The sequence below is a fragment of the Nicotiana tomentosiformis genome, chromosome 9 (genome assembly GCF_000390325.3).
Source record: "Nicotiana tomentosiformis chromosome 9, ASM39032v3, whole genome shotgun sequence".
In the NCBI taxonomy this organism is placed as follows: domain Eukaryota; kingdom Viridiplantae; phylum Streptophyta; class Magnoliopsida; order Solanales; family Solanaceae; genus Nicotiana; species Nicotiana tomentosiformis.
The window spans coordinates 109578772-109650860 of record NC_090820.1 but is presented as its reverse complement, the minus strand read 5'-3'; positions in this window follow the sequence as shown (position 1 = coordinate 109650860).

Here is a 72089-nt window from a genome sequence, read left to right as displayed (position 1 = left end):
CGACCTGTGCCACAATAACCGGCTGAACTAATCCGATTGGCTGAGTTGCTGGAGTCTGATACTGGGGAGATATCTGCTCTGGAGCGGGAGTGGTAGGAGTCTGGGCTCCTCCTCCAGCCTGAGAGACTGCTGGTGCCATGGGAAATGCGCCAGTCTGGGCCACACTCTCCATAAGGCCCAACAAACGGACCAAAACGTCCTGAAGTACTGGGGTAGCAATGAACCCCTCCAGAACCTGAGCTGGCCCGACAGGAACAGTCTGGGCTGGAACCTCCTCGTCAATCTCTATCTGAGGCTCCACTGCTGGGGCTGCTGCTCGGGCTCTAGGCTGAGCCATGCCCCTGCCTCAGCCTCTGGCACGGCCTCGGCCTTGACCTCTGCCCTGCGTAGGAGCTATCACTGGAGGCTCTGGCTGCTTCTCAGCTGAGGAAGCGGTACGTATTCTCGCCATCTGTGATAGAATAAGAGTAGAAGAGTTCAATCAGTATTGAGAAAGCAAAATCGCACGACAAGGAAGAATAGAAGTGAAACTTGTTCCTAAACTTCACAGCCTCTAAAAGATAAGAACAGACGTCTCCGTACCGATCCTCCACACTCTACTAAGCTTGCTCGTGAATCGTGAGACCTAGGCAACCTAGTGCTCTGATACCAACTGTCAGGACCAGAAATTTCCCACCGACGGGACCGTGAATCACTTACCAACAATTTTGGGAAGGAATGACTCTTGAAAAATCTCCCCTCACCGTTTGGTTTTTGAGAAAAAAATGAGTTTTTGGCAAAAATCCCGTTTTGGATTCTGTCAAGTGCTGGGCGACAGTGTTCATCGCGTTCCCGAGAGCACTGTCGCTTTCACGAAGTGTATGGGCTGCCAAGCCTTCGCGTTCGCGAGGCAGTGCTCGCATTCACGTAGGCTACCCTTCCCTGATCTTCGCGTTCACGAGACATTGCTCGCGTTCGCGATGAAGAAAAGGCTGACTCCCCCTCCCCAGTGCCTAACACTACGCGTTCGCGATGGGCTTGTCGCGTTCGCGAAGGGTAACGCACCCATCACTTCGCGTTCGCGACCAAGCCTTCGCGTTCGCGAAGAAGAAATCCTCAGCTGCCCAGTTTACTCTACGCATTCGTGAGAGTACCTTCGCGAACGCGAAGGACATGCCAGAACATAGACTCTGCAGAAAAACCAGATTTCCAAAGTCCAAAATATCCCGTGGCTTATCCGAAACTCACCCGAGCCCTCGGGGCTCCAAACCAAATATGCACACAAGTCTAAAAACATCATATGAACTTGCTCTCGTGATCAAATTGCCAAAATAACACCTAGAACTCTAAATTTAGCAACAAATCAAATGAAATTCTCAAGAACACTTTAAAACTTCTAATTTCTCAACTGGACGTCCGAATCACGTCAAACCACCTCTGTTTCTCACCAAATTTCACAGACAAGTCTTAAATATCATAATGAACCAGTACCGGGCTCCGAAACCAGAATACGGACCCGGCACTAATAATGCCAACCATCAATCAATTATTAAAAACAATTAATTTTCAGACTTTTAATTTTCATCAAAAATTCATAACTCAAGCTAGGGACCTCCAAATTCGATTCCGGGCATACGCCCAGGTCCCATAATTCGATACGGACCTACTGGGACCGTCAAAGCATGGATCTGGGCCCGTTTACCAAAAATATTGACCGAAGACAACTAAAATCAACTTTTAAGGTAAAAATTCTCATTTTCATTAGTTTTCAACATAAAAGCTTTCTGAAAACCAGCCCGGACTGTGCACGCAAATCGAGGAGGTTAAAAATGAGATTTTTAAGGCTTAAGAGCGCAGATTTGAGTTCTAAAACATAAGATGACCTTTTGGGTCATCACAGTGTTGAAGTACCCCGGGGTGTTACATTCTCCCTCACTTAGGATCATTCGCCCTCAAACACATAACATAATTTATCTCTTCTTTCGCACATATCAATCTCCCAATTTTCCTAACTCCCAAATTTTCAGAAATTTCGGCAGAGTCTCCCCTGTAATTGGGCCTAACCACCTGCTAGAGTAACACCAAAATAACTCCTAACAACACATCCACAACCCAACAAAATACCACAAGGTAAATATCAATAACACTAATCTCAGCATTACAAGCACTGCATTAACACAATGATATCAGAACATGAAGCACGTCATATGTATGCCCATCACCACATCTCTGGTCTTAAAAGCTGTTCATAATTAATTCTAGCATCAAATTAATCTCATATTAACCAACACCTCGTTTCGAATTTTCACAATACTAACGACAGAATGTGAGGCATGAAGACCTCATAACTATTTACCCGAGTTAACGAGTCACATTTAACGCCACTTGGGCACTCACCTCATAGGCTAAAACTTAATGTTTACAGCACGAAAATGGCTGAATATGAATAAAAAAATATACAAGAATTATCAAATAAGCTTAGCAGGCATGACTCCCTATTAATATTATTGTACAAATTATTTCACAAAGGGGTAATTTTAAACTCATAAATATTTCACCACAAGGGCCTCGTCCTTATATAACTTCCACCGCGACTTGTAGCCCGATTTAAATATTTCAAATCATATATAAAATGCGAGGATCTCGTCCTCAACTCCGAATTACAAGTATTTTGCACATTGTGCCAACTGAAATTTCTACTTTCCTTTCTTTCTTCTTTTCAATATATTTTATAAATAGTTTTCACAACACATAATGAATCCTCATACCGGTAGGGTGTATAATTCATAAAATTTAGAATCAATTATTCCGAAACACATTAAACCCACTGTAATAAATAATAAAAATTACCTTTGGACTTATAGCCTTCAATGGTGTACAAAAATAAAATGACAGACACGAGTTCACATCTTTAAATCTCCCAACAGGAAAAAATATATAAGTGGGTCACAAATTTACGAAGCTCACCTATAATTGGAGCATAATAAGAGGACTCGCCTCAATATTCAGAACCGAATCAAATTAAGAAAAATATCCTTTTATAATAAAAATCAGGACCGTACCTGTAACGACACCATCTGGTGTGTTGGCCTCAGCCAAAACATAATGATTAAATCAACGGGTCGGGTCTCCACCTCTTAGGCACCCACTACCCGCCTATCCTCCGCCTCTAGCTGACCATGCACATAGAGTATTAACTGGAATAAAGTGTGTAGCTTGAATCCCACCTCTTAATAATATACAAATTTCGGAGAACCTTTCAATACCACATAAATACATCTCAGGCCAAAACTGATATAACACATGACCCCATAATCTGATTGTTGATAGTGGACTCCCCTCACTTGGCGTGAAGCCATATGACACATTCCCATGATCCACAATACTAACCTTCATCGCTCGTAGGACACCGGTCATAAGACGCCTCAAGCCATTTATTTGGCGCATGTCATCCTCGTGACGGTTAAACTCGTTTCCTCTAGTGCCTTGGTTGCGTACGTACCCTTTGCTAAATAGAAATCCCATACGAACTACATAGTCTTTAATACCACTAGCTATTTTAGATCTACATCCACCTCGTGACCCTACCATAATTGTGATGATTAGGCAATTAATTAAACCTTCTTAATATCATAATTATCAATCAGATGTCGGAACCTGCTGCACCCCAATGTGCACAACTGAATGATCTCTCAATACTTCCGCATCCTCTATCTGGATGACACGTTGTAATAATGGTTGAGCAACCCTGGATCTCTTATAACCCCTCTATAGTATCACGAACCGTTGGCGCATAGTTGATACCGAGTGCGCAGTTTCATACACGAGTGGATGCAAAAGAACATAAGATATATGCTTCAAGCTGAATAAATGTCGCACGATGAGGAATGAAAGAAGTGACAATTCTTTTTTTCCTGCTAGCTCTGTAGCCTCTCGAAGATAAGTACAGACGTCTATGTACCGATCCGCAAGACTCTACTAAACTCGTTCGTGACTCGTAGAACCTATGAACCTAGGGCTCCGATACCAACTTGTCACGACCCAAAATCCCACCACAGGCGTCGTGATGGCACCTAGTCTCTAAGACTAGGTAAGCCGAATTAAAATACATTTTGAAGCCTTTTTTTTCTTGAATTAAATAAGTAATCAAAACTAACAGCGGAACAATTAAAAATATGCAACCTCCCAAGACTGGTAGTACTGAGTCACGAACTCTAGCTGAATACATGGAATGATCACGAGGACCAAATATACAATACTGTTTGATTAAAAATTAACAGTACAATGAATTGAACAGACTCTAAGGGACTACGACGACCAAGCAGCTCTACCTTGAATCCTTACGATCCCGCTTTAACTCTACTCAAATCCGTTATCTTCAATACCTGGCTCTGCACAAAAATGTGCAGAAGTGTAGTATGAGTGCGCCACGGTCGGTACCTAGTAAGTATCAAGACTAACCTCAATGGAGTAGAGATGAGGTACAGTCAAGACACTCTAGTCTAATAACCTGTGAAATATAATATACAAAATAATAGAAAACAAATAACAATAGGGTAACATGAAACAACCAGTGATATCCACAGCAAACAACAAGAATACCATTAATATCGCTCCACAATTAATAAGTACAATTACACCCAATTAAATCAAGTCCTTCAAATAAATGTCTTTCACATATAATTCTTCCAAATAATTCTCTTTCAAATATAATTTCCCAAATAATTATTTTTTTAAAATATAATTCTTTCAATAAATCTTTTCAAATATAATTTCCTCAAATAAATATCTTTCCAATACAATTCTTTCCTATAATACTTTCTAAGTAAAAATTCTTCCAAATAAATATTTTGAATATAATTCTTTCAAATAAAAAGTCACCATGTGACACCTCATTTCATACTCATAAAAATACGGGTCTCATCCCATTTTCATATTTTTCGTAAATACGGGTCTCAGCCCATTTTCATATTTCCACGGCACCTCGTGCCCATAATTAAATCATCGTATTTCCCCGGCACCTCGTGCTCTCATTTCATATCACAACTGTACGGACAATTCACGTGCCAAATATCATTATCAATGCATATAAGATCCACACGATCAATTTATTTCCAATAAAGTTTAAAATTTTAAATCAAGTAAGAAAATCAACAAAGAAATGAATTTATTTTAGAAATTATTTGGGTGAAGAAAATAACATTTCAATTAAAATAAAGCACCCGAGAGTTCCTGATTTGGATATAAAACTTATAAGAACTAAAGCACACACCAATTTCTTTTATTCAAAACAACTTAACCTTGAAAACTAATAAAAATTAGAACCACAAATCCTCAGAGTCTCGTACAAGAGCCAAAGCCAATACATTACAACAAGGGAAACAAACACATAATAGAATCAAATATTACATCACAGAAGAACACAACAATTTTCCTATCGCTGAAATACAAGAATAACCGAAGACAAGTGCAACCACATAGGATGTCAACAAAGGCACTCCCGAGATACCGTCTCGTAGTCCCAAAAGTAAATATGCAGCAACAACAATGCCGAAGCGAGGGAGCCATTGTAGAAACGAAGATGGAAGGGCATGGCAGTGGTCGCAGGTGCGAAGAAAATCCCGCACCTGCGGAACCGCAGAAGCGGGAAAGGAAGGCGCAAAAGCAGCTGTTTGCGCAGATGCGCATGTTGCATCCCACCTGCGAATGCGCAGAAGCAGAAAGGATTCCGCAGGTGCGATGTATTTGTTGGCAGTGGCCTTCACAGAAGTGATATTTCTCTCGCAAAAGCGAGCGTGCAAGTGCGAAAATTATTCCACAGATGCAAAACTGGGCAGAAACATAAGGATGGAACTTGGCCATTTTTGGCATTTCGTTTTTGGACTTTTGGTGCTCGGATTTGGGCGATTCTGGATAGATATTTCACAAGCTTGGTTGGGGTAAGTATTATATATCCTAAAATATTTATATTTCATTAATCTATGATTATATTCATCATTTAATTCGGATTTTAATGGAAAAAATCAAGATTTTTGTAAAATATTCCAAAAACGAAAAATTAAGATTTGGAAGTCGAGTTTTTATTGGAATTCGATAAAATTGGTATGGTTGAACTCGTATCGGAATGGCTGTACGGATTTCATGAAAATTATGTTGGGTTCCGAGGGGCGAACCCCGAGTTGACTTTTGTTGACTTTTTGGAATAAATTTTTAAGTCGACATATTATTATCCGAAATTATTTTCAATAAATTTTAATGAAGTTATACAATTTATTTAGATAGATTTGAGCGGTCCGGAGGTCAAATCAAACAAGAAGTCGATTTTGGAATATCGGCATAACTTCAAAAAGGTAAGTGTCTTGCCTAACCTCGAGTGAGGGAATTTTCCCTTAGGCATTGAGTCTTATGTGCAATTTGTGTAATTGAAAAGTCATGTACGCGAGGTGACGAGTACGTACTTGGTTTATATGTGCAAATTTCATTGATTAAAAATCCTTAGACGCCCGTATGTATTAAATTAAAATTTTTGGCACTTATTAGATCCGCTATTTGTCATGCCTAGATCCTTGTTTATTGAAATTATTTTTACATGATGATTTGATGTAATTTCCACCTTGATTTTTTAATGTAAAATATTATTTTGTTGAGTTGTTCACTTTCGGATATTTTGTTAAGATTTTGTACACATTATGGTCGAGCCATGGGCTCCTTATTGTGAAAAATAAGGTATTGTTGATTTTTGTGGCAAGTCGTAATATTTGAGCACTTGATGTGCAATATATGATAAGTTGTAATAATAGAGCATTTGATGTGCAATCTATTCTATGTTGTAATATTTGAGCACTTGAGGTGCAGTTTATGAGATGTGATATTGGCACATTATATTGTGGGAGTTATGTTCGGGTGTTTGCACGAGGTTTCTGCCGTGCTATTATTATTATTGATCTATGCACATGCGGCGTGACAAGGCGGGCTATATATATATATATATATATATATATATATATATATATATATATATGTGTGTGTGTGTGTGGGGGGGGAGGGGGGTGGTGCGCATGTGGCGGACAAGGTGGGAATATTATTGTGCGCGTGTGGCAAGACAAGGCGGGCATTCACTTTACTATTGCATACGTGGTGAGTCAAGGTGGGATATGTCGGGGATTGAATTGTTATTTGAAATGAGGCCTGGGGCATTGTTGTTGTTGCATATTTACTTTTGGGACTACGAGACGGTATCTCGGGAGTGCCTTTGTTGACATCCTCTGTGGTTGCACTTGTCTTCGGTTATTCTTGTATTTCAGCGATAGATAAATTGTTGTGTTCTTCTGTGATGTAATATTTGATTCTATTATGTGTTTGTATCCCTTGTTGTAATGCGTTGGCTTTGGCTTTTGTAAGAGACTCTGAGGATTTGTGGTTCTAGTTTTTATTAGTTTTCAAGGTTAAGTTGTTTTGAATAAAAGAAATTCGTGTGTGCTTTAGTTCTTATAAGTTTTACATCCAAATCAGCAACTATCGGGTGCTTCATTTTAATTGAAATGTTATTTTCTTCACCCAAATAATTTCTAAAATAAATTCATTTCTTTGTTGATTTTCTTACTTGATTTAAATTTTAAAATTTATCGGAAATAAATTGATCATGTGGATCTTATAGGCATTGATAATGGTATTTGACACGTGAATTGTCCGCGCAGTTGTGATAAGAAATGAGGGCACGAGGTGCCGGAAAAATACAATGATTTAATTATGGGCACGAGGTACCGTAGAAATATAAAAATAGGTTGAGACCCGTGTTTACGAAAAATATGAAAATGGGTTGAGACCCGTATTTTTATGATTATGAAATGAGGTGTCACATGGTGACTTTTTATTTGAAAGAATTATGTTCAAAATATTTATTTGGAAGGACTTTTACTTAGAAAGTATTATAGGAAAGAATTGTATTGGAAAGATATTTATTTGAGGAAATTATATTTGAAAAGATTTATTGAAAGAATTATATTTTAAAAAAATAATTATTTGAGAAATTATATTTGAAAGAGAATTATTTGGAAGAATTATAAGTGAAAGACATTTATTTGAAGGACTTGATTTAATTGGGTGTAATTGCACTTATTAATTGTTGAGCGATATTAATGGTATTCTTGTTGTTTGATGTGCATATCACTGGTTGTTTCATGTTGCCATATTGTTATTTTTTTCCTATTATTTTATATATTATATTGCACAGGTTATTAGACTAGAGTGTCTTGACTGTACCTCGTCTCAACTCCATTGAGGTTAGTCTTGATACTTACTGGGTACCGACCATGGCGTACTCATACTACACTTCTGCAAATTTTTGTGCAGAGCCAGGTATTGAAGATAACGGACTTGAGCAGAGTTACAGCGGGATCGCAAGGATTCAAGGTAGAGCTGCTTGGTCGTCGCAGTCCCTTGGAGTCTGTTCAATTCATTGTACTGTTAATTTGTAATTGTCACGACCCAAAATCCCACCACAGGCGTCGTGATGGCACCTAGTCTCTAAGACTAGGTAAGTCGATTTAGATTACCTTTTGATGCCATTTTTTTTAATTAAATAAATAATCAAAACTAACAGCGGAAATAATTACAATACACAACCTCTCAAGACTGGTACTACTGAGTCACAAACTCTAACTGAATACATAGAATGATCACGAGAATCGAATATACAATACTGTTTAATTACAAGTCAACAGTACAATGAAATGAAAGGACTCCAAGGGACTGCGACGACCAAGCAGCTCTACCTTGAATCCTTACGATCTCGCTTTAACTCTGCTCAAGTCCGTTATCATCAATACCTGGCTTTGCACAAAAATGTGCAGAAGTGTAGTATGAGTATGCCACGGTCGGTACCCAGTAAGTATCAAGACTTACCTCAATGGAGTAGAGACGAGGTACAATCAAGACACTCACTAATCTAATAACCTGTGCAATATAATATACAAGATAATAGGAAACAAATAACAACAGAGCAACATGAAACAACTAGTGATATGCATAGCAGACAACAAGAATACCATTAATATCGCTCAACAATTAATAAGTACAATTACACCCAATTAAATCAAGTACTTCAAATAAATATCTTCCACATATAATTCTTCCAAATAATTCTCTTTTCAAATATAATTTCCTCAAATAAATATCTTTCATATAATACTTTCTAAGTAAAAATCCTTCCAAATAAATATTTTGAACATAATCTTTTCAATTAAAAAATCACCATGTGACACCTCATTTCAAAATTATAAAAACACGGGTCTCAGCCCATTTTTATATTTTTCATAAATACGGGTCTCAGCCCATTTTTATATTTTTTATAAACACGTGTCTCAGCCCATTTTTCATGTTTCCGCGGTACCTCGTGCCCAGAATAAAATCATCATATTTTCCCGGCACCTCGTGCCCTCATTTTATATCACAACTGCACGGACAACTCACGTGCCAAATATCATTATCATCTCATCACAGCACCTTGTGCCCACATTTCATATAACAACTGCACGGACAATTCACGTGCCAAATATCCTCATTATTTACTCACGGTACCTCGCGCCCATATTTTATTTTCTAATTCGCCTGGCCATAGCCACAAGCTCTCAATTTCAACATAAATCAGATTGTTATCAATTTACCAACAACAAAACAAATTGCACAAGGTATAAAATAAACACGAGAAAAATCACAACATCACATAAAAAAAATCATCATCACCATAACCCCACATCATCACATATCGTCCCTGACAATAGCCACCCTTATCGCTCCTATTGCCACCCTTATCACTCCTATAGCCACCCTTATCGCTCCGCTCAGACAATATCAATTGCACAATTGCACATAAGACTCAATGTCTAAGGGAAAATTCCCCCACTCGAGGTTAAGCAAAACACTTACCTTTTTGGAGTTAGGCCGATATTCCAAAATAGCCTTCTTGCTTGAATTGATCTTCGGACAGCTCAAATCTAATCCAATTTAATTCTATAATTTCATTAAAATTCATCGAAAATAATTCCAGATAATAATACGTCGACTTAAAAATTTATTTCAAAAAGTCAACAAAAGTCAATGCGGGACCCGCCTCTCGAAACCCGACATAATTTTTATAAAATCCGAATACCCATTCCGATACGAGTTCAACCATACCAATTTTATCAAATTCCAATAACAACTCGACTTCCAAATCTTAAATTTTCGTTTTTGGAAGATTTTCCTCCAATCTTGATTTTCCTCCATTAAATCCGAATTAAATGATGGATTCAAAGACATAATCATGGAAATTAATTAAGACTGGATAAGAATTACTTAACCCAAACACCCACACAAGAATCTCTCCAAAAATCGCCTTCTACCGAGCTCCAAATTTGATTTTGAGTTATGAACTCAAACCCCCATTTTTTGGACTTTTAGTTCTGCCCAGATAGGCCTTCTTCGCGTTCGCGACCTCTGTCTCGCATTCGCGAAGGCCAAAAACTCACTGCCTCAAATTCTTCTTCGCGTTCGCGTTACCAGCGTCACGTTCGTGAAGGCCTGTCATGCATATCATCGCGTTCGCGTTTAAGCTCTCGCGTTCGCGATGCACTGAGGTCTTACTGCTTTGCGTTCGCGTTTGAAGCTTCGCGTTCGTGAAGGCTGATGACTCCAGGCCCAGTCCCCTCCTTCCTTCTACGCGTTCGCAACTGGCCCCTCGCATTCACGTAGGTTCTTCCGGAATACCTTCGCGTTCGTGAGACCTCCTTTGCATTCACGAAGGCCAAATCCCAGCAGCCTCAAAACTCCTCTTCGTGTTCGCGAATAAGGAAGTCAGATACCAGATACAGCACTTCCAAAACAACCTGAAATGATCTGAAACCACTCCGAAACACACCGGAGGCCCCCGGGACCTCAACCAAATACACCAACAAGTCCTAAAACATCATACGAACTTAGTCGAATTCTCAAATCACCTCAAACAACATCAAAACGACGAATAGCACCCCAAATCAAAATCTATGAACTTTGAACTTTCAAATTTTATAACTTGTGCTGAAACACATCAAATCAATCCGGAATAACTTCAAATTTTGCACACAAGTCATAATTAATATTATGGACCTACTCCAACTTCCGGAATTAGATTCCGACCCCGATATCAAAAATTCCACTTCCGGTCCAATTCTCCAAAAATTCGACCTTCGCCATTTCAAGCCTAAATTGGTTACAGACCTCAGATTCATAGTCTGGACACGCTCCTAAGTCCAAAATCACCCAACGGAGCTAACGAAACCGACAGAACTCCATTTCGGAGTCGTCTTCACACAGTTTTGACTACGGTTAAAATCCTAAAACTTAAGCTTTCGTCTTAGAGATTAAGTGTCCCAAATCACTCCGAATCATCCGTAAATCAAACTCGACCACACACACAGGTCATAGTACATATTGCGAGGCTGCTCGAAACCTTAAGTCACTGAACGGGGCGTAAATTCTTAAAACGACAAGTCGGGTCGTTACATTCTCCACCTCTTAAACAAACATTCATCCTCGAACTTGCTAAGAATCTTCCTGAGGACTTTAAATTACTGGGTATGTTCTTGCACACATACTTGTGAGTGATTTTACATTCCCGCAATTTAATACAGGTCCGACAACACCATCTCAATTGAGATTATATCTTTTCTCCATTCTTATAAGCTTTAAAGCAAAGTCCCTAACTCTCCAATCATTTCCAAAATGCCTGATTTCTCACAACAACACACATTATTAGTCTCAACTGGCTATAGCAACTCGCGCCTATGCACATATAAATTTTTCAATAGTGTTGAAGTAATTCAAAACTCTCTCTGGGGTGCTACATTATTCCTCGCTTAGGATCATTCGCCCTCAAACACATAACATAATTTATCTCTTGCTTTGCAAATCTCAATCCCCCAAATTTTACTAACTCCCAAATTTTTCAGAAATTTCGGCAGAATCTCCCCTGTAATTGGGCCTATCCACTTGCCAGAGTAACATTCAAACAACTCCTAACAATATATCCACAACCCAACCAAATACCACAGGGTATATATCAATAACATTAATCTCAGCACTGCCTTATTATAATGATATCAGGACATAAAGCACATCATATGTATGCTCATCACCACATCTCTGGTCTTAAAAGTTGTTCATAATTAATTCCAGCATCATCAATTAATCTCATATTAACCATCACCTCAATTCGAATTTTCACAATACTGATAACAGAATGTGAGGCATGAAGACCTCATGATTACTTACTCGGATTAATGAGTCATATTTAACGCCACCTGGGCACTCACCTCATAGGCTAAAACTCAATGTTTACAGCATGAAAATGGCAAAATATGAACAGAAAAATATACAAGAATTATCAAATAAGCCTAACAGGCATGACTCCCTATTAATATTATTGTACAAATTAATTTCACAAAGGAAAATTTTTTAAACTCATAAATATTTCACCACAAGGACCTCGTCCTTACATAACTTTCACCGCGGCTTGCAGCCCGGTTTAAATATTTCACATCATGTAAAAAAATGCGAGGATCTCGTCCTCAAATCCGAATCACAATTTTGTTGCACATTGTGCCAACTGAAATTTTCAATTTTCTTTCTTTCTTCTTTTCAATATATTTCATAAATAATTTTTACAACATATAATGAACCCTCATACCGGTAGGGCGTATAATTCATAAAAAAATGGAATCAATTATTCCGAAACACATTAAACCCACTGTATTGAATAATAAAATTTTGCTTTTGGACTTATAGCCCTCAATGGTGAACAAAAATAAAGTGACAGACACAGACTCACATCTTTAAATCTCCCAACAGGGATACACATATAAGTGGGTCACCAATTTACGAAACTCACCCATAAGTGGAGCATAATAGAAGGATTCACCTCAATATTCAGAACCGAATCAAATTAAGAAAAATATCCTTTTATAATAAAAATCAGGATCGTACCTGTAATGACACCATCTGGTGTATTGGCCTCAGCCAAATCATAGTGATTAAATCAACGGGTTGGGCCTCCACCTCTTAGGTGCCCACTACCCGCCTGTCCTCTACCTCTAGCTGAATGTGCATGTGGAGTATCAACTAGAATAAAGCTTGTAGCTGGAGTGTTCTGATGAAATCCACACCTCCCAAATCTGGGACAATCTCTCATGATATGCCTAGTATCACCACACTCATAACAACCCCTCTGAGGTCGCGGCTGCTCGTACTGAGTCTGTGCCGGATAATTAGAATAACCACTGTAAGAATCTCGTATCGGTGGTGCACTATAAACTGGAGCACCCCGAGTAATCTGATGTGCGGACTGAGCTGACCGACTGCTCGAGCCTCCGCTATAATGGGTTCTAGCTGAAGAGTAAAATTCACTGAACCCTCCAGATCTTCGAGACCTTTTGGCCTCCTTAGACTCCCTTTTCCTCGCCTAAAACACCCTCAATCTTCCTTGCAATCTCCACTACTTGCTGAAATAAAGCATCAATTTGCAATTCTCGAGCCATGCGTATTTTAATATCATAATCGAGCCCCTCAATGAATCTGCGGACCCATTCTCTGATTGTAGGAACTAAGATAGGTGCATGACGGGCTAACTCACTGAACCTGATAGCATATTCTGATACTGTCATAGTGTCCTGACGTAACCGTTCAAACTCTGTGCGCCATACATCTCGGAGAGTCTGGGGAACAAATTCTTTCAAGAACATTTTCGAAAATTGAGCCCAAGTTGGTGGTGTGGCATCGGATGGTCTACCTTCTTCATAGATTTTCCACCACCGATACGTTGCGCCTGACAGTTGAAATGTAGTAAAGGAAACTCCACTCACCTCCACAATACCCATGGTGCGGAGAACACGGTGACAATTTTTTAGAAATTCTTGGGCATTCTCTGTAGCCGTGCTACTAAAATTTGGTGGATCGTATTTCTTAAACCTTTCAAGTCTCTTTTGTTCTTCTTTTGATGCCTCGGGCCTGACCTAAGGCAGAACCGGAATAACAGGTTGTACCGGTACTACATCCGGAACCTGACCAATGTGAACCTGCTGCTCTGGTGTTGTGATAGGAGTATGAGCTACTCCCCCAATCTGCGGAATATTTGGTGCAACAGAGATCAATCCCGCCTGAGTTAATGTACCAAACATACTCAGGAACTGTGCCAAAGTCTCCTGAAGTCTAGGGGTAACAACAGGTGCTTCTGGTACCTGTCCCCCAACTGGAGCTACTAGTGGCTCCTCAAATGTTGTTCTGACAGGTGCTCTAGTCGCAGCACGTGCCCTTCCTCGACCTCTACCTCGGCCTCTATCTCGGCCCCGGCCCCTTGCAGCCCTAGCAGTATGAGTGGATGTCTGCTCAGCTAACCCGGTAGCACGTGTCCTCACCATCTGTGAGAGAATAGAGATACAAAGGCTCAAATTCCAAATTCAACAAATTCCGCACGACAGGAATGAAAGAAATGAAAATTTCCTAACAGTTTTGTAGCCTCGCAAAGATAAGTACAGACGTCTCCGTACCGATCCGCAAGACTCTACTAGACTCGTTCATGACTCGTAGAACCTATGAACCTAGAGCTCTGATACCAACTTGTCACGACCCAAAATCCCACCAAAGGCGTCGTGCTGGCACCTAGTCTCTAAGACTAGGTAAGCCGATTTAGATAACCTTTTGATGCCATTTTTTTTAATTAAATAAATAATCAAAAATAACAGCGGAAATAATTACAATACACAACCTCCGAAGACTGGTAGTACTAAGTCACTAACTCTAACTGAATACATAGAATGATCATGAGGACCGAATGTACAATACTGTTTGATTACAAGTTAACAGTACAATGAAATGAAAGGACTCCAAGGGACTGCGACGACCAAGCAGCTGTACCTTGAATCCTTACGATCTCACTTTAACTCTGCTCAAGTCCATTATCTTCAATACCTGGATCTGCACAAAAATGTGCAGAAGTGTAGTATGAGTACGCCATGTTTGGTACCCAGTAAGTATCAAGACTAACCTCAATGGAGTAGAGACGAGTTACAGTCAAGACACTCATTAGTCTAATAACTTGTGCAATATAATATACAAGATAATAGGAAACAAATAACAACAGAGCAACATGAAACAACCAGTGATATGCACAGCAGACAACAAGAATACCATTAATATCGCTCAATAATTAATTAGTACATTTACACCCAATTAAATCAAGTACTTCAAATAAATGTCTTTCACATATAATTCTTCCAAATAATTCTCTTTTCAAATATAATTTTCTCAAATAAATATCTTTCATATAATACTTTCTAAGTAAAAATTCTTCCAAATAAATATTTTTAATATAATCCTTTCAATTAAAAAGTCACCATGTGACACCTCATTTCAAAATCATAAAAATACGGGTCTCAGCCCATTTTCATATTTTTCATAAATACGGGTCTCGGCCCATTTTTCATGTTTCCACGGCACCTCGTGCCCAGAATTAAATCATCATATTTCTCTGGCACCTCGTGCCCTCATTTCATATCACAACTGCACGGACAACTCACGTGCCAAATATCATTATCATCTCATCACAGCACCTCGTGCCCACATTTCATATATCAACTGCACGGACAATTCACGTGCCAAATATCCTCATTATTTACTCACGGCACCTCGTGCCCACATTTCATTTTATAATTCGTCTGGCCATAGCCACAGGCTCTCAATTTCAATATAAATCAGATTGTTATCAATTTACCAACAACAAAATAAATTGCACAAGGTATAAAATAAACACGAGAAAAATCACAACATCACATAAAAAAATCATCATCATCATAACCCCACATCATCACATATCATCCCTAACAATAGCCACCCTTATCGCTCTTATTGCCACCCTTATCGCTCTTATAGCCACCCTTATCGCTCCGCCCAGACAATATTTCAACAAATACAACAACAGTAAAATGCCACCCTTATAACCACATAATATCAACGGTGAAATGCCACCCTTATCTCTCCAAAATAACAACTCACACAACACAATAATTTACGCGAAAAATTATCATAGCAACATAACAAAAATCAATTCATATCACAATTTGCCCAATGGCCACAACCAAAATCCAAAGCTACAACCAAGTCAATTAATTTCACAACAAATAGCCAAATGCTCTACACAATGCGTCCAACACCCAAAAACAATCAAATAGAGATAGAAATTACTCAATATAAAGCAAAGTCTTCATAAATATCAAATTTTCAATATTTATATAAACACTTCTTCTTAAGCTCATTTAATTAATTATTTGCAGAGGAAAAATCTAAATAAAATTAAGTTCCAATAATTATCAAACAGCAAATTCACGAATTTTCATAATAATCAAATAACAATCGCATTACATTGTCATATAACAACATAGTCAACAACAAGGATTTAGGCACGACAAGCAGATGATTAAATACATGCCAAACAGTTATCCGATTTACTACACAATATGATCTAGACTTTAACTCAATAAAATTCGCACATATAAACCAAGTACGTACTCGTCACCTCGCGTACATAATTTTCAATTACACAAATTGCACATAAGACTCAATGCCTAAGGAAAAATTCCCCCACTCGAGGTTAAGCAAGACACTTACCTTTTTGAAGTTAGGCCAATATTCCAAAATAGCCTTCTTGCTTGGATTGACCTCCTGACAGCTCAAATCTATCCAATTTAATTGTATAACTTCATTAAAATTTATCGAAAATAATTTCGGATAATAATACGTCGACTTAAATTTATTTTAAAAAGTCAACGCGGGGCTCGCCTATCGAAACCCGATATAATTTTCATAAAATCCGAACACTCATTCCGATACGAGTTCAACCATACCAATTTTATCGAATTTCAATAACAACTCGACTTCCAAATCTTAAATTTTCGTTTTTGGAAGATTTTCCTCCATTAAATCCGAATTAAATGATGGATTCAAAGACATAATCATGAAAATTAATCAAAACTGGATAAGAATCACTTACCCCAAATACCCACGCAAGAATCTCTCCAAAAATCGCTTTCTACCGAGCTCCAAATTTGATTTTGAGTTATGAACTCAAACCTCCATTTTTGGGACTTTTAATTCTGCCCAGATAGGCCTTCTTCGCATTCGCGGCCTCTGTCTCGCGTTCGCGAAGGCCAAAAACTCGCTGCCTCAAATTCTTCTTCTCGTTCGCATTACCAGCGTCACGTTCGCGAAAGCCTGCCATGCATATCATCGCGTTCGCGTTCAAGATCTCGCGTTCGCGATGCACTGAGGTCCTACTGCTTCGCGTTCGCGTTTGAAGCTTCGCGTTCGCGAAGGTTGATGACTCCAGGCCCAGTCCCCTCCTTCCTTCTACGCGTTCGCAACTGGCCCCTCGCGTTCGCGTAGAATGTTCCGGAATATCTTCGCATTCGCGAAGGCCAAATCCCAGCAGCCTCAAAACTCCTCTTCGCGTTCGCGAAGAAGGAAGTCAGATACTAGATACAGCACTTCCGAAACAACCCGAAATGATTCGAAACCACCCCGAAACACACCCGAGGCCCCCGGGACCTCAACCAAATACACCAACAAGTCCTAAAATATCATACGAACTTAGTCAAATTCTCAAATCACCTCAAACAACATCAAAACGACGAATCACATCCCAAATCAAAATCTATGAACTTTGAACTTTCAAATTTTATAACTTGTGCCGAAATACATCAAATCAATCCGGAATGACTTTAAATTTTGCACACAAGTCATAATTGACATTATAGACCTACTCCAACTTTCGAAATCGGATTCCGACCCGAATATCAAAATGTCCACTTCCGGTCCAATTCTCCAAAAATTCGACCTTTGCCATTTCAAGCCTAAATTCGCTACAGACCTCAGATTCACAGTCCGGACACGCTTCTAAGTCCAAAATTACCCAACGGAGCTAACGGAACCGACGAAACTCTATTCCGGAGTCGTCTTCACACAATTCCGACTACGGTCAAAATCCTAAGACTTAAGCTTTCGTCTTAGGGACTAAGTGTCCCAAATCACTCCGAATCATCCGTAAATCAAACTCGACCACACACGCGGGTCATAATATATATTGCGAGGCTGCTCGAAACCTTAACTCACTGAACGAGACGTAAATTCTTAAAACGACAAGTCGGGTCGTTACAGTAATCAAACAGTATTGTATATTTGGTTCTCGTGATCATTCCATGTATTCAGCTAGAGTTCGTGACTCAGTACTACCAGTCTTGGGAGGTTGTATATTTTTAATTGTTTCGCTGTAAGTTTTGATTACTTATTTTATTCAAGAAAAAAAAATAGTTTCAAAATGTATTTGAATTCGGCTTACCTACTCTTAGAGACTAGGTGCCATCACGACGTCTGTGGTGGAATTTTGGATCGTGACATATTCTAAATTAAGTTTTTTTCTGAATTAATTTTTCAAACATTCTCTGTATGTAGTTATATATGTGTCTACATATATCTTTTTAAGAGTGTAGAAAGACAACTAGAGTGGACTAGCTAGAGTGTATATGGATAAAGCCCGAACAGATATTCTATCTAATTAATGGATCCTGGCTTCAGTAAAGAGTAAACAACAACAACAACAATCCAGTAGAATTTTACTAATAGGGTTTGGGAAGGGTAGTGTGTACACATACCTTACCCCTACCCCAAACAGTAAAGAGTCGTAATTGGTAAATATTTTCTAAAAACAAAAAGCTATTTTCTAGCAACCAAACATCGATAAATAATTTTCTTAAAAAATATTTTACTTTTAAAAAGGAAAAACGACTGCCTTCGTTTTTTTTTCTTGTGATTGTCCATTTGAAGTAATTTTTAAATTTTAGAGAGTGTTGGATAGGAAACAAAGTTTCTTCTAAAAATATTTTCCAAAATATATTTTCTTTCGTATTAGACACCCATAAAAAGATCAATTTTTTTTTTTAAAAAAATTCTCTTTATATGATTTTTATGAAAAAATTAAAAAATATATCTTCACCTTACAGGCGACCTATTGTTAAAAATTTGGGTTGAAAGAAAATATTCCGCATTTCAAAAAGGAAAGGAACAAGCTCAATTTTTTAAAAGTAATTAGTCGCCGTTTCCATGGGCGACCTACTGTTATAATTATAATGTCAAATTTCAAGGTAGCTCAATGATTAAATGGATTAACATGACTTAAAATCTAATTTAAGATTTGAATACTAAAGAAAATCTTCAGAAAAAAATTATCATTCATATATTACAAAAGAATTAATTAATAAATCTAGTAAGGTCATTCACAGTTGCGCTTAAGTGTGGACAAATCACTAGTATTCTAACTATATATAGAGAGTTACTTCACGAGCCTACCAAAACCATCAATTTCAATAAGAACGACATAAATATGTTGACTCTTTTGTAATCCGATATAAGATAGATTGTGTTAATTTTTAATAGTAGTAAATATATACAACTGTCTGCTAATTAAACATTCACTAGCTGTATATTTGTATCTATAAAATTACTTTTTCCCCGTAAGCGTGATTAAAATGTGCATTATTCAAGAGAATAAAGTGGATATTATCATTTTCCCTTCACATTATTCAACATAATTTTAAATTTTGCTTATTCTAATTTTTTTTACTTGATTTCACGGAGTTGTTCATACTTGCCGACAAGAAAGCGATGACAACAAGATATATTTATCATAAAGTTTATCAATTTTTGCAGCCTGAAAGATCAAAATGTCTTCTTAATTTTTCAGGTGCGTTCGCGCGATAGTCATTATTTATTCATATATTCATGATGTACAAGTCTCTATTTACCTTTTAATATTTGTTTTTATTTCACTTGGATCTACTAAAATTAAGAACTTTTACGACATCCTATCAAAACTTTAACAATAGATTTGTGTTCTTTGTAAAACAATGATTTATTCAAGTCTCTTTTGTAATTTAATACGATTTCCAGATCCAATGAATTAATAGTTTTGCATAAAATTTGCAATTTTCTTTCTAATTAGATTTGGTTTATCTATTAATTCACGGGAACACGATGTCTTTACAATCAATCACCATAAATGAAATTTTTAACTTTTTAATTCCCATTAATGTAGAAATAAACGAATTTACAATTTAATTAGATAGCTTTATTTGAACTAGCTTATTAATTCACGGATGCACCTCTTTATAATATTATTGGTAATGTGATGCTTCAATTAAATCTGAATATTAATGTTACTCAACTTTTAAAAGGTGAGTACCAATATTAGGTTCTCTAGTAATGAAACTTTTTAGCATTTCGCGTGATATATGGTGGAGATATTAAACTAATTTGGTTTTATAAATTTAAGAGCTTTTTGGTATAAGTAATTTCTGTCCATTTTTGTTATATTTAACATTTTCCTTCTCAAGTTAAGATTCATTTTTCTATTGATGTTAATGCATTTCCAAAAAATATTTAATCATAAAATCTAAAAGTTTTTCTCTTTTAGTTATTGTAACGACCCAACCGGTCGTTTTGACTGTTAGAACCTCGTTCCCCTAAATAAAACTTTTCGTATATATTTTTAATAATTTATGACTTGCGAGGATGGTTGGTTCGGGATTCGGAAGTGTGTGAGTTGAAATCAGAACACTTGGTTCCTTAAGTTAGCTTTAAATGGACAAGTTTGATTTAGGTCAACATTTTGAGAAAACGACTCCGGAATCGGGATTTGACGGTTCCAATAGGTTCGTATGATAATTTTAAACTTGGGCATATGTCCGAATCAGGTTTTGGATAACCCGAGAGCGTTTTGACGCTTATTAGTAAAAATCAACTATTTGAAGGTTTAAAATTCTTTAAATTTGGTTTGGAGTAGGATTTTGAGTAATTGAAGTCCGTTTGGAATTCTGAGTTTAAGAATAGTTCCGTATAGTAATTTAAGACTTACACGCAAATTTTTGTGTCATTCCGAGTAGTTTAAGTATATTTCGGCGCATTGGAAGTAAATTGAAGAACTTGAAATTCTTAAGTTTGAATCAATTTGGTTTAGGGTATGATTCTTAGATTTGATGTTGTTTTATGCATTCCGAGAGTTCGAGCGAGTCCGTTTTATGATTTTAAACCTGTTGGTATATTCGGGCGGGGCCCCGGGGGTCCCGAGTGTTAACCAGACGAGGCTCGGACCAATTTTGGGAAATTGAGCATGGACTGAAGCTCCCAGCTACTATCATAATCGCACCTGCGCTTGGACAGCCGCAGGTGTGAGCTCGTAGGTGCGAGTCACCAATCGCAAGTGCGAATGAGAGAAGCCTGCCCAGCCATCGCAGATGCGAAGCATTTGGCGCACCTGGGAACGCGCAGGTGCGATGGCCTTGTGCGCAGAAGCGGAAAAAATGCGTAGGCGCGAAGGGATGGGTGCACCTGCGCTTGCGCAGAAGCGAGCATTTCTTCTGTAGGTGCGAAACCATGAAAAGAAGGAAAATGCGCACCTCCGAGGAATTTCCACAGGTGCGAAAGCCGCATGTGTGGTACTCCTTCCGCAGGTGCGAAAAACCTGTCTGGGCAAAACCTTACAACGGACGAAAACTCAGTCCATTTCCTTCTACTTTTCATCCATTGTTGGGCGATTTCAGAGCTCTTTGTGAGGAGTTTTCAACTATCAACTTGGAGGTAAGTTAATTCTATATCCTTTGAGTTAAATACATAGATTATAGGTAGATTATAACTAGTAAATCTTAGAAATCAAGGGTTTAGGTGAAAAACCTAGATTTTTATAAAAATGAGATTTTGACCACGAAAATAGTTATGGAATTGGGTAGAAATTATATATTTAAGTTCTTGAGATTATGGGTAAAGTTTTCATTCAAATATTTTCAGAATTCGAGCATGTGGGCCGGGGATGAATTTTAAAAAATTTATCATTTTGGATAAAGTAATTTATTTAATAGATAGATTTCGAATCATTTAGCATATATTAATTATTTTGTACAATATTTGGATAGTTTCGGATTTTTCGATATCGAATCGAGAATTCAACACGACGTGGTAATCGAAAAGTGGACTTTGAGACGAGGTAAGTCTCTTGTCTAATCTTATGAGGGAAAAATTACCCCATAGGGATTAAATTAAATAATTGTTGCTAATTGCGGGGGCTACGTACGCACGAGGTGACGAGAGTCCGTACGTAGCTACTATTAATATTAAAGTCCGGGTAGTTTAGGACTCAAAGCATGAATTACTTGTGTAAATTGTATTATTTGTTTAATTAATATTAATTGATATATATAAATATATTGCTAATTGTTAGATAAAGATATTAAAGGATGGAAATCTCATATGCTTGATTTTCTGTTTAAATTAATTAATTGTAAAAATAAATTGTTCTTCCTCCCGAATTTATCTTATAATAAATATACTATCCTTCCGGAGGTACATAAGAAAATGTCCTCCTTTCTTGTGGAGCGGGCCGAATGCTTCGGCAGGATAGATGCACCTATGGATCGTGCCGCACGTCCCTCGGCAGTGTACACGACACTCTGGATCGGGCCGTACGTCCTCGACAGAAATCGTGCTTAATAATAATAATTACACGATACCTTAATAGTTTACTTCAGCTTGTGAAGCTAATTGATAAATTGAAAATCTTTGAAATTTATTGAATTATTATTCCTGCTTGTTAAGAATTATTGTTATTCCTGTAAATGAGACTAATTGATAAATTTGGAAATTTATTTGAATTGAAAGAATTTAATTAATATATTGAGAATTGCTACATTTGAAGGAATTTAATTATTTCTATTGGTCAATAAAATTACTGTTAACTCTGTGAATCACGTTGATATAAATAATTCTATTTCATGATTATTTAATATTATTGACCCATAGTGAGTGTCAATGTCGGCCATCTCGTCTCTACCACTTCGAGATTAGGCTTGATACTTACTGGGTACAAATTATTTTCGTACTCATACTGCACTTGCTGCACATTTTATTGTACAAGTACATATATGTATATCAGCCTTGTGGGCGCAGAGGTGTGGTTAATAATTGTTGGGACATAGGTGAACTGCATTCTATATTACGATTCGCAGCTAACAGAGTCTCCTTCAGAGTTATTATATTTTCCTATCTAATTTGTATTCTCGACAGATGCGGTATTTTATTTTTAAATCCCTAGTAAATGCTCAGGCACTTGTGACACCGGATTTTGGGAATGGTTGTGAATTGTTTAGAAATTTAGTTGCTAACAATATTTATCATTTACTCTATGAGTTTTATCTTTATTATTTCATTGAAGAAATTTTGATTTCAAAAATACTAAATGGGTAATTAAGTGAAGTTTGTATTATTGGCTTGCCTGACAGCGGTGTCCGGCGCTATCACGGCCTTAATGGATTTTGGGCCGTGACAACATGGTATTAGAGCACTAGGTTCACTTAGGTCTCACGAGTCATGAGCAAGTCTAGTAGAGTCTTGCGGATCGGTATGGAAACATCTGTTCTTATCTTCGAGAGGCTACAGGGCTGTTAGGAATACTTTCCTTCTTGATTCCTCATCGTGTGATTCGATTCCTTTGAGGCTTATGCCTACATTTCCTCCATATTCAATCTTATGCGACGTGAAGCGCTTGTTATAAATTGAGGATCGAGGAAATTTTAAATGGTACTACAGATGTAGTGCAGGATGCTTCTCCCTGTGTAATTAATTGGGCTATTGTCGTCGCCTTCCGGAAGGACGCTCTATCGTTTCAGTTCAGTATCAATACTACCTAAGGTTTTGAGATTTGGCATTGATTGTTATGACAATTCATGCGTTATTATTGCATAGTGTTTATGTAATGGTAGAATGCCTGTTTATGTGTCAGGGCAGAAAACGACTTAAAAGAAGGTTTTTCTCAGTACATGATTCAGAGGTTCCATGTTTTTATTTCAGCGGAGAAAAGGCAATCGGACTATGAATGTTCAGGTTTGGGATTGATGGAGTAACGAAGCTTGATATTTTCGAGTGTGGTAGAGTTCTCAATTTTGATATGGTGTCGTCGCCTTGTAAAATGCGTTAAGGTTTGCTAGTGTTATGGTTTTCTTCAACTCGCCTTCACGACGGGGTGTTAGGAATTGGTATAGGGGAAGCAGTCAATAGAGATCGCAGTGTACAGTGATTTAGGATCGAAGCAGCGTTTCTAGTATTGATGTCTCGAGAAGGATGATCGTTAGAAAGGTTTAAAGCTGGTAACGAGCTATTGGTCCAAGTGCTACAGAGATGGATTTTGAGTTAAGACAACAACTGGGCAGTGAAGGATAAGGAAGGACATGTGGAAGGTGCCTTGCAGTGGTTAGGTTCCGAAAAGGCCAAGTGTAAGAAAACAGAAGCAGAGTAGTTGCTTAAACGAGATGGTTGACCAAAGTGGGAGAGTGGCAAAGTAGCATATGGGTTACGTGGTAGGATAACTACATGGCTTGAGGAAAGTTTGGAGTGATTTGGGGTGTAAAATGGACAATGACTAGGTCTACAGACTTAAGTTGTAATATTAGTTGCTATATTGAGGAAGATTGGATACAACAGGAGGGAGTTGCTTGATATGAAGAAGGATACAACATGGCTTTGGATTGGAATGTATTGTCGCACCTCTAGTTGACGTCCATAAGGAGTGAACGGGCTGGTGCAGCTGGTGAATGAGCTCAGACTTAGGATGATCTACTGATTTCATAATAATTGCACCCAGTGCAGCGACGTTGGAATATGTCATCATGTAATTTCCACAGGTGGGTTATCTCCTGTGAGCAAGTTAGTGGTTGCGTGGTATTGACAAAGCTTCTGCAAAGAATTCTACTGGCTACCCAGTAAGAGATTTAATATGTAAATGTGGCTAGTGGTTCGGAGTATTTATTAAAGGTTAATAGAAGGATTTCGAGAAAATTTGGCGAGTTCGTGTGCAGGATCATGTCAACGATGAAGAAAGAATCTCGGTGGATTCCAAAAATTTTGTAATTGTAGCTTCAAGCTAAGTGGGAGAGCCCCACCGTCTATGATTGGATTGCGTAGTGTCAACTTGTGCGGTTTCTGATTATCGGTGTATTGGTGGGTCATTGCAACTATGGAAAGAAAACATCAGTGGTAATTTGAGCAAAGTATTTAGGGAATGTGTGCCATATTTGGCCTTATCAATTCATATTCAGGTTTTTGGAAGACTCAGAATTTATGCTTCATGTAGATGTAATGCACAGAAAGTGAAATAGTCAGATGTTTCCTTGATAAAGTGTCTATGTGCGGCACTATGGCCTTGGAATTGTTCATGTTTGGGAACAAGTCAGAGCAAGTGACTCTCAATAATGGTCCTAGTGGATTCAAAAATTTAAAGTGTGGTGTCTAAGGATTTCGAGTCTATAGTATGGTTGAGTATCGAGCTTTTGCAGCAGATTATGAAACAGGGCTTGGAGTACTCTGCGTTATCTTCAGGTTGTGGTGTAGCATTAGAGAAACAAAAGAAAATAACTTCGGATTCATAAAAGAAGTATCAGAATGGGTGTACCGGTTGAAGATGTAAAAAGTGTGCACAAGAAGGGATATGAGATAATAGTGGGTTTTGAAATAGCGTGGTGATAATTAGTGGGTTTTGAAATAGCGTGGTCTCGTGAAATAAAGTCACTTGGGATGAGTGCGGATTTGAGTTCGTGATGTAATGAATGGAGCTATTATTATTTCTAAGGCAAGTTGAGAGTAAATTGAGAAAAGACGGATCGGCTAACAATGGTTGAATCAGCATGATGGTGGCAATGATCAGTTCCTTCAGCGCATTGAATTATGCATGTGATTTGTGGCGGTACATGTGAGGCTTGATGGCCGTCGTAATTGATTTAATTTGGAGGAATTCAAGTATTATGACATGTTATGTATAGAGGGATCCCAGAAGAGTTATGGTGGTGTAGACCACTACTTGAGGCCGGTATTTTCTGCGGATATGGGAATTCAGTCAGGTGTTGCAATGGTTCTCTTGAAATAATTTAAGTAGAAGGTTTCTATATGATGAAGTGTTTACCCTATTAGTTGTTCGGGAGTTATGATGGAATTCTTGTACTCCGATGCATTTGCGTGATTAAGTGCACTAAGTAGCATGGAATTCGAAAGTTGAGGATTCAAGATTTCGGTTCGGTGTTGACAAGGATGTCATGAGCTCGGATGAGCAGGAAAAGGATTTAGATGTTTAAAGTAATATAGTATTGGTTTTGGCATCATCTAAGGTCGATGTCAGGTGTAAGAGACCTAGTGTATTGATTTGTGGATTCTTGATATGCTTTACAACATTAGTATAACCGGTAGCATGGATGTGCAGACTTGTTACCTGGTGCGGAAGGTTGTGGGAGCGTGTCTCACGGAAAGATTTTGTAAGAGTGTCATGTAGTCATTTGATTGAGTGAAGATTGAAACCAAGTATAAAGATTGTGGTAATATTGGTGATTCGAGAATTTATGCCTGGAGGGCGCTCGGTTCATTTGGTTGTCGACTGCGGAAGTATTGTTCCGGTTATGATGGCTATTCTTGTATGTTATGGGAAAAGGGTTATTATGGATACTTGAAAGGTTATTAGCCTAGTACGATGCGATCAGAATCGGCTTGAGGTATGTGGATGAATTTGAATATGAATATGGGCTCTATATCAGGCCGGATGTATTCATTTCAGCATAACTGCTCCCTATGGAGGAGTATTCAGATGTTGGATGTCATTTCGTCATCGGTTATTTCATGTAATACTATATTATGCCGTGTGAGTTGCGAAACGGATTGATAAATTTCTTATGTGTTGAGGTTCCGCATAGCGATGGTGTTATGTGGGCAGGATGACTCTCGAGATTCAGATCATATATCGTACCTTAGTTGTACTTGAGCTTTGTAGTGTATGGCGTTGTCGGTCCTTCCAGGGATGATATTATGCACTTAGCATGCTTGTGTCCGATATTCGGATATTTTGTAAGTAATGAGCATTCTAGCTCGGTAAGTATTTTCTTATAGATTCTTTTTGTGCGGATCGGGTGGCACGCCGCCACGGGTATCATGTGTGGATCGGGCTGCACGCCGCAACAGTGTGATGTCGAGTACAGTCACCTATATTCTATTTTGTATGTTTTGTGTCCCGTTTTGTGAGGAAGGTTCATGACACCTTTTCAGTTGTCTAATTAGTCACGTGGGTTGAGTAATCCTTTCCAGAGTTCGTTTTTCTTATGTATCGCAATCGAGTCTGTAGCTTATTAGATCATTATGGCGTCATATGAGACTTTTTGTCATGTCTGAGGTGGCTTATTGCCTGAGCAGCTTATACTAAGTGAGACGAGGTTATTGGATCTGGGATCAGTATGATCGGATTATATGAAGTATAATAAAAAGCAAAATACCATTATTTGGTCCATAATGAGGCAATGGTTCTTGTCAGAAGGAGAAAACTCAATAATTTGTTGGCTCAGTAGTTGGTTATGAATTTCTACATATTTCTTTCATCGTGGAAGCAGTTCAAGAGTTGGAACAGGAATTATATGTATCATGAGGTGTGTTGTGAACATCAGATTCGTGGAATTCTGGCTATTGTTATCGGAGGATGATATTATGATCATGTGAATGGTGCGATGCATGGTCTAAATTCAACCAAGGTATGCAACCCTGTATTGGTGCATCGTGTAGCAATTGATACGGTGTTCGTAGATTGGAAACAGGCATGGTGGAGAATTCTGGATGTTAGAATTGGGCTCTAAGGCTTAATCGCCTAAATAAAGGGGAGAATCTTCAGATTGGCTAGAAATAATGTGCTCAATTAGGTGTGGTAGCACGGGTAGGTGCTCGAAGTGTTAAAATGTGATTTTGGACAACTCCGGAACAGTCCTTAGCACGTTCGAGGATGAACATATATTTAAGTGGGAGAGAATGTAACGACCCAACCGGTCGTTTTGAGTGTTAGAACCCCGTTTCCGAAAATAAAACTCCCCGTATGTGTTTTTAATGATTTATGACTTGCGGGAATGGTTGGTTTGGGATTTGGAAGTGTGTGAGTTGAAATCGGAACACTTGGTTCCTTAAGTTAGCTTTAAATGGACAAGTTTGACTTCGGTCAACATTTTGAGAAAATGATCCCGGAATCAGGATTTGACGGTTCCAATAGGTTCGTATGATGATTTTGGACTTGGACGTATGTCCGAATCGGGTTTTGGATAACTCGGAAGCGCTTTGATGCTTATTAGTAAAGTTCAACTATTTGAAGGTTTAAATTCTTTAAATTTGGTTTGGAGTAGGATTTTGAGTAATTGAAGTATGTTTGGAATTCCGATTTGGAAATAGTTCCGTATAGTGATTTAAGACTTGCATGCAAATTTTCGTGTCATTCCGAGTAGTTTAAGTATATTTTGGCGCATTGGAAGTAAATTGAAGAACTTGAAATTCTTAAGTTTGAATCAATTTGGTTTAGGGTATGATTCTTATATTTGATGTTGTTTTATGCGTTTCAAGAGTACGAGCGAGGCTGTTTTATGATTTCAAACCCGATGGTATGTTCGGGCGGGCCCCCGAGGGTCCCGAGTGTTAACCGGACGAGGCTCGGACCAATTTTGGAAAATTGACAAAGGACTGAAGCTCCCAGCTACTGTAATAATCGCACCTGCGCTTGGACAGCCGCAGGTGCGAGCCACCAATCGCAGTTGCGAACGAGAGAAGCCTGCCCAGCCATTACAGATGCGAAGCATTTGGCGCACCTGCGAACCCGCAAGTGCGATGGCCTTGTGCATAGAAGCGGAAAAATGCGCATGTGCGAAGGGATGGGCGCACCTGCGCTTGCGCAGAAGCGAGCATTTCTTCCGCAGGTGCGGAATCGGAAAAAGAAGTAAAATGCGCACCTGCGAGGAATTTCCGCAGGTGCGAAAGCCGCATGTGCGGTACTCCTTCCGCAGGTGCGAAAAACCTATCTGGGCAGAACCTTAAAACGGACGAAAACTCAGTCCATTTCTTTCTATTTTTCATCCATTGTTGGCGATTTCAGAGCTTTTTGTGAGGAGTTTTCAACTATCAACTTGGAGGTAAGTTAATTCTACACCCTTTGAGTTAAATACATAGATTATGGGTAGATTATAGCTAGTAAATCTTAGAAATAAAGGGTTTAGGTGAAAAACCTAGATTTTTATAAAAATGAGATTTTGACTATGAAAATAGTTATGGAATTGGGTAGAAATTATATATTTAAGTTCTTGAGATTATGGGTAACGTTTTCATCCGAAAATTTTCAGAATTCGAGCACGTGGGCCAGGGGTGAATTTTAGGAATTTTATCATTTTGGATAAGGTAATTTATTTAATAGATAGATTTTGAATCATTTAGCATATATTAATTATTTTGTACAATATTTGGATAGTTTCGGATTTTTCGGCATCGAATCGAGAATTCAACGCGACGTGATAATCGGAAAGTGGACTTTGAGAAGAGGTAAGTCTCTTGTCTAATCTTGTGAGGGGAAAATTACCCCATAGGGATTAAATTAAATAATTGTTGCTAATTGCAGGGGCTACGTACACACGAGGTGATGAGAGTCCGTACGTAGCTACTATTAATGCTAAAGTCCGGGTAGTTTAGGACTCAAAGCATGAATTACTTGTGTAAATTATATTCTTTTTTTATTTAATATTAATTGATATATATAAATATATTGTGAATTGTTAGATAAAGATATTAAAGGATGGAAATCTCATATGCTTGATTTTCTGTTTAACTTTATTAATTGTTAAAAGAAATCGTTCTTCCTCCAGAATTTATCTTATAATAAATATACTCTCCTTCCGGAGGTACATAAAAAATGTCCTCCTTTCTTGTGGAGCGGGTCGAACGCCTCGGCGGGATAGATGCATCTATGGATCATGCCGCACGTTTCTCGGCAGTGTACACGACACTCTGGATCGGGTCGTACGACCTCGGCAGAAATCGTGCTTAATAATGATAATTATACGATACCTTGGCATTTCAATTGCAGTTTGTTCTATGCGATCGCGTGAAGATAGATGCGATCGCGTAGAGTTGGAACCTTGTGCATTGCGATCGCATGGCACTGTTTGCGATTGCGTAGAGTTAATTTTGGGCAGTGTTGAAATTGTTCTTCGCAATCGCGTAGAAGAAATCACTAGGCAGAGAGTTTAAGTTCTGAAAATGGGACTTCGTCCCATTTTTTATTTTTAACTCTTTGGAGCTCGGATTGAGATGATTTTTGGGAGATTTTCAGAGAAAATAATGGGATAAGTGTTCTTAACTCAATATTGATTAAATTACCCGAATCCATCACTATTTTTATCATTTAATTGGTGGATTAAGTTGAAAAAGTTTGAAAACCCTCTTGGATAGATTTGAGGATTTGAGGGCCGAATTGTTATTGGAATTTAATAATTTTGGTATGGGTAGACTCATCGTTGAATGTGGCATTAATATTTCGTCGGATTCCGAGATGTGGGCCCCACGGATAATTTTTTAATTAATTTTGGATTTTTATTTTAAAATGTAGTATTTTTTTATGGAATTGATTCCTATAATTTTTAGTGATTGTATCGAATTAGTTTGGATAGATTCGAGCCAGACAGAGTTGGATAATCGTGGAAAAGGCCTTCTAGTGGATTAAATTGGAGCAAGTTGAGGTAAGTCTCTTGTCTAATCTTGTGAGGGAAAAATTACCTCATATGTAATTAAATTAATAATTGTTGCTAATTGTGGGGGTTACGTATGCACGAGGTGACGAGAGTCCGTAAGTAGCAACTATTAATGCTAAAGTCCGGTAGTTTAGGACTCAAAGCATGAATTACTTGTGTAAATTGTATCCGTTATTTAATTAAATTATTTGGTATATATTGTGAATTGTTAGAGAAATTATTAAAAGGTAAAAATCTCATATGCTTAATTTTCTGTTTAAATTAATTAATTATTAAAGAAATTATTCATCCTCTCGAATTGATCTTATAATAAATATACTCTTCTTCCGGAGGTACATAAGAAAATGTCCTCCTTTCTTGTGGAGCGGGCCGAACGCCTCGGCAGGATAGATGCATCTATGGATTGTGCCGCACGTCCCTCGGCAGTGTACACGACACTCTGGATCGGGTCGTACGTCCTCGGCAGAAATCGTGCTTAATAATAATAATTACACGATACCTTAATAGTTTATTTCAGCTTGTGAAGCTAATTGATAAATTGAAAATCTTTGGAATTTATTGAATTATTATTCCTGCTTGTTAAGAATTATTGTTATTCCTGTAAATGAGACTAATTGATAAATTTGGAAATTTATTTGAATTGAAAGAATTTAATTAATATATTGAGAATTGCTGCATTTGAAGGAATTTAATTATTTCTATTGGTCAATAAAATTACTGTTAACTCTGTGAATCACGTTGATATAAATAATTCTATTTCATGATTATTTAATATTATTGACCCATAGTGAGTGTCAATGTCGGCCATCTCGTCTCTACCACTTCGAGATTAGGCTTGATACTTACTGGGTACAAATTATTTTCGTACTCATACTGCACTTGCTGCACATTTTATTGTACAAGTACATATATGTATAGCAGTCTTGTGGGCGCAGACGTGTGGTTAATAATTGTGGGGACATAGGTGAGCTGCATTCTATATTATACGCAGCTAACAGAGTCTCCTTCAGAGTTATTATATTTTTCTGTCTAATTTGTATTCTGGACTGATACTGTATTTTATTTTTAATTCCCTAGTAAATGCTCATGCACTTGTGATACCGAATTTTGGGAATGGTTGTGAATTGTTTAGAAATTTAGTTGCTAAAAATATTTATCATTTACTCTATGAGTTTTATCTTTATTATTTCATTGAAGAAATTTTGATTTTAAAAATACTAAATAGGTAATTAAGTGAAGTTTGTATTGTTGGCTTGCCTGACAGCGGTGTCCGGCGCCATCACGACCTTAATGGATTTTGGGTTGTGACAGTTACATCCAATCTTACTTCGGCAAGCACATTAAAATATTTTCTAATACAAGTTAAATTTCAAATCTAGTTGCAGTTAATGCATGTTGAGAGTCTGATTTCACTATTGTTATTCATTAAAAATTTAATATTCAAATTAAATTTCCAATTATATTCAAGGTAATTTCATTATATTGATGTTAATACTTGTTAAGGATCTCTTTATGTTTAAAATTTAAAAAACTTTGATATAGTTTATATCTCTACTAATTATATTGACTCTGGTCTACGAGCACTCAATGAATTTCCATAAGTACATTGGTACAATTTCTTATTTTAAAGTTAAATGGTAAATTTATTTCTGTTTGTACAATTAGAGAATTTGATTTAGTTTCTATAAAACATTTGGAAGACTTTGGTTCGTAAATGATGTTCGATCAAATGATGTTCACAATTGTTAATTACTATTTAGTAAATTTCATTAAGTATATTAAAACCATTTACCTTTTAAACTTAAAATTTCAGATTTGATTGATGTTACTGATATGCAAATCATATTTTAACTATCAATAATTTAAAGTTTCTACTATAATTTTCAACACGATGAAAATATTACTTCCAATTGCAATAGTTAGTAAGAAATTCAATTGCCTTTATGAAGAAATTCTTGGCATATGTGTATAAATACTCATGGTATTCTAATTCTTGTAAGTAACATTTCTTGAAAACTATTTATCAATAGACATTATTTTATATATTCTAGCAATGGAGGATAAGAATACTACAAGGCGCCAAAAGATTCTCACGAATCCTAGTGTAGAATTAAGTGACAATGCACAAGTTATTGCTAGTCATGCTCGAAACAATATCAACCAAAGCATCAATATGCTTAAAGAATATGATACAAGAGAAAAAGTTGCGATCGAGCAAATGCTTTTACTTGACCAAATTAATGCGACTAGACAAATAGGTTGGTGGGAGTCTATTGACAAACTCAATGCAGATGAAGTGGCCAAATTTGAAGCTTGGTTGAATGTCACTGTCTTTAAACTAAAGAGCCGTTTGGTGCGGCTAGAAAATGAAGCTTCATCCTCGTCACAAGTCTCTCCAGAGAATACAAATAATGCACCTAATGCTTCGTGAATGAATCATATCAAGATACCAAAAAAATATGAAATTTTAAGGCATTTTTTGTTTTTTTTTTTGTTTTTAGTATTTTGTTTCAATGATGGTATGTACTGCATGTACTCCCAATGATTTCTATTAATGATATTATATTAGTATGTCTTTTAGTATATGATGTCTCCTATATATACATTTCTTAATATTGTATTTCATATGTATTTGTAATATCTCGATCTCTCCGTGTGTATTCATAAGATTATATTTGAAGCACGTTATGTCAAAATGGTCATCTAGAAATGATGTTCTAAGGCTTAAGAAATGAATAAGTGTTGGGGAACAAGTAAAGTTGGAAAAATAAAGGGTATGACATATATGAATGAGACAAGACTTAATACAAATGGATTAACTCTTAATGAAAAAAAGAATTTGATCACGATAGCTGAATTAGGGAACTCGTAGCAGCTATCCTTTGGGTGCGCTCTAGGTAAATCTTGGTTCAATGCAATAGCTTGCAATCTATGCTAAAGAGGTAAACCCCACTAGACAAGCTCATGCAACGAGCTCGACCGAGAAAGCATGCAGGGGGTTTCGAACCTGCGACCTTCTATTTGGGGATCTCCTGCTCAACCAACTCGGACACCCTTTCACGTTTCGTCAGCTTCTATATGGTATGACGGAATAAAAATTCGAAAAATATTTTTTTGAAGTATGATCAACTTATTTTTCAAAAAGCTTTGTCACTATCATAAATTTCACCGGAGCCGTGATGACGCCTAACACTGATTGCTAGGCAAGCCAACAACTAATATGCATAAGCAAAATTCAATAATGGTACTAAATAATCTCAAATGCGGAATAACATAAATCACTGAAATCTAAATATCAATACAACTCAAATCCACCCCAAAAGTTAGTGTCATCGAGTGCATGCACTTTATAAAGTGCTAAATACGAGATTTGAATCAAATACAATGTTATCCGAAAGACTAAATAGTGATAACATGAAATAAGGAATGGGACTTCAAGGTCTGTGTCACGACCCAAACTCTCTCCGTATAACGTCGTGACGGCACCTAGTCTCTACGACTAGGTAAGCCTAACAAATTGTGAAAAATAACAAAACGAAAGTAAAACTTGACAACTAACAGCAATGAATAAGTGAATAACTAGTAACAATATCGCTCGACATGTACAATAACCAATACTCTATAAATACACAGTCTTCCCAAAACCCGAAACATCATAAGTCACAAGCTACAGAAGGAAACTAGAATCTCTATACACCAGAGTCTAACAAAAGAAATATGGAAGGTAAATGACATAGGAGAGAATAGAGGACTCCGAGGTCTGCGGATACGACAAATGTACCTTGAAGTCTCCGTACAGAAGCAAGCAGTCTCAGCTAATAGCGGGGTTGATAAGAAGTACCTGGATCTGAACACAAAATATGTGCAGAAGAGTAGCATGAGTACACCACAATGGTACCCAGTAAGTACCAAGCCTGACCTCGGTCGAGTAGTGATGAGGTCAGGTCAGGCCCACGTGTATATAATAAATAAAGCAGGAGAATATAACAGTATATTAAGATACTGGAATTTAACAAAAGGAAAACACAGCAAAAATAGCAGTACAACACAGGGGTAAACAGCAGGGGATCACCCGAGATACCGTCTCGTAGTCCCGGAGTAAAGAAGTAAAGAGATCTCCCGAGGTACCGCCTCATAATCTCAAAAGTAAATGTGCAGGGAGAACTCCTGAGGTACCGCCTCATAGTCTCAAAAGTAAATATGCACGGAGAACTCCAGAGGTACCGCATCGTAGTCTCAAAAGTAAATGTGCAGGGAGAACTCCCGAGGAACCGCCTCGTAGTCTCAAAAGTAAATATGCAGGGAGAACTCCCGAGGTACCTCCTCGTAGTCTCAAAGGTAAACACACAGTTCAAACCGATAAATATGACAGTTAACAGCATGATTCTACAGTTTATACTGATAAAGAACAAGGAAAAACAAGAAAATCAACTAGGCATGCTTCACAGAGTTCAAATAAGCATTTAAAGCACGTAGACATGTGATATTAGCCTAAAAAGGATAACTACACATATTGCAATTGCTCAATTAAGAATGATAACAGACTAATACTCATTTAAACGGTATAACTCAAATTAAAGGATAAACATGTTACTACTCAGTAAAATAAATCGAGCTTTACAATAAATAGCCCGCGTACGTACTCGTCACCTCACGTACACGACGCTCACATATCACAATAGTACCAAATCCTAAGGGGATTTTTCCCACACAAGGTTAGGCAAGCCACTTACCTCGAACCAAGCTCAATAAATCGGTAACGATGCCTTTTTCACGAATATCCGACTCTGAATTGCCCAAATCTAGTCAAAATCAATTACATACCATAAATACAACTATAAGAAACTAATCTAATTAATGAAATCAAAGATAAAGCAAGAAATTAGAAAATCGCCCCAAAAAGTCGACCCGGGCCCACATATCGAAATCGGGTAGAAGTCACAAAATATGAACACCCATTCACTCACGATTCCAACCATATAAGAATTACTCGAATCCGACCTCAAATCGCCTTTCAAAACTCAAGATTTTAGTCTAGGAAGTTTATACCATTTTTCCCTAAATTTTCAACTCAAATCCCTAATTAGATGATAAAAATAGTAATAGATTCATGAAATATAGTCCAATCCGAATTAGAATCACTTACCCCAATAATTTTTTTGAAGAACCCTCGAAAAATCGCCTCACATCAAACTCTCAATATCCCAAAATTGAAAATGGAAAACAAACCCTCGATCTTAATCTTTTCTGCCTAGCTATTCCGCATCCCAAGACTTAATACAAATGAATAACTCTTAATGAAAAAAAGAATTTGATCACGATAGCTGAAGAAAAAATTCCAAGTGTCAAAGTCAGATAAATAATCAAACTCTCATATATCCTTCAATTTAAATACGATCTTGGGAACTAGTTCAACATCAGATGAGAAATCACCTTTTTAAAACTAATATTTACATTCTTCTTGGATAAAAGCGGTTAATTTTGAATCAATAATAAATGACAATTAATTCAAACTGTGGTAGTCGATTTCATGATTTAAAACAAAACAAATAATCTCAAATGTTAACCATTCTTGGAAATGTTATGTTCACCAAAGTGTCCATGGGAAGTTCGTGTGGATTTATTTGCCTCTCATCATAATCATGTAATTTTGGAAAGAGTTTGAAGTTATATGTGCTAACGGTATAAAAAATATTTATGTTATCACGTTACTTACTTATTTTACTCTTTTAATATATACTACCAGGTAATTTATTTTATTTTTTAATATTATAAATTTCATATTTTGTTTTGTAAACTCCTGAGGTACCGCCTCATAGTCTCAAAAGTAAATATGTACGGAGAACTCCAGAGGTACCGCCTCGTAGTCTCAAAAGTAAATGTGCAGGGAGAACTCCCGAGGAACTGCCTCGTACTCGTCACCTCACGTACACGACGATCACATATCACAACAGTACCAAATCCTAAGGGAATTTTCCCCACACAAGGTTAGGCAAGGCACTTACCTCGAACCAAGCTCAATAAATCGGTAACGATGCCTTTTTCACGAATATCTGACTCTGAATTGCCCAAATCTAGTCAAAATCAATTACATACCATAAATACAACTATAAGAAACTAATCTAATTAATGAAATCAAAGCTAAAGCAAGAAATTAGAAAATCGCCCCAAAAAATCGACTCGGGCCCACTTCTCGGAATCGGGTAGAAGTAGATACGCTAATTCAATAGTTTTTGCTCAAATAATGTAGTTGTATTAATAAAATTAATCAAATATGTTTATATATTAAATTTTAAAATTTAATTATTAGAATTTAAAGTAGTTGTTCTAAAATAGAACTCATAAAATTAAAATCTTAGTTCCACCTCTAATCGAGTGTGCTTGTCGGTTGTATGCTGAAGACAAATTAATTACGAACTTACTATAAAACAAGCTCCAAAATTCCAAGTGTAAAATGATCGAAACCCCTAAATTAACATTCTAACTATGTTTGTGTAAGAAAAATGCAAAAAAGAAACTATTTTTGTGTATGAATTTTTAGGCATTTCGTAAGCAGAATTTATCGTTTTGAGTTAGATGATTAAACTGCATCTTTTGCTTGGCTTGTTCAAAGGTTTGTTCTTGTATATATGAATAAGTAGTAATTACAACTTTGCTTGTATGTAGATTTAGGTCCAGGGTTGTTCTTGTCTTGTTCTGTCATGACCCAAAATCCCACCACAGGCGTCGTGATGGCACCTAATCTCTAAGACTAGGTAAGCCGAATTCAAATACATTTTGACGCCATTTTTTTTCTTGAATTAAATAAGTAATCAAAACTAACAGCGGAACAATTAAAAATATACAACCTCCCAAGACTGGTAGTACTGAGTCACGAACTCTAGCTGAATACATGGAATGATCACGAGGACCAAATATACAATATTGTTTGATTAAAAATTAACAGTACAATGAATTGAACAGACTCCAAGTGACTGCGACGACCAAGCAGCTCTACCTTGAATCCTTACGATCCCGCTTTAACTCTGCTCAAGTCCATTATCTTCAATACCTGGCTCTGCACAAAAATGTGCAGAAGTATAGTATGAGTACGCCACGGTCGGTACCCAGTAAGTATCAAGACTAACCTCAATGGAGTAGACACAAGGTACAGTCAAGACACTCTAGTCTAATAACCTCTGCAATATAATATACAAAATAATAGAAAACGAATAACAATAGGGCAACATGAAACAGCTTGTGATATGCACAACAGACAACAAGAATACCGTTAATATCGCTCCACAATTAATAAGTACAGTTACACCCAATTAAATCAAGTCCTTCAAATAAATGTCTTTCACATATAATTCTTCCAAATAATTCTCTTTCAAATATAATTTCTTAAATAATTATTTTTTTAAAATATAATTCTTTCAATAAATCTTTTCAAATATAATTTCCTCAAGTAAATATCTTTCCAATATAATTCTTTCCTATAATACTTTCTAAGTAAAAATCCTTCCAAATAAATATTTTGAATATAATTCTTTCAAATAAAAAGCCACCATGTGACACCTCATTTCATAATCATAAAAATACGGGTCTCAGCCCATTTTCATATTTTTCGTAAATACGGGTCTCAGCCTATTTTTATATTTTCACGGCACCTCGTGTCCATAATTAAATCGTCGTATTTTCCCGGCACCTCGTGCCCTCATTTCATATCACAAACTGCACGGAGAATTCACGTGCCAAATATCATTATCAATGCATATAAGATCCACACGATCAATTTATTTCCGATAAAGTTTAAATTTTAAATCAAGTAAGAAAATCAACAAAGAAATGAATTTATTTTAGAAATTATTTTGGTAAAGAAAATAACATTTCAATTAAAATGAAGTACCCGATAGTTGCTGATTTGGATGTAAAACTTATAAGAACTAAAGCACACACCAATTTCTTTTATTCAAAACAACTTAACCTTGAAAACTAATAAAAACTACAACCACAAATCCTCAGAGTCTCGTACAAGAGCCAAAGCCAACACATTACAACAAGGGATACAAACACATAATAGAATCAAATATTACATCACAGAAGAATACAACAATTTACCTATCGCTGAAATACAAGAATAACCGAAGACAAGTGCAACCACAGATGATGTCAACAAAGGCGCTCCCGAGATACCGTCTCGTAGTCCCAAAAGTAAATATGCAACAACAACAATGCCCCCAGGCCTCATTTCATATCACAATTCAATCCCCGATATAGCCCACCTTGTCTCGCCACATGTGCAATAGTAAAGTGAATGCCCGCCTTGTCTTGTCACACGCGCACAATAATGTTCCCACCTTGTCTCGCCACACGTGCAACCCACACATATATATATAGCCCACCTTGTCACGCCGCATGTGCATAGAACAATAATAATAATAATAATAGCACGACAGAAACCTCGTGCAAATACCCGAACATAACTCCCACAATATAATGTGCCAATATCACATCTCATAAACTGCACCTCAAGTGCTCAAATATTACAACATAGCACAGATTGCACATCAAATGCTCTATTATTACAATTTATCACATATTGCACATCAAGTCCTCAAATATTATAACTTATCACAAATTGCACATCAAGTGCTCAAATATTACGACTTGCCACAAAAATTAACAATACCTTATTTTTCACAATAAGGAGCCCACGGCTCGACCATAATGTACACAAAATCTTAACAAAATATCCGAAAGTGAACAACTCAACAAAATAATATTTCACATAAAAAAATCAAGGTGGCAGTTACATCAAATCATCATGTAAAAATAATTTCAACAAACAAGGATATAGGCATGACAAATAGAGAATTTAATAAGTGCCAAAATTTTCAATTTAATACATACGGGCGTCTAAGGATTTTTAATCAATGAAACTTGCATATATAAACCAAGTACGTACTCGTCACCTCGCGTACAAGACTTTTCAATTACACAAATTGCGCATAAGACTCAATGCCTAAGGAAAAATTCCCTCACTCGAGGTTAGGCAAGACACTTATCTTTTTGAAGTTATGCCGATATTCCAAAATTGCCTTCTTATTTGAATTAACCTCCGGACCGCTCAAATCTATCCAAATAAATTGTATAACTTCATTAAAATTCATCGGAAATAATTTCGGATAATAATACGTCGACTTAAAATTTTATTCCAAAAAGTCAACAAAAGTCAACGTGGGGCCCATCCCTCGGAACCCGATATAATTTTCATGAAATCCGAACACCCATTCCGATACGAGTTCAACCATACCAATTTTATCAAATTCCAATAACAACTCGACTTCCAAATCTTAAATTTTCGTTTTTGGAATATTTTACAAAAATCTTGATTTCTTCCATTAAAATCCGAATTAAATGATGAATCTAATCATAGATTCATGAAATATAAACACTTTAGGATATAGAATACTTACCCCAACCAAGCTTGTGAAAAATCTCTCCAGAATCGCCCAAATCCGAGAACCAAAAGTCCAAAAATGAAATGCCAAAAATGGCCAAGTTCCATCCTTATGTTTCTGCCCAGTTTCGCATCTGCGGACTAATTTTCGCACTTGCGCGCTCGCTTTTTCGAGCGAAATCTCGCTTCTGTGAAGGCCACTGCCAACAAACACATCGCACCTGCGGAATCCTTTCCGCTTCTGCGCATTCGCAGGTGCGATGCAACATGCGCATCTGCGCAAACAGTCGCTTCTACGCCTTCCTTTCCCGCTTCTGTAGTTCCGTAGGTGCGGGATTTTCTTTGCAACTGCGACCACTGCCATGCCCTTCCATCTTCGCTTCTGCGATGGCTCCCTCACTTCTGCGTGGTCGCACCTGCGCCCAAAATTCCGCAGGTGCGATTCCAACAGCTGCTGTCATTTTCTAGCAGCTTCTTCCAAGTCCGAATTGCTCTGTTAACCTTCCGAAATCCACCCGAGACCCCCAGGACCTCAACCAATTATACCAACATGTTCCAAAATACAATACGAACTTAGTCGAGGATTCAAACCACATCAAACAATGCCGAAATTATAAATCGTGCATCGAATCGAATTATAAGTTTTCTAATCCTCCAACTTCTATATTTTGCGCCAAAATATATCAAATTAATCCGGAATGACTTCAAATTTTGCACACAAGCCATAATTGATGACATGGAGCTATTCTCATTTCCGGAATCGAAATCCGATCTCGTTATCAAAATTTCACCCTTCGGTCAGGCTTTCCAAAATCTTCTATTTTCTAACTTTCACCAAAATGCGTCGAATTGTCCTACGGACTTCCAAATTCGAATCCGAACATACGTCTAAATCCAAAATCATCATACGAAGCTATTGATATCATTAAAATTCAATTCCGAGGTCGTTTGCTCAAAAGTCAACTCTTCGGACAACTTTTTCCATTTTAAACTTCTAAAAAAGAATTGTTCTTTTAATTAAATTTCGAATCTTCCGAAAATCCAACTCGGCCATGCCCGCGGGTCATAATACATATTGCAAATCTGTTCGAGACCTTAAGCCACTGAACGGGGCGTTAATTCTTAAAATGACAAGTCGGGTCGTTACATTCTCCACCTCTTAAACAAACATTCGTCCTCGAACGTGCTAAGAATTATTCTGAAATTACCAAATTGATGATTTTTCTCCTACACATATACTCACGGTTGATCCCACGTTACTGCATTAGAAATAAGTCCGACAATACCATCTCATTTGATATTATTTCTTTTCTCCATTCTTATAAGCTTTAAAGCAAAATCCCTAACTCTCCAATCATTTCCAAAATGCTTGATTTTCACTTCGACGCACGGTATTAGTCTCAACTGGCTATAGCAACTCGTGCCTACGCACACATCAACTTTCTTGATAATGTTTGTCACGACCCGAAATTTTCCACCGACGGGACCGTGATGGCGCATAACATTTCACTTGCCAGGCAAGCCAACGTTAGAAAATTATTAAACCAATTCCTTATTTTCATTCAGTAAATAACAATAATTAACTAAAATAAAATATAATAAGTGCGGAATATCATAAAACTGTATTAATTTCTACCACCCGGATCTGGAGTCACAATTCACGAGCATTCTAGAACTTACTACAAGTAATAGTATGAAAGAAATACAACTGTCTGAATGAAAGAAAACAGTAGGATATAAAAAGATAGACGGGGACTTCAAGGTCTATGAATGCCGACAGATCTACCTTGAGTCTCCGGATAGCGGACCAATAGCAAATCTCGATCAACCTGAGTCGGTATCAAAATTTGCACAGAAAGTGCACATCAGTACAACCGACCTCATGTACAGGTAAGTGTCGAACCTAACCTCGACGAAGTAGTGACGAGGCTAAGGCAAGGCATCTACAATCAACCTGTACAATTTAACAGTGTATACGCAAATAACAGGAATGAAGAACTAAACAGGAAATGTCGGGAGGGGAGACATACTAAGGGGAATACAAATAAAGAACTACAACAAAATGATCACCGGAGCACTCAATATACCATGAATCAACAGGAATAGTGAATACAGTAAAGAAAAATGCACGGCATCACCCTTCGTACTTTTACTCTCAATCTCACCATAAATTTAATAGAAACGGCATAGCATCACCCTTCGTGCTTTTACTCTCATATCATGGCACGGCATCACCCTTCGTGCATTAACACTCACAATATGGCACGACATCACCCTTCGTGCATTAACACTCACAATATGGCACGGCATCACCTTTCGTACATTAACACTCACAATATGGCACGGCATCACCATTCGTGCATTAATACTCACAATATGGCACGACATCACCCTTCGTGCATTAATACTCACAATATGGCACGGCATCACCCTTCGTGCATTAACACTCTCCCTTACCATAATGCAATGCATAAATAACAACAGGGAGATAGAATAACAAGTACAAACCTTACTTCAACATTTGGTTCCATAATATCAATCTCAACTTTGAAATAAAAACTCAATTATCACCAGAAAATTCCGTAAACATGATAAGAACGATAATTTGAACAACACCAGTATAACACGTAGCAATTTGGCATATGAATGAGACAATATAAGAAAAACAGAGAAACATGGAAAACAAGTAACTTGGCGGCGCATAAGTACTCGTCACCTCACATATACGCCGCTCACATGAATTTCACTTAGCAAATAATCTAAGGTTCCTAATTCCCTCAAGTCAGGGTTAGACACAACACTTACCTCGCTCCGAAGGCCATTTAATTCTCAATCACAGCTTTCCCTTTGGAATTCACCTCCAAACCACTCGTATCTATTCAGAAATGACTCAATAATATCAAATATTGCTAAAGGAATCAATTATATTGCATAAATTAAATTTTCCAATTTTTCCTCCAAAAAGTCAAAAAATCGACCCCGGGCCCGCTTGGTCAAAACCCGAGGTTCGGACCAAAATCCTTTTACCATTCACCCCCGAGCCCGAATATGTAATTAGTTTTGGAATCCGACCTCAAATTGAGGTCTAAATCCTCAAATTCCCGAAATCCCTATTTTCTACCCTAACCCCTAATTCTACCATGAAAACTCTAGATTTTAGGTTGAAAATTCAAGAAATGTAATGGGTAATTGAAAGAAAATGGTTTAGAATCACTTACCAACAATTTGGGGACGGAATGACTCTTGAAAAATCGCCCCTCACCGTTTGGTTTTTTGAGAAAAATAAGTTTTTGGATTCTGTTAAGTGCTGGGCGACAGTGTTCATCGCGTTCGAGAGAGCATTGTCGCGTTCGCGAAGTGTATGGGCTGCCAAGCCTTCGCGTTCGTGAGGCAGTGCTCGCATTCGCGTAGGCTACCCTTCCCTGGTCTTCGCGTTCGCGACACATTGCTCGTGTTCGCGTTGAAGAAAAGGCTGACTCCCCCTCCCCGGTGCCTAACACTACGCGTTCGCGATGGGCTTGTCGCATTCGCGAAGGGTAACGCCCCCATCGCTTCGCGTTCGCGACCAAGCCTTTGCGTTCGCGAAAAAAAAATCCTCAGCTGCCCAGTTTACTCTTCGCGTTCGCGAGAGTACCTTCGCTAACGCAAAGAAGGACATGCCAGAATACAAACTCTGCAGAAAAACCAGATTTCCAAAGTCCAAAACATCTCGTGGCCTATCCGAAACTCACCCGAGCCCTCAGGGCTCCAAACCAAACATGCACACAAGTGTAAAAATATCATACGAACTTGCTCACACGATCAAATCGCCAAAATAACACCCATAACTCTAAATTTAGCACCAAATCAAATGAAATTCTCAAGATCACTTTAAAACTTCTAATTTCTCAACTGGACGTCCGAATCACGTCAAACCAACTCCGTTTCTCACCAAATTTCATAGACAAGTTTTAAATATCATAATGAACCTGTACCGGGCTCCGGAACCAGAATACGGACCCGGCACTAACAATGCCAACCATCAATCAATTCTTAAAAACAATTAATTTTCAGACTTTTAATTTTTATCAAAAATTCATAATTCAAGCTAGGGACCTCCAAATTCGATTCCGGGCATACGCCCAGGTCCCATAATTCGATACGGACCTACCGGGACCATCAAAGCATGGATCCGGGCCCGTTTACCAAAGATGTTGACCGAAGTCAACTAAAATTAACTTTTAAGGAAAAAAATTCTCATTTCATTAGTTTTCAACATAAAAGCTTTCCGGAAACCTGCCTGGACTGCGCACGCAAATCGAGAAGGGTAAAAATGAGATTTTTAAGGCTTAAGAGCACAGATTCGAGTTCTAAAACATAAGATGACCTTTTGGGTCATCACATTATCCACCTCTAAAATAACCGTTCATCCTTGAACGAACATAGAAAAATACCTGGGCTGGTGAAAAGGTGGGGATATCTACTCCGCATATCGGACTCGGACTCCCAAGTAGCTGCCTCAATAGGCTGACCTCTCCATTGCACTCGAACTGAAGGGTAACTATTTGACCTCAACTGACGAACCTGCCGGTCTAGAATGGCCATCGGCTCCTTCTCGTAAGTCAAATCCTTGTCCAACTGGACAGAGCTGAAATCTAACACGTGGGACAGGTCACCACGATATTTCTGGAGCATAGACACATGGAATACCGGATGAACTGAGGATAACCCTGGAGGCAACGCAAGTCTGTAAGCTACCTACCCCACTCTCTCGAGGATCTCAAATGGCCCGATATACCTAGGGCTCAACTTGCCCTTCTTCCCAAATCTCATAACACCCTTCATGGGCGATACCCGAAGCAATATTCTTTCTCCAACCATGAATGCAATATCACGAACTTTACGGTCAGCATAACTCTTTTTCCTGGACTGAGCTGTACTAAGTCGATCCTGTATAATCTTGACCTTGTCCAAGGCCTCCTGAATTAAATCTGTACCCAATAACTGATCCTCCCCCGGCTTGAACCACCCAACTGGCGACCTACACCGTTTACCATATAATGCCTCATAGGGAGCCATCTGAATGCTCGACTGGTAGTTGTTATTGTAGGCAAACTCCGCTAATGGCAAAAACTGATCCCAAGAACCGCCAAAGTCAATAACACAGGCGTAGAGCATATCCTCCAAGATCTGAATAGTGCGCTCGGACTGCCCGTCCGTCTGAGGATGAAATGATGTGCTCAACTCAACCCGCATACCCAACTCATGCTGAACTGCCCTCCAAAAGTGTGAGGTAAACTGCGTACCTAGATCAGAAATGATAGACACGGGCACACCGTGAAGACGGACGATCTCACAAATATAAATCTCTGCCAACCGCTCCGAGGAATAGGTAACTACCACAGGAATGAAATGCGATGACTTAGTCATCCTGTCCACAATAACCCAAACTGCATCGAACTTCCTCTGAGTCTGTGGGAGTCCAACAACAAAGTCCATAGTGATACGCTCCCACTTCCACTCAAGAATATCTAACCTCTGAAGTAAACCACCAGGTCTCTGATGCTCACACTTTACCTGCTGGCAATTTAGGCACCAGGCTACATAGGCAACTATGTCCTTCTTCATTCGCCTCCACCAATAATGCTGCCTCAAGTCCTGATACATCTTGGTAGTGCCCGGATGAATAGAATACCGGGAACTGTGGGACTCCACAACTATCAACTCACGAAGTCCATCCACATTAGGCACACAAATACGATCTTGCATCCTCAAAACTCCGTCATCTCCAACAGTAACCTGCTTGGCACCACCGTGCCGCACTGTGTCTCTAAGGACAAGTAAATGAGGATCGTCATCTTGTCGATCTCTGATGCGCTCAGATAAATAAGACCGAGCAACTGTACAAGCTAGAACACGGCTGGGCTTAGAAACATCTAACCTCATGAACTGGTTGGCCAAGGCCTGAACATCCAATGCAAGCGGTCTCTCACCAACTGGAATATATGCAAGGCTACACATACTAACTGACTTTCTACTCAAAGCATCGGCCACCATATTGGCCTTCCCGGGATGATACAATATGGTGATATCATAGTCTTTCAATAGCTCCAACCACCTCCTCTTCCTCAAATTGAGTTCCTTCTGCTTGAACAAATACTGTAAGCTCCGATGATTAGTGAATACCTCACATGGCACGCCGTAAAGATAGTGCCTCCAAATCTTCAGCGCATGAACAATGGCTGCCAGCTCTAGATCATGAACATGGTAATTCTTCTCGTGAACCTTCAGCTGCCGTGAAGCATATGCAATAACCTTGCCACCCTGCATCAATACCGCACCCAGACCAATACGAGATGCGTCACAATATACTGTATAAGATCCTGAACCTGTGGGTAACACCAATACCGGTGCCGTAGTCAAAGCTGTCTTGAGCTTCTGAAAGCTCACTTCACACTCGTCTGACCACCTGAACGGGGCACCCTTCTAGGTCAATCTGGTCAACGGGGTTGCTATGGATGAAAACCCCTCCACAAATCGACGGTAATAGCCTGCCAATCCCAGGAAACTACGGATCTCTATAGCTGATATGGGTCTAGGCCAATTCTAGACTACCTCAATCTTCTTAGGATCCACCTGAATACCTTCTGCTGATACAACGTGACCCAAGAAAGCAACTGAACTCAACCAAAACTCGCATTTTGAGAACGTAGCATATAACTGGCTGTCTTTCAGAGTCTGAAGAACGATATGAAGATGTTGCTCATGCTCCTCTCGACTGTGGGAGTAGATCAAGATATCATAAATAAACACAACCACAAAGGAATCCAAGTAGGGTTTGAACACCCGGGTCATCAAATCCATTAATGCTGCTGGGGCATTTGTCAGCCCAAATGACATCACTAGAAACTCATAATGCCCATACCGAGTCCGAAAAGCTATCTTAGGAACATCGGATGCCCTAATCCTCAACTGATGGTAGCCAGATCTCAAATCGATCTTTGAAAACACCTTGGCACCCTGAAGCTGATCAAATAAATCATCAATCCTTGGCAATGGATATTTGTTCTTGATGGTGACTTTGTTCAACTGCCGATAATTTATACATATCCTCATCGATCCATCTTTCTTCTTCACAAACAACACAGGTGCACCCCAGGGCGAGACACTAAGTCTAATGAAGCCCTTATCAAGCAAATTTTGTAACTGCTCTTTCAATTCTTTCAACTCTGGCGGGGCCATACGGTATGGCGGAATGGAAATGGGCTGAGTACCCGGAGCCAAATCAATGCAGAAATCAATATCCCTATCGGGTGGCATCCCCGGCATGTCTGCAGGAAACACCTCTGGAAACTCACGAACAACCGGCACTGAATTCATGGAAGGAATCTCCACACTAGAATTGGGAAGATTCTCTCTCCACTTAAATCGAGGCAACCCCTGCAAGGCTAAGGTCACCGTCTTGGCATGATAATCTAATATAGCATGATAAGGTGACAACCAATCCATACCCAGTATGACATTAAAATCAACCATGTCGAGAAATAGAAGATCTACACGAGTCTCAAGACTCCCAATGATGACCACACACGAACGATAAACACAATCTACCACAATAGCATCTCCCACTAGTGTGGACACATACACAGGAGCACTCAAAGAATCACAGGACACAACCAAATAGGAAGCAAAATAGGATGACACATAGGAGTAAGTAGATCCCGGATCAAATAGAATTGAAGCATCTCTACTGCAAACTGAAACAGTACCTGTGATAACAGCGTCAGAAGACTCAGCCTCAGGCCTGGCTGGGAAAGCATAACACCGGGGCTGGGGCCCACCACCCTAAACTACGTCCCTGGGACGGCCTCTAGCTGGCTGGTCTCCTCCTCTAACGGCCTGACCTCCACCTCTAAATATTTGGCCCTTACCTCTGGCTGCCTGACCCCTGCCTCTGGCTGGCTGAGCAGGTGGTGCAACAACTGGTGCCTGAACCATGGCACGAGAACTCTGATGCTGTGAGCCGCCCATTGCCCAAGGGCAAAATCTAGCAATGTGCCTCGGATCACCACAAGTATAACATAACCTCAGTTGTTATGACTGCTGACCCTGAAACTGACCATGTCGACCTGAATAACCACCCTGATAACTCTGGAGTAGAGGTGCACTAATAGGAGCTGGTGGTGCACTGTAGGCTAGCTGGTCGGAATAATGCATCTGAGGGCCACGACCACCTGAGGCATCGTGGGATGCCTGGAGCGCTGAATGAAACGGCTTGGGAGGATGGCCTCTACCAAAAGTACTCCTGCCTCTAGATGGGGCACTGCTGAACTCACCAGAATGATGAGGCCTCTTGTCAGACCCCTGACCTCCCTGAGTAAGAACCATCTCGACTCGTCTGGCGACATTAGCAGCCGCCTGAAAAGAAATCTCACTCCTAGTCTCCTTAGCCATCTGCAATCTGATAGGCTGAACAAGTCCATCAATAAACCTCCCCACCCTCTCTCTCTCTCTCTCGGTGGGAAGCAGAAGAATGGCATGACGGGCCAAATCCACAAAACGCATCTCATACTGAGTAATAGTCATACTGCCCTGCTGGAGACGCTCAAACTGACGGCGACGCTCCTCTCTCAATGTGATAGGCAGAAACTTCTCTATGAAGAGCTGAGAGAACTGGTCCTAAGTAAGAGAAGGCGACCCAGCTAGTCTGGTCAACAAGTAATCTCTCCACCATTTCTTGGCGGAACCAGTCATCTGAGATGCATCAAAATCCCCCATTGGTCTTCACTATACCCATGTTCTGTAGAACCTCGTGACAGATGTCAAGATACTCTCGGGGTCCTCTGAAGGAGCACCACTGAAGTGAATAGGAAAGAGCTTGGTAAACCTGTCCAATCTCCATAAAGCCTCAGAAGACATAGCTGGCCTATCTCCGACCTGTGCCATAATAACCGGCTGAACTAATCCAATTGGCTGAGTTGCTGGAGTCTGATACTGGGGAGATATCTGCTCCGGAGCGGGAGTGGTAGGAGTCTGGGCTCCTCCTCCAGCCTGAGAGACTACTGGTGCCATGGGAAATGCGCCAGTCTGGGCCACACTCTCCATAAGGCCCACCAAACGGACCAAAATGTCCTAAAGTACTGGGGTAGCAATGAACCCCTCCGGAACCTGAGCTGGCCCGACAGGAACAGTCTGGGCTGGAACCTCCTCGTCAATCTCTATCTGAGGCTCCACTGCTGGGGCTGCTGTTCGGGCTCTAGGCTGAGCCATGCCCCTGCCTCGGCCTCTGGCACGGCCTCGGCCTTGACCTCTGCCCTGCGTAGGAGCTATCACTGGAGGCTCTGGCTGCTGCTCAGCTGAGGAAGTGGTACGTGTTCTCGCCATATGTGATAGAATAAGAGTAGAAGAGTTCAATCAGTATTGAGAAAGCAAAATCGCACGACAAGGAAGAATAGAAGTGAAACTTGTTCCTAAACTTCACAGCCTCTAGAAGATAAGCACAGACGTCTCCATACCGATCCTCCACACTCTACTAAGCTTGCTCGTGAATCGTGAGACCTAGGCAACCTAGTGCTCTGATACCAACTGTCAGGACCAGAAATTTCCCACCGACGGGACCGTGAATAACTTACTAACAATTTGGGGAAGGAATGACTCTTGAAAAATCGCCCCTCACAGTTTGGTTTTTGAGAAAAATGAGTTTTTGGCAAAAATCCCGTTTTGGATTCTGTCAAGTGCTGAGTGATAGTGTTCATCGCGTTCGCGAGAGCACTGTCGCTTTCACGAAGTGTATGGGCTGCCAAGCCTTCATGTTTGCGAGGCAGTGCTTGCATTCGCGTAGGCTACCCTTCCTTGGTCTTCGCGTTCGCGAGACATTGCTCGCATTCGCGATGAAGAAAAGGCTGACTCCCCCTCCCCAGTGCCTAACACTACGCGTTCGCGATGGGCTTGTTGCGTTCGCGAAGGGTAACGCCCCCATCACTTCGCGTTCCCGACCAAGCCTTCGCGTTCGCGAAGAAGAAATCCTCAGCTGCCCAGTTTACTCTACGCATTCGTGAGAGTACCTTCGCGAACGCGAAGGACATGACAGAACATAGACTCTGCAGAAAAATCAGATTTCCAAAGTCCAAAACATCCCGTGGCTTATCTGAAACTCACCCGAGCCCTCGGGGCTCCAAACCAAATATGCACACAAGTCTAAAAACATCATACGAACTTGCTCGCATGATCAAATTGCCAAAATAACACCTAGAACAAGTCTTAAAACTTCAAATGAAATTCTCAAGAACACTTTAAAACTTCTAATTTCTCAACTGGACGTCCGAATCACGTCAAACCAACTCCATTTCTCACCAAATTTCACAGACAAGTCTTAAATATCATAATGAACCAGTACCGGGCTCCAAAACCAGAATACGGACCCGGCACTAATAATGCTAACCATTAATCAATTCTTAAAAACAATTAATTTTCAGACTTTTAATTTTTATCAAAAATTCATAACTCAAGTTAGGGACCTCCAAATTCGATTCCGGGTATACGCCCAGGTCCCATAATTCGATACGGACCTACTCGGACCGTCAAAGCACGGATCTGGGCCCGTTTACCAAAAATATTGACCGAAGACAACTAAAATGAACTTTTAAGGTAAAAATTCTCATTTTCATTAGTTTTCAACATAAAAGCTTCCCGAAAACCTGCCCGGACTATGCACGCAAATTGAGGAGGTTAAAAATGAGATTTTTAAGGCTTAAGAGCGCAGATTTGAGTTCTAAAACATAAGATGACCTTTTGGGTCATCACAGTATTGAAGTACCCCGGGGTGTTACATTCTCCCTCGCTTAGGATCATTCGCCCTCAAACACATAACATAATTTATCTCTTCTTTCACACATATCAATCTCCCAATTTTTCTAACTCCCAAATTTTCAGAAATTTCGGCAGAGTCTCCCCTGTAATTGGGCCTAACCACCTGCTAGAGTAACAACAAAAATAACTCCTAACAACACATCCACAACCCAACAAAATACCACAAGGTAAATATCAATAACACTAATCTCAGCATTACAAGCACTGCATTAACACAATAATATCAGGACATGAAGCACGCCATATGTATGCTCATCACCACATCTCTGGTCTTAAAAGTTGTTCATAATTAATTCCAGCATCAAATTAATCTCATATTAACCAACACCTCGTTTCGAATTTTCACAATACTGACGATAGAATGTGAGACAAGAAGACCTCATAACTATTTACCCGAGTTAACGAGACACATTTTATGCCACCGGGTACTCACCTCATAGGCTGAAACTTAATGTTTACAGCACGAAAATGGCTGAATATGAATAGAAAAATATACAAGAATTATCAAATAAGCTTAGCAGGCATGACTCCCTATTAATATTATTGTACAAATTATTTTACAAAGGGGTAATTTTAAACTCATAAATATTTCACCACAAGGACCTCGTCCTTATATAACTTCCACCGCGACTTGTAGCCTGATTTAAATATTTTAAATCATATATAAAATGCGAGGATCTCGTCCTCAACTCCGAATCACAAGTATTTTGCACATTGTGCCAACTGAAATTTCTACTTTCCTTTCTTTCTTCTTTTCAATATATTTCATAAATAGTTTTCACAACACATAATGAACACTCATACCGGTAGGGTGTATAATTCATAGAATTTAGAATCAATTATTCCGAAACACATTAAACCCACTGTAATGAATAATAAAAATTACCTTTGGACTTATAGCCTTCAATGGTGTACAAAAATAAAATGACAGACACGGGTTCACATCTTTAAATCTCCCAACAGGGTAAAATATATAAGTGGGTCATAAATTTACGAAGCTCACCTATAAGTGGAGCATAATAAGAGGACTCGCCTCAATATTCAGAACCGAATCAAATTAAGGAAAATATCCTTTTATAATAAAAATCAGGACCGTACTTGTAACGACACCATCTGGTGTATTGGCCTCAGCCAAAACATAATGATTAAATCAACGGGTCGGGTCTCCACCTCTTAGGCACCCACTACCCGCCTATCCTCCACCTCTAGCTGACCGTGCACATAGAGTATTAAGTGGAATAAAGTTTGTAGCTTGAATCCCACCTCTTAATAATATATAAATTTCGGAGAACCTTTCAATACCACATAAATACATCTCAGGCCAAAACTGATATAACACATGACCCCACAATCTGATTGTTGATAGTGGACTCCCCTCACTTGGCGTGAAGCCATATGACACATTCCCATGATCCACAATACTAACCTTCATTGCTCGTAGGACACTGGTCATAAGACGCCTCAAGCCATTTATTTGGCGCATGTCATCCTCGTGACAGTTAAACTCATTTCCTCTAGTGCCTTGGTTGCGTACGTACCCTTTGCTAAATAGAAATCCCATACGAACTACATAGCCTTTAATACCACTAGCTATTTCAGATCTACATCCACCTCGTGACCCTACCATAATTGTGATGATTAGGCAATTAATTAAACCTTCTTAATATCATAATTATCAATCAGATGTCAGAACCTGCTGCACCCCAATGTGCACAACTGAATGATCTCTCAATACTTCCGCATCCTCTATCTGGACGACACGTTATAATAATGGTTGAGCAACCCTGGATCTCTTATAACCCCTCTATAGTATCACGAACCGTTGGCGCATAGTTGATACCGAGTGCACAGTTTCATACCCGAGTGGATGCAAAAGAACATAAGACATATGCTTCAAGCTGAATAAATGTCGCACGATGAGGAATGAAAGAAGTGACAATTCTTTTTTTCCTGCTAGCTCTGTAGCCTCTCGAAGATAAGTACAGACGTCTATGTACCGATCCGCAAGACTCTACTAAACTCGTTCGTGACTCGTAGAACCTATGAACCTAGGGCTCTGATACCAACTTGTCACGACCCAAAATCCCACCACAGGCGTCGTGATGGCACCTAGTCTCTAAGACTAGGTAAGCCGAATTCAAATACATTTTGAAGCCTTTTTTTTCTTGAATTAAATAAGTAATCAAAACTAGCAGCTGGACAATTAAAAATATACAACCTCCCAAGACTGGTAGTACTGAGTCACGAACTCTAGCTGAATACATGGAATGATCACGAGGACCAAATATACAATACTGTTTGATTAAAAATTAACAGTACAATGAATTGAACAGACTCTAAGGGACTGCGACGACCAAGAAGCTCTACCTTGAATCCTTACGATCCCGCTTTAACTCTGCTCAAATCCGTTATCTTCAATACCTGGCTCTGCACAAAAATGTGCAGAAGTGTAGTATGAGTACGCCACGGTCGGTACCCAGTAAGTATCAAGACTAACCTCAATGGAGTAGAGACGAGGTACAGTCAAGACACTCTAGTCTAATAACCTGTGAAATATAATATACAAAATAATAGGAAATAAATAATAATAGGACAACATGAAACAACCAGTGATATGCACAGCAGACAACAAGAATACCATTAATATCGCTCCACAATTAATAAGTACAATTACACCCAATTAAATCAAGTCCTTCAAATAAATGTCTTTCACATATAATTCTTCCAAATAATTCTCTTTCAAATATAATTTCTCAAATAATTATTTTTTTAAAATATAATTCTTTCAATAAATCTTTTCAAATATAATTTCCTCAAATAAATATCTTTCCAATACAATTCTTTCCTATAATACTTTCTATGTAAAAATCCTTCTAAATAAATATTTTGAATATAATTCTTTCAAATAAAAAGTCACCATGTGACACCTCATTTCATACTCATAAAAATACGGGTCTCAGCCCATTTTCATATTTTTCGTAAACACGGGTCTCGGCCCATTTTCATATTTCCACGGCACCTCGTGCCCATAATTAAATCATCGTATTTTTCCGGCACCTCGTGCCCTCATTTTATATCATAACTGCACGGACAATTCACGTGCCAAATATCATTATCAATGCATATAAGATCCACATGATCAATTTATTTCCAATAAAGTTTAAAATTTTAAATCAAGTAAGAAAATCAACAAAGAAATGAATTTATTTTAGAAATTATTTGGGTGAAGAAAATAACATTTCAATTAAAATGAAGCACCCGAGAGTTCCTGATTTGGATATAAAACTTATAAGAACTAAAGCACACACCAATTTCTTTTATTTAAAACAACTTAACCTTGAAAACTAATAAAACTTAGAACCACAAATCCTCAGAGTCTCGTACAAGAGACAAAGCCAATACATTACAACAAGGGAAACAAACGCATAATAGAGTCAAATATTACATCATAGAAGAACACAACAATTTACCTATCGCTGAAATATAAGAATAACCGAAGACAAGTGCAACCACATAGGATGTCAACAAAGGCACTCCCGAGATACCGTCTCGTAGTTCCAAAAGTAAATATGCAGCAACAACAATGCCGAAGCGAGGGAGCCATTGCAGAAACGAAGATGGAAGGGCATGGCAGTGGTCGCAGGTGCGAAGAAAATCCCGCACCTGCGGAACCACAGAAGCGGGAAAGGAAGGCGTAGAAGCGGCTGTTTGCGTAGATGCGCATGTTGCATCCCACCTGCGAATGCGCAGAAGCGGAAAGGATTCCGCAGGTGCGATGTGTTTGTTGGCAGTGGCCTTCACAGAAGCGATATTTCTCTTGCAAAAGCGAGCGTGCAAGTGCGAAAATTATTCTGCAGATGCAAAACTGGGCAGAAACATAAGGATGGAACTTGGCCATTTTTGGCATTTCGTTTTTGGACTTTTGGTGCTCGGATTTGGGTGATTCTGGATAGATTTTTCACAAGCTTGGTTGGGGTAAGTATTCTATATCCTAAAGTATTTATATTTCATGAATCTATGATTAGATTCATCATTTAATTCGGATTTTAATGGAAGAAATTAAGATTTTTGTAAAATATTCCAAAAACGAAAATTTAAGATTTGGAAGTCGAGTTGTTATTGGAATTCGATAAAATTGGTATGGTTGAACTCGTATCAGAATGGCTGTTCGGATTTCATGAAAATTATGTTGGGTTCCGAGGGGCGGACCCCGTGTTGACTTTTGTTGACTTTTTGGAATAAATTTTTAAGTCGGCGTATTATTATCCGGAATTATTTTCAATGAATTTTAATGAAGTTATACAATTTATTTGGATAGATTTGAGCGTTCCGGAGGTCAATTCAAACAAGAAGGCGATTTTGGAATATCGGCATAACTTCAAAAAGGTAAGTGTCTTGCCTAACCTCGAGTGAGGGAATTTCCCCTTAGCCATTGAGTCTTATGTGCAATTTGTGTAATTGAAAAGTCATGTACGCGAGGTGACGAGTACGTACTTAGTTTATATGTGCAAATTTCATTGATTAAAAATCCTTAGAAGCCCGTATGTATTAAATTAGAAATTTTGGCACTTATTAGATCTGCTATTTGTCATGCCTAGATCCTTGTTTATTGAAATTATTTTTACATGATAATTTGGTGTAATTTCCACCTTGATTTTTTAATGTGAAATATTATTTTGTTGAGTTGTTCATTTTCGGATATTTTGTTAAGATTTTGTGCACATTATGGTCGAGCCATGGGCTCCTTATTGTGGAAAATAAGGTATTGTTGATTTTTGTGGCAAGTCGTAATATTTGAGCACTTGATGTGCAATTTGTGATAAGTTATAATATTTGAGCACTTGATGTGCAATATGTGATAAGTTGTAATAATAGAGCATTTGATGTGCAATCTGTTCTATGTTGTAATATTTGAGCACTTGAGGTGCAGTTTATGAGATGTGATATTGGCACATTATATTGTGGGAGTTATGTTCGGGTGTTTGCACGAGGTTTCTGCCGTGCTATTATTATTATTATTATTATTCTATGCACATGCGGCGTGATAAGGCGGGCATATATATATATATATATATATATATATATATATATATATATATATGTGTGTGTGTGTGTGTGTGTGTGTGTGTGTGTGTGTGTATGTGTGTGGGTGGCGCATGTGGCGGACAAGGTGGGAACATTATTGTGCGCGTGTGGCGAGACAAGACGGGCATTCACTTTCCTATTGCACACGTGGCGAGTCAAGGTGGGCTATGTCGGGGATTGAATTGTTATTTGAAATAAGGCCAGGGGCATTGTTGTTGTTGCATATTTACTTTTGGGACTACGAGACGGTATCTCGGGAGTGCCTTTGTTGACATCCTCTGTGGTTGTACTTGTCTTCGGTTATTCTTGTATTTCAGCGATAGATAAATTGTTGTGTTCTTCTATGATGTAATATTTGATTCTATTATGTGTTTGTATCCCTTGTTGTAATGTGTTGGCTTTGGCTCTTGTAAGAGACTCTGAGGATTTGTGGTTCTAGTTTTTATTAGTTTTCAAGGTTAAGTTGTTTTGAATAAAAGAAATTGGTGTATGCTTTAGTTCTTATAAGTTTTACATCCAAATCAGCAACTATCAGGTGCTTCATTTTAATTGAAATATTATTTTCTTCACCCAAATAATTTCTAAAATAAATTCATTTCTTTATTAATTTTCTTACTTGATTTAAATTTTAAAATTTATCGGAAATAAATTGATCATGTGGATCTTATATGCATTGATAATGGTATTTGACACGTGAATTGTCCGTGCAGTTGTGATATGAAATGAGGGCACGAGGTGCCGGAAAAATACAATGATTTAATTATGGACACGAGGTGCCGTGGAAATATGAAAATGGGTTGAGACCTGTGTTTACGAAAGATATGAAAATGGGTTGAGACCCGTATTTTTATGATTATGAAATGAGGTGTCACATGGTGACTTTTTATTTGAAAGAATTACGTTCAAAATATTTATTTGAAAGGATTTTTACTTAGAAAGTATTATAGGAAAGAATTATATTGGAAAGATATTTATTTGAGGAAATTATATTTGAAAAGATTTATTGAAAGAATTATATTTTAAAAAAATAATTATTTGAGAAATTATATTTGAAAGAGAATTATTTGGAAGAATTATATGTGAAAGACATTTATTTGAAGGACTTGATTTAATTGGGTATAATTGCACTTATTAATTGTTGAGCGATATTAATGGTATTCTTGTTGTTTGATGTGCATATCACTGGTTGTTTCATGTTGCCCTATTGTTATTTGTTTCCTATTATTTTATATATTATAATGCACAGGTTATTAGACTAGAGTGTCTTGACTGTACCTCGTCTCAACTCCATTGAGGTTAGTCTTGATACTTACTGGGTACCGACCATGGCGTACTCATACTACACTTCTGCATATTTTTGTGCAGAGCCAGGTATTGAAGATAACGGACTTGAGCAGAGTTAAAGCGGGATCGTAAGGATTCAAGGTAGAGCTGCTTGGTCGTCGCAGTCCCTTGGAGTCTGTTCAATTCATTGTACTGTTAATTTGTAATTGTCACGACCCAAAATCTCACCACAGGCGTCATGATGGCACCTAGTCTCTAAGACTAGGTAAGTCGATTTAGATTACCTTTTGATGCCATTTTTTTTTGAATTAAATAAATAATCAAAACTAACATCAGAAATAATTACAATACACAACCTCTCAAGACTGGTAGTACTGAGTCACAAACTCTAACTGAATACATAGAATGATCACGAGAACTGAATATACAATACTGTTTGATTACAAGTTAACAGTACAATGAAATGAAAGGACTCCAAGGGACTGCGACGACCAAGCAGCTCTACCTTGAATCCTTACGATCTCGCTTTAACTCTGCTCAAGTCCGTTATCATCAATACCTGGCTTTGCACAAAAATGTGCAGAAGTGTAGTATGAGTACGCCACGGTCGGTACCCAGTAAGTATCAAGACTAACCTCAATGGAGTAGAGACGAGGTACAGTCAAGACACTCACTAGTCTAATAACCTGTGCAATATAATATACAAGATAATAGGAAACAAATAACAACAGAGCAACATGAAACAACTAGTGATATGCATAGCAGACAACAAGAATACCATTAATATCGCTCAACAATTAATAAGTACAATTACACCCAATTAAATCAAGTACTTCAAATAAATGTCTTCCACATATAATTCTTCCAACTAATTCTCTTTTCAAATATAATTTTCTCAAATAAATATCTTTCATATAATACTTTCTAAGTAAAAATCCTTCCAAATAAATATTTTGAATATAATCCTTTCAATTAAAAAATCACCATGTGACACCTCATTTCAAAATTATAAAAACACGGGTCTCAGCCCATTTTCATATTTTTCATAAACACGGGTCTCAGCCCATTCTCATATTTTTTTATAAATACGTGTCTCAGCCCATTTTTCATGTTTCCGCGGCACCTCGTGCCCAGAATAAAATAATCATATTTCCCTGTCACCTCGTACCCTCATTTTATATCACAACTGCACGGACAACTCACGTGCCAAATATCATTATCATCTCATCACAGCACCTCGTGCCCACATTTCATATATCAACTGCACGGACAATTCACGTGTCAAATATCCTCATTATTTACTCACGGCACCTCGCGCCCACATTTTATTTTATAATTCGCCTGGCCATAGCCACAAGCTCTCAATTTCAACATAAATCAGATTGTTATCAATTTACCAACAACAAAACAAATTGCACAAGGTATAAAATAAACACGAGAAAAATCACAACATCACATAAAAAAAAATCATCATCACCACAACCCCACATCATCACATATCGTCCCTGACAATAGCCACCCTTATCGCTCCTATTGCCACCCTTATCACTCCTATAGCCACCCTTATCGCTCCGCCCAGACAATATCAATTACACAATTGCACATAAGACTCAATGCCTAAGAGAAAATTCCCCCACTCGAGGTTAAGCAAAACACTTACCTTTTTGAAGTTAGGCCGATATTCCAAAATAGCCTTCTTGCTTGAATTGATCTTCGGACAGCTCAAATCTATCCAATTTAATTGTATAATTTCATTAAAATTCATCGGAAATAATTCCAGATAATAATACGTTGACTTAAAAATTTATTTCAAAAAGTCAACAAAAGTCAATGCGGGACCCGCCTCTCAGAACCCAACATAATTTTCATAAAATTCGAACACCCATTCCGATACGAGTTCAACCATACCAATTTTATCGAATTCCAATAACAACTCGACTTCCAAATCTTAAATTTTCGTTTTTGGAAGATTTTCCTCCAATCTTGATTTTCCTCCATTAAATCTGAATTAAATGATGTATTCAAAGACATAATCATGGAAATTAATTAAAACTGGATAAGAATCACTTAACCCAAACACCCATACAAGAATCTCTCCAAAAATCGCCTTCTACCGAACTCCAAATTTGATTTTGAGTTATGAACTCAAACCCCCATTTTTTGGACTTTTAATTCTGCCCAGATAGGCCTTCTTCGCGTTCGCGACCTCTGTCTCGCATTCGCGAAGGCCAAAAACTCGCTGCCTCAAATTCTTCTTCGCGTTCGCGTTACCAGCGTCGCGTTCGCGAAGGCCTGCCATGCATATCATCGCGTTCGCGTTCAAGCTCTCGCGTTCGCAATGCACTGAGGTCTTACTGCTTCGCGTTCGCGTTTGAAGCTTCGCGTTCGCGAAGGCTGATGACTCCAGGCCCAGTCCCTTCCTTCCTTCTACGCGTTCGCAACTGGCCCCTCGCGTTCGCGTAGGTTCTTCCGGAATACCTTCGCGTTCGTGAGACCTCCTTTGCGTTCACGAAGGCCAAATCCCAGCAGCCTCAAAACTCCTCTTCGCGTTCGCAAATAAGGAAGTCAGATACCAGATACAGCACTTCCAAAACAACCCGAAATGATCTGAAACCACCCCGAAACATACCGGAGGCCCCCGAGACCTCAACCAAATACACCAACAAGACCTAAAACATCATACGAACTTCGTCGAATTCTCAAATCACCTCAAACTACATCAAAACGATGAATAGCACCCCAAATCAAAATCTATGAACTTTGAACTTTCAAATTTTATAACTTGTGCTGAAACACATCAAATCAATTCGGAATGACTTCAAATTTTGCACACAAGTCATAATTGACATTATGGACCTACTCCAACTTTCAAAATTAGATTCCGACCCCGATATCAAAAAGTCCACTTCCGGTCCAATTCTCCAAAAATTCGACCTTTGCCATTTCAAGCCTAAATTGGTTACAGACCTCAGATTCACAGTCTGGACACGCTCCTAAGTTCAAAATCACCCAACGGAGCTAACGGAACCGACAGAACTCCATTCCGGAGTCATCTTCACACAGTTTCAACTACGGTCAAAATCCTAAAACTTAAGCTTTCGTCTTAGAGATTAAGTGTCCCAAATCACTCTGAATCATCCGTAAATCAAACTCGACCACACACACAGGTCATAGTACATATTGTGAGGCTGCTCGAAACCTTAAGTCACTGAACGGGGGCATAAATTTTTAAAACGACAAGTCGGGTCGTTACATTCTCCACCTCTTAAACAAACATTCATCCTCGAACTTGCTAAGAATCTTTCTGAGGACTTTAAATTACTGAGTATGTTCTTGCACACATACTTGTGAGTGATTTTACATTCCCGCAATTTAATACGGGTCCGACAACACCATCTCAATTGAGATTATATCTTTTCTCCATTCTTATAAGCTTTAAAGCAAAGTCCCTAACTCTCCAATCATTTCCAAAATGCCTGATTTCTCACAACAACGCACAGTATTAGTCTCAACTGGCTATAGCAACTCACGCCTATGCACATATAAATTTTCTCAATAGTGTTGAAGTAATTCAAAACTCTCTCTAGGGTGCTACATTATTCCTCGCTTAGGATCATTCGCCCTCAAACACATAACATAATTTATCTCTTCCTTTGCAAATCTCAATCCCCCAAATTTTACTAACTCCCAAATTTTTCAGAAATTTCGGCAGAATCTCCCCTGTAATTGGGCCTATCCACTTGCCAGAGTAACACTCAAACAACTCCTAACAACATATCCACAACCCAACCAAATACCACAGGGTATATATCAATAACATTAATCTCAGCACTGCCTTATCATAATGATATCAGGACATAAAGCACATCATATGTATGCTCATCACCACATCTCTGGTCTTAAAAGTTGTTCATAATTAATTCCAGCATCATCAATTAATCTTATATTAACCATCACCTCATTTCGAATTTTCACAATACTGACAATAGAATGTGAGGCATGAAGACCTCATGATTACTTACTCGGATTAATGAGTCATATTTAACGCCACCTGGGCACTCACCTCATAGGCTAAAACTCAATGTTTACAGCATGAAAATGGCTAAATATGAACAGAAAAATATACAAGAATTATCAAATAAGCCTAACAGGCATGACTCCCTATTAATATTATTGTACAAATTAATTTCACAAAGGAAAATTTTTTAAACTCATAAATATTTCACCACAAGGACCTCGTCCTTACATAACTTCCACCGCGACTTGCAGCCCGGTTTAAATATTTCACTTCATGTAAAAAAAATGCGAGGATTTCGTCCTCAAATCTGAATCACAATTTTGTTGCACATTGTGCCAACTGAAATTTTCAATTTTCTTTCTTTCTTCTTTTCAATATATTTCATAAATAATTTTTACAACATATAATGAACCCTCATACCGGTAGGGCGTATAATTCATAAAAAAATGGAATCAATTATTCCGAAACACATTAAACCCACTGTATTGAATAATTAAATTTTGCTTTTGGACTTATAGCCCTCAATGGTGCACAAAAATAAAGTGACAGACATAGGCTCACATCTTTAAATCTCCCAACAGGGATACACATATAAGTGGGTCACCAATTTACGAAACTCACCCATAAGTGGAGCATAATAGAAGGATTCACCTCAATATTCAGAACCGAATCAAATTAAGAAAAATATCCTTTTATAATAAAAATCAGGATCGTACCTGTAACGACACCATCTGGTGTATTGGCCTCAGCCAAATCATAGTGATTAAATCAACGGGTCGGGCCTCCACCTCTTAGGTGCCCACTACCCGCCTGTCCTCTACCTCTAGCTGAATGTGCATGTGGAGTATCAACTGGAATAAAGCTTGTAGCTGGAGTGTTCTGATGAAATCCACACCTCCCAAGTCTGGGACAATCTCTCATGATATGCCTAGTATCACCACACTCATAACAACCCCTCTGAGGTTGCGGCTGCTCGTACTGAGTCTGTGCCGGATAATTAGAATAACCACTGTAAGAATCCCGTGTCGGTGGTGCACTATAAATTGGAGCACCCCGAGTAATCTGATGTGCGGACTGAGCTGACCGACTACTCGAGCCTCCACTATAATGGGTTCTAGCTAAAGAGTAAAATCCACTGAACCCTTCAGATCTTCGAGACCTTTTGACCTCCTTAGACTCACTTTTCCTCGCCTAAAACACCCTCAATCTTCCTTGCAATCTCCACTACTTGCTGAAATAAAGCATCAATTTGCAATTCTCGAGCCATGCATATTTTAATATCATAATCGAGCCCCTCAATGAATCTGCGGACCCATTCTCTGATTGTAGGAACTAAGATAGGAGCATGACGGGCTAACTCACTGAACCTGATAGCATATTCTAACACTGTCATAGTGTCCTGACGTAACCATTCAAACTCTGTGCGCCACACATCTCGGAGAGTCTGCGGAACAAATTCTTTCAAGATAATTTCCGAAAATTAAGCCCAAGTTGGTGGTGTGGCATCGGATGGTCTACCTTCTTCATAGATTTTCCACCACCGATACGCTGCGCCTGACAGTTGAAATATAGTAAAGGAAACTCCGCTCACCTCCACAATACCCATGGTGCGGAGAATACGGTGACAATTTTCTAGAAATTCTTGGGCATTCTCTATAGCTGTGCCACTGAAAGTTGGTGGATCGTATTTCTTAAACCTTTCAAGTCTCTTTTGTTCTTCTTCTGATGCCTCGGGCCTGACCTCAGGCAGAACCGGAATAACAGGTTGTATTGGTACTACATCCGGAACCTGACCAACATGAACCTGCTGCTCTGGTGTTGTGATAGGAGTCTGAGCTACTCCCCCAATCTGCGGAATATTTGGTGCAACAGAGATCAATCCCGCCTGAGTTAATGTACCAAACATACTCAGGAACTGTGCCAAAGTCTCCTGAAGTCTGGGGGTAACAACAGGTGCTTCTGGTACCTGTCCCCCAACTGGAGCTACTAGTGGCTCCTCAACTGTTGTTCTGACAGGTGCTCTAGTCGCAGCACGTGCCCTTCCTCGACCTCTACCTCGGCCTCTATCTCGGCCCCGGCCCCTTGCAGCCCTAGCAGTATAAGCGGATGTCTGCTCAGCTAACCCGGTAGCACGTGTCCTCACCATCTGTGAGAGAATAGAGATACAAAGGCTCAAATTCCAAATTAAACAAATTTTGCATGACAGGAATGAAAGAAATGAAAAATTTCTAACAGTTTTGTAGCCTCTCAAAGATAAGTACAGACGTCTCTGTACTGATCCGCAAGACTCTACTAGACTCGTTCATGACTTGTAGAACCTATGAACCTAGAGCTCTGATACCAACTTGTCACGACCCAAAATCCCACCAAAGCGTCGTGCTGGCACCTAGTCTCTAAGACTAGGTAAGCCGATTTAGATAACCTTTTGATGCCAATTTTTTTGAATTAAATAAATAATCAAAAATAACAGCGGAAATAATTACAATACACAACCTCCGAAGACTGGTAGTACTGAGTCACGAACTCTAACTGAATACATAGAATGATCATGAGGACCGAATGTACAATACTGTTTGATTACAAGTTAACAGTACAATAAAATGAAAGGACTCCAAGGGACTGCGACAACCAAGCAGCTCTACCTTGAATCCTTACGATCTCACTTTAACTCTGCTCAAGTCCATTACTTTCAATACCTGGCTCTGCACAAAAATGTGCAGAAGTGTAGTATGAGTATGCCATGGTTGGTACCCAGTAAGTATCAAGACTAACCTCAATGGAGTAGAGACGAGGTACAGTCAAGACACTCATTAGTCTAATAACTTGTGCAATATAATATACAAGATAATAGGAAACAAATAACAATAGAGCAACATGAAACAACCAGTGATATGCACAGCAGACAACAAGAATACCATTAATATCGCTCAATAATTAATTAGTACATTTACACCTAATTAAATCAAGTACTTCAAATAAATGTCTTTCACATATAATTCTTCCAAATAATTCTCTTTTCAAATATAATTTCCTCAAATAAATATCTTTCATATAATACTTTCTAAGTAAAAATTCTTCTAAATAAATATTTTTTAATATAATCCTTTCAATTAAAAAGTCACCATGTGACACCTCATTTCAAAATCATAAAAATACGGGTCTCAGTCCATTTTTATATTTTTCTTAAACACGGGTCTCGGCCCATTTTTCATGTTTCCACGGCACCTCGTGCCCAGAATTAAATCATCATATTTCTCTGGCACCTCGTGCCCTCATTTCATATCACAACTGCACGGACAACTCACGTGCCAAATATCATTATCATCTCATCACAGCACCTCGTGCCCACATTTCATATATCAACTGCACGGACAATTCACGTGCCAAATATCCTCATTATTTACTCACGGCACCTCGTGCCCACATTTCATTTTATAATTCGTCTGGCCATAGCCACAGGCTCTCAATTTCAACATAAATCAGATTGTTATCAATTTACCAACAACAAAATAAATTGCACAAGGTATAAAATAAACACGAGAAAAATCACAACATCACATAAAAAAATCATCATCACCACAACCCCACATCATCATATATCATCCCCGACAATAGCCACCCTTATCGCTCTTATTGCCACCCTTATCGCTCTTATAGCCACCCTTATCGCTCCGCCCAGACAATATTCCAACAAACACAACAACAGTGAAATGCCACCCTTATAACCACATAATATCAACGGTGAAATTCCACCCTTATCTCCCCAAAATAACAACTCACACAACACAATAATTTACACGGAAAATTATCATAGCAACATAACAAAAATCAATTCATATCACAATTTGCCCAATGGCCACAACCAAAATCCAAAGCTACAACCAAGTTAATTAATTTTACAACAAATAGCCAAATGCTCCACACAATATGTCCAACACCCAAAAACAATCAAATAGAGATAGAAATTATTCAACATAAAGCAAAGTCTTCATAAATATCAAATTTTCAATATTTATATAAACACTTCTTCTTAAGCTTATTTAATTAATTATTTGCAGAGGGAAAATCCAAATAAAATTAAGTTCCAATAATTATCAAACAGCAAATTCATGAATTTTCATAATAATCAAATAACAATCGCATTACATTATCATATAACAACATAGTCAACAACAAGGATTTAGGCACGACAAGCAGATGATTAAATACATGCCAAACAGTTATCCGATTTACTACACAATATGCTCTAGACTTTAACTCAATAAAATTTGCACATATAAACCAAGTACGTACTCGTCACCTCGTGTACATGATTTTCAATTACACAAATTGCACATAAGACTCAATGCCTAAGGGAAAATTCCCCCACTCGAGGTTAAGCAAGACACTTACCTTTTTGAAGTTAGGCCAATATTCCAAAATAGCCTTCTTGCTTGAATTGACCTCCGGACAGCTCAAATCTATCCAATTTAATTGTATAACTTCATTAAAATTTATCGGAAATAATTTCGGATAATAATACGTCGACTTAAAAATTTATTTCAAAAAGTCAACAAAAGTCAACGCGGGACCCGCCTATCGGAACCCAACATAATTTTCATAAAATCTTAACACTCATTCCGATACGAGTTCAACCATACTAATTTTATCGAATTCCAATAACAACTCGACTTCCAAATCTTAAATTTTTATTTTTGGAAGATTTTTCTCCATTAAATCCGAATTAAATGATGGATTCAAAGAAATAATCTTGGAAATTAATCAAAACTGGATAAGAATCACTTACCCCAAACACCCACGCAAGAATCTCTCCAAAAATTGCTTTCTACCGAGCTCCAAATTTGATTTTGAGTTATGAAGTCAAACCCCCGTTTTTGGGACTTTTAATTCTGCCCAGATAGGCCTTCTTCGCATTCGCGACCTCTGTCTCGCATTCGCGAAGGCCAAAAACTCGCTGCCTCAAATTCTTCTTCGCGTTCGCGTTACCAGCGTCGTGTTCGCGAAGGCCTGCCATGCATATCATCGCGTTCGCGTTCAAGATCTCGCGTTCGCGATGCACTGAGGTCCTACTGCTTCGCGTTCGCGTTTGAAGCTTCGCGTTCGCGAAGGCTGATGACTCCAAGCCCAGTCCCCTCCTTCCTTCTACGCGTTCGCAACTGGCCCCTCGCGTTCGCGTAGGTTCTTCCGGAATATCTTTGCGTTCGCGAAGGCCAAATCCTAGCAGCCTCAAAACTCCTCTTCGCGTTCGCGAAGAAGGAAGTCAGATACTAGATACAGCACTTCCGAAACAACCCGAAATGATCCGAAACCACACCGAAACACACCCGAGGCCCCCGGGACCTTAACCAAATATACCAACAAGTCCTAAAATATCATACGAACTTAATCAAATTCTCAAATCACCTCAAACAATATCAAAACGACGAATCGTATCCCAAATCAAAATCTATGAACTTTGAACTTTCAAATTTTATAACTTGTGCCAAAATACATCAAATCAATCCGGAATGACTTCAAATTTTGCACACAAGTCATAATTAACATTATGGACCTACTCCAACTTCCGAAATCGGATTCCGACCCCGATATCCAAATGTCCACTTCTGGTCCAATTCTCCAAAAATTCGACCTTCGCCATTTCAAGCCTAAATTCGCTACAGACCTCAGATTCACAGTCCGGACACGCTCCTAAGTCCAAAATTACCCAACGGAGCTAACGAAACCGACGAAACTCCATTCCGGAGTCGTCTTCACACAATTCCGACTACGGTCAAAATCCTAAGACTTAAGCTTTCGTCTTAGGGACTAAGTGTCCCAAATCACTCCGAATCATCCGTAAATCAAACTCGACCACACACGCAGGTCATAATATATATTGCGAGTCTGCTCGAAACCTTAACTCACTGAACGGGGCGTAAATTCTTAAAACGACAAGTCGGGTCGTTACAGTAATCAAACAGTATTGTATATTTGGTTCTCGTGATCATTCCATGTATTCAGCTAGAGTTCGTGACTCAGTACTACCAGTCTTGGGAGGTTGTATATTTTTAATTATTTCGCTGTAAGTTTTGATTACTTATTTAATTCAAGAAAAAAAAATGGTTTCAAAATGTATTTGAATTCGGCTTACCTAGTCTTAGAGACTAGGTGCCATCACGACGTCTGTGGTGGGATTTTGGATCGTGACATATTCTAAATTAAGTTTTTTTTTGAATTAATTTTTCAAACATTCTCTGTATGTAGTTATATATGTTTGTATGTAGTTATATATGTGTCTACATATATCTTTTTAAGAGTGTAGAAAGACAACTAGAGTGGACTAGCTAGAGTGTATGGATAAAGCCCGAACAGATATTCTATCTAATTAATGGATCCTGGCTTCAGAAAGAGTAAACAACAACAACAACCCAATAGAATTTCACTAATAGGATTTGGGAAGGGTAGTGTGTACGCATACCTTATCCCTACCCCAAACAGTAAAGAGTCGTAATTGGTAAATATTTTCTAAAAACAAAAAGCTATTTTCTAGCAACCAAACATCAATAAATAATTTTCTTAAAAAATATTTTACTTTTAAAAAGGAAAAACGACTGCCTTCGTTTTTTTTTTCTTTTTTTTTTTCTTTTGATTGTCCATTTGAAGTAATTTTTAAATTTTAGAGAGTGTTGGATAGGAAACAAAGTTTCTTCTAAAAATATTTTCCAAAATATATTTTCTTTCGTATTAGACACCCATAAAAAGATCAATTTTTTTTTAAAAAAAAATTCTCTTTATATGATTTTTATGAAAAAATTAAAAAATATATCTTCACCTTACAGGCGACCTATTGTTAAAAATTTGGGTTGAAAGAAAATATTCCGCATTTCAAATACGAAAGGAACAAGCTCAATTTTTTAAAAGTAATAAGTCGCCGTTTCCATGGGCGACCTACTGTTATAATTATAATGTCAAATTTCAAGGTAGCTCAATGATTAAATGGATTAACATGACTTAAAATCTAATTTAAGATTTGAATACTAAAGAAAATCTTCAGAAAAAAATTATCATTCATATATTAGAAAAGAATTAATTAATAAATCTAGTAAGGTCATTCACAGTTGTGCTTAAGTGTAGACAAATCACTAGTATTCTAACTATATATAGAGAGTTACTTCACGAGCCTACCAAAACCATCAATTTCAATAAGAACGACATAAATATGTTGACTCTTTTGTAATCCGATATAAGATAGATTGTGTTAATTTTTAATAGTAGTAAATATATACAACTGTCTGCTAATTAAACATTCACTAGCTGTATATTTGTATCTATAAAATTACTTTTTCCCCGTAAGCGTGATTAAAATGTGCATTATTCAAGAGAATAAAGTGGATATTATCATTTTCCCTTCACATTATTCAACATAATTTTAAATTTTGCTTATTCTAATTTTTTTTACTTGATTTCACGGAGTTGTTCATACTTGCCGACAAGAAAGCGATGACAACAAGATATATTTATCATAAAGTTTATCAATTTTTGCAGCCTGAAAGATCAAAATGTCTTCTTAATTTTTCAGGTGCGTTCGCGCGATAGTCATTATTTATTCATATATTCATGATGTACAAGTCTCTATTTACCTTTTAATATTTGTTTTTATTTCACTTGGATCTACTAAAATTAAGAACTTTTACGACATCCTATCAAAACTTTAACAATAGATTTGTGTTCTTTGTAAAACAATGATTTATTCAAGTCTCTTTTGTAATTTAATACGATTTCCAAATCCAATGAATAAATAGTTTTGCATAAAATTTGCAATTTTCTTTCTAATTAGATTTGGTTTATCTATTAATTCACGGGAACACGATGTCTTTACAATCAATCACCATAAATGAAATTTTTAACTTTTTAATTCCCATTAATGTAGAAATAAACGAATTTACAATTTAATTAGATAGCTTTATTTGAACTAGCTTATTAATTCACGGATTCACCTCTTTATAATATTATTGGTAATGTGATGCTTCAATTAAATCTGATTATTAATGTTACTCAACTTTTAAAAGGTGAGTACCAATATTAGGTTCTCTAGTAATGAAACTTTTTAGCATTTCGCGTGATATATGGTGGAGATATTAAAATTAATTTGGTTTTATAAACTTAAGAGCTTTTTGGTATATGTAATTTCTGTCCATTTTTGTTATATCTAACATTTTCCTTCTCAAGTTAAGATTCATTTTTCTATTGATGTTAATGCATTTCCAAAAAACATTTAATCATAAAATCTGAAAATTTTTCTCTTTTAGTTACTGTAACGACCCAACCGGTCGTTTTGACTGTTAGAACCCCGTTCCCCTAAATAAAACTTCCCGTATGTATTTTTAATGATTTATGACTTACGGGGATAGTTGGTTCGGGATTTGGAAGTGTGTGAGTTGAAATCGGAACACATGGTTCCTTAAGTTAGCTTTAAATGAACAAGTTTGACTTCGGTCAATATTTTGAGAAAACGATCCCGGAATCGGGATTTGATGATTCCAATAGGTTCATATGATGAGTTTGGACTTGGGCGTATGTCCGAATCGGTTTTGGATAACCCGGGAGCATTTTCATGCTTATTAGTAAAAATCAACTATTTGAAGGTTTAAAATTCTTTAAATTTGGTTTGGAGTAGGATTTTGAGTAATTGAAATCTGTTTGGAATTTCGAGTTTGGGAATAGTTCCGTATAGTGATTTAAGACTTGCACGCAAATTTTCGTGTCATTCCGAGTAGTTTAAGTATATTTCGGCGCATTGGAAGTAAAATAAAGAACTTGAAATTCTTAAGTTTGAATCAATTTGGTTTAGGGTATGATTCTTAGATTTGATGTTATTTTATGCGTTCCAAGAGTTCGAGCGAGTCTGTTTTATGATTTCAAACCTATTGGTATGTTCGGGAGGGGCCCCGGGGGTCCCGAGTGTTATCCGGACGAGGCTCGGACCAATTTTAAGAAATTGAGCAAGGACTGAAGCTCCCAGCTACTGTCATAATCGCACCTGCGCTTGGACAGCCGCAGGTGCGAGCTCACAGGTGCGAGTCACCAATCGCAGGTGCGAACGAGAGAAGCCTGCCCAGCCATCGCAAATGCTAAGTATTTGGCGCACCTGCGAACGAGCAGGTGCGATGGCCTTGTGCACAGAAGCGGAAAAATGCGCAGGTGCGAAGGGATGGGCGCACCTGCGCCTGCGCAGAAGCGAACATTTCTTCCGCAGGTGCGGAACCAAGAAAAGAAGGAAAATGCGCACCTCTGAGGAATTTCCGCGGGTGCGAAAGTCGCATGTGCGGTACTCCTTCCGCAGGTGCGAAAAACCTATCTGGGTAGAACCTTAAAACGGACGAAAACTCAGTCCATTTCTTTCTATTTTTCATCCATTGTTGGGCGATTTCAGAGCTCTTTGTGAGGAGTTTTCAACTATCAACTTGGAGGTAGGTTAATTCTATACCCTTTGAGTTAAATACATAGATTATGCGTAGATTATAACTAGTAAATCTTAGAAATTAAGGGTTTAGGTGAAAAACCTAGATTTTTATAAAAATGAGATTTTGACCAAGAAAATAGTTATGGAATTGGGTAGAAATTATATATTTAAGTTCTTGAGATTATGGGTAATGTTTTCATCCAAAAATTTCCAGAATCCGAGTACGTGGGTCCGGGGTAAGTTTTAGGAATTTTATCATTTTGGATAAGGTAATTTATTTAATAGATAGATTTCGAATCATTTAGCATATATTAATTATTTTGTATAATATTTGGATAATTTCGGATTTTTCGGCGTCGAATCGAGAATTCAACGCGACGTGGTAATCAAAAAGTAGACTTTGAGACGAGGTAAGTCTCTTGTCTAATCTTGTGAGGGAAAATTACCCCATAGGGATTAAATTAAATAATTGTTGCTAATTGCGGGGGCTACGTACGCACGGGGTGACGAGAATCCGTATGTAGCTACTATTAATGCTAAAGTCCGGGTAGTTTAGGACTCAAAGCATGAATTACTTGTGTAAATTGTATTTTTTGTTTAATTAATATTAATTTATATATATGAATATATTGTGAATTATTAGATAAAGATATTAAAGGATGGAAATCTCATATGCTTGATTTTCTGTTTAAATTAATTAATTGTTAAAATAAATTATTTTTTCTCCCGAATTTATCTTATAATAAATATACTCTCCTTCCGGAGGTACATAAGAAAATGTCCTCCTTTCTTGTGGAGGGGGCCGAACGCCTCGGCAGGATAAATGCATCTATGGATCATGTCGCACGTCCCTCGGCAGTGTACACGACACTCTGGATCGGGTCGTACGTCCTCGATAGAAATCGTGCTTAATAATAATAATTACACGATACCTTAATAGTTTATTTCAACTTGTGTAGCTAATTGATAAATTGAAAATCTTTGGAATTTATTGAATTATTATTCCTACTTGTTAAGAATTATTGTTATCGCTGTAAATGAGACTAATTGATAAATTTGGAAATTTATTTGAATTGAAGGAATTTAATTAATATATTGAGAATTGTTGCATTTGAAGAAATTTGATTATTTCTACTAGTCAATAAAATTACTGTTAACTTTGTGAATCACGTTGATATAAATAATTCTATTTTATGATTATTTAATATTATTGATCCATAGTGAGTGTCAAAGTCGGTCATCTCGTCTCTACCAGTTCGAGATTAGGCTTGATACTTACTGGGTACATGTTGTTTTCGTACTCATACT